Consider the following 69,754-nt stretch of genomic DNA (forward strand, 5'->3'; position numbering starts at 1 on the left):
TGTAATACATTATTAGGCCTCAAGCCAGCATGGAGTGTGCAGTGAGACTCTGTGTTACTGTATCATCATGACTGGTGTTGAGGCAGAGGGAGCGGCCTGGTGAGGAGAAGGCTGGCAACTAATTGGGATCATCAGCAGTGTGGGTGATCTACAGAAATCCACTTCAAGGATTTTCAGGAATTTCATCTGTCTTGTCTTCATTGATTTGTTACATACTCAGGGCAGCTCTTCCAGAGTTAATAATGGGAGAGGCTGGGTTAGGGATCTGTTAAGCCACAGGAAATCAAAGTTACCATTCACTGTGAAGATTGGCGTCCCTATCTTCCTGCTTTGGAACTGCAGAAATCTCTTAACAACCAAGTTTTCCTCCTAAGATTCAAAGGGAGTTGGCCAAGCTTTCTCAATTCTTAGGGTGTCCTCCCAACAACAACAAAACTGAATTCCTCTCGATTTCTTCAGTGTGGCTGGTGTAAGGCAATTATCTCACAAGTCACAAGCTACGGAGAAAATAACAGCTACATTTAATTAACTGCATCAATACAGCAAAAATGTAACAATTCCGACGGTCCTCATACGGGAGCTTACTTTGGGGGGGGGGGGGAGCTAAGAACCTTGATCATTCATTCCTGTACACACACTCTGGCTGGCTGAAGGTTATGAGTTCACAGAAGCACATTTCCGCAACAACAAGAAGCTGGAGCCTATGGGTGGGATCTAAGCTCCTGTCTGTAGCTGGACCCGTCTCAAACCATACACAGAGCACTAAGGAGACTCCTTGGAGGGGAAGTTGTATGTAACGGCTATGGGCAGCATAGTACTTGAACTCAGTCCTCACCAAGTTACTAACGGGCTGTGTGACCTTGGACAAACTGCATACCCCCTCTGGGCTTCAGTTTTCACCGCCGCACGTCGGAAGTAGAAACACGTGGTCTTCAAAGGTCCTCCCCCAGCCTAGAGTCCGGTACCCATTAGATCTCACCATTACAGCAGTTTCCTGTGGGCGCAGCTCAAGACTGTAACGGTCCCCCTCCCCCCCACCCCCCGCCCGCCCGCCCGCCCCAGGACCGCGAAACCCTCACCCAACACGCCTCCGAATGACGGCGCAGGCCAGGCCAAACCCGGCTCCGCCCCTTCTCGGGGCGTCCCGTCGTGCCCCGCGCCGGGCTCCTCAAGCAGCAGGACGCCTCCCGCCTTTCCGCGTCCCGACCCCGAACTCCTCTCCTCAGTTCTCCCGGGCGTCCTAACCTATCAACGTCTAGTAAGCTCATCCAATCGGAAGGGCTCGGGATCTTGCCTTGCGCCCGCCCTCCTCTCAGAGATCAGCCGGTCTTAGCGCAAGGCCTTTACCAGGCCAACCCAATCAGCGGCCGGATCCCACCTGCCCCACCCCAATGTCCCGCCTCTCAGCCAATCCGTGCGTCCCATCCCTTTGACTGCCTAGCCAACCCGGGCCTTGAAAATCGCGGACGAATGAGAGCACGGCGGCCCTTCAACGCTAACTGCCCGGCCAATTGGGGATTCCGCGTGGCCACGGCGACAACCAATTACCGCGGAGCGCGGTGCCGCCTCGGCGAGGCCCGGCCCGGATATCCCTCCGCCTCCCTCCCTCTCCCACCCTGCGAGCCGCCTCTCACTTACTGCCTCCTTTCCTTCTTTCTCCCTCCGCCACCCGAGCACCAGCCGCGCTCCGCGCTGCCCCCGGGGTCCCTCCCCCGCCGCCAGAGGAACAGCCGCCGCCGCCGCCGCCGCCGCCGCCGCCAGCAGCACATTTAGGAGGCGGAAGGAAGGAGAAAGGGGAGGAAGGGGAACCCGAGCGCCTGCCCTGAGGGAGCCGGTGAATGGGCTTGTGGTGACCCCCGCCCCCCACCCCACCCTCCCTTCCCACCCGACCCCCAACCCCCATCCCCAGTTGGAGCCGCCGCCCGAGAGGCCGGGCCGTCGTCTTGGGAGGAGTCGCCGCCGCCACCTCCGTCATGGAACTGATCACCATCCTCGAGAAGACCGTGTCTCCGGGTAGGACGCGGGGACCGGGGGTCGGGCTGAGGTGATTGGGGCGGGGGAGGGGAGCCCGGCCCCTCTGACCCCGGTCCCTCTCGCACTTTCCTTCCCCCCCTCCTAGACCGGCTGGAGCTGGAAGCAGCGCAGAAGTTCCTGGAGCGTGCGGCCGTAGAGAACCTGGTGCGTGCCACCCCGCCGCGCCCCATCCCGCCGCGTCCCCATCCCTGCGTGCGGGCCTTCCCGCCCTCCCGGAGGCCCAGGCCTCGGGAACCCACCCCGCCCCATCCCGTCCCCCTCCCCCCCCAGCCCGGTCCAACCTAACCCCGCCATCGGGAAGCCGGTGGGTGTGTCCCGCCCCGGGCTCCACGTTTGGCCAATGGCGCGGCGCGCCGGGGTGACCACCGTCCAATCGCCGCTCAGCCTGAGGGCGGCGGTGCAGCGGGAGGGAGAAAGAGGGAGGAAAGGGAAGTTAGGTTGCACGGCGCTGCGTGTTCAGCAAGGGTGGGGGCGGGGGAGCCGGGCCTAGGGGCCATGTGGAAGCTCCTGGCCCGGCAGCCCGCCCTGTACTGTCCAGTGTCGGTTTCTCCTTCCTGTCCCGTGGCCCCTGTGATTCTTTCCACCTACTTCTCAGATCTTTCCCCTGCTCCTCCATGTGTGCTCATGGCCAGGCCTGGCACCTGCCTTCCTCCAAACCTAAACCTCTAATTTTTTTTCCCCCTTTCCTGCCTGGTTATTACTCTTCTGGAATGTGTGTGTGTATTATGTACGGATTTCGATGAATAAAGACCTAATCACTAGGGATCTGCACCCAGACAACAGACTGAAGCTCATCCTTGAGATCAGGCCTATTTCCTGATGAAATCACGATGGAGTTCCTTGTTTTTCATATTTCCAAATTTAAGGGGTACAGAAAAGGGGGAGATTAGATGCACTAGAGACCAGATTTTTGTGTAGAGAAATGTAAGATAGATTGAAACAGTTTGGTTTCAGCAATGTTTCATTTTGGGATTCCTTTCCTGTTGGGGTGATGAAGAGCAGAAGGAAGGTTAGATGAGTACTTGAACTCTTAAAGGTACTAAGTAGCAGTAACACTGTATCCAGATGTGTTCCTTTGTGATGTCTTTGCAAAATAACCACAAAAACAAAGTGACAGGATCTATTTTATGGTTCTTTTTTAATAACATATACTAGTTTTTAATAGCCTTTTTTAATCTGTAATTTTTCCTTCAAAGTATTTCTGCTAGTATAGACTGATGGTTCCATTTAGAGTATGTTCTTGTTTCTGCTTTTGCTAATTTGCAAGGGCCTTTTGTTACTCCTGACATTCTTTAGCAGTACATGGCTAGTAAAACTTTTGGCATTGTCTATGTGTTTGTAGGACTTGTTAATGGTAAGCAAATGTATCTGCTTTTGGCTTTTCTAACTTTCTTGTCTGGATGGACTCATTTCGGTAGGGGGAAGGGACTGGGTAGCTTAAAAATTTTTAAGTAAAAGTAGTTTCTGTACAAAAGGTTGTGTATATGGAAAAGCTTTTGTGTATTACAAAAGATTGAGTTCAAAATGTATAGGAGCCTTTAGTGTTTTGTTGGCTATGCAATATAAAATCATTTTCCTTGAAAAATAACATGTCTGCTATTTTATCTTCACTTCCACTTTTCCTTATAAATGTACCTTTCCATTGTTCTTTTGTTGAACACACACCACTAATCTGTAAAAGCTTAGGTGATCAAAGTCTCATGCTTCCATTAGATCAGAAGCCATCCTGAGTAAAATTATTTTAAAAGAAAAACAATTTTTTATACCTGTCTCATTCAACACATATTGAGTACTAGGCATTGTTGTAAGTACTTGGGAAACTTCATTATACATAGAATCTACTGACTACAAGGTTGTCAAACTTGCTTTAGTTTTGGGGGTCTAGTGTGATGATTTGGGCACTGAGGAGGATCTTAGTAGGAAAATATCTTCATAGGTCCTGGGTTATAAGAGATGACCGGCTTCCCCATATAACAAGTAACATTTTGTATGAACTTTTTTTCTGTTTTTGTGCTGAAGACTTGCTATGTTGCCAGCGTGACCTCAGGCTCCAGGGTTCAAGCCATCTACTCACCTAAGTCTCCTGACTACTAGGACTATATACATGTGTCTTCATATTAATCTTCGAGTTGATATGCAGTTCTCCCAGATGCTCATGCTGTGCTCTAAAAAGTTGTTTTCCTCTTGGCAGCCCACTTTCCTTGTGGAACTGTCCAGAGTGCTGGCAAATCCAGGAAACAGTCAGGTTGCCAGAGTTGCAGCTGGTCTACAAATCAAGAACTCTTTGACCTCGAAAGATCCAGATATTAAGGCACAATATCAGCAAAGGTGGCTTGCTATTGATGCTAATGCTCGACGAGAAGTCAAAAACTATGTAAGTAACTTTCTTTTGGTCATGATGCCTGTGAGATTAAAGAGAAGTTTGTCATTTGTCTTCCACAGGGAGAGATCTTGGTAGTGTAATAGGCTTTTGGAACCTGAACTTAGCCTAAAGGTAAAAAAGATACTTGATTTGAAATCTCTCAATTCAGTTTACCCATTTATGGATCAAAATTCTTTTTCTGATAACTTGAGGTAACCTGCAGCAGTTTCGAAAAAATCTTTTGTTGGATCTATTTTGAGTATTATTGAGTATATATATATTGAGTATTGGTACTGAATATCCAAATTACCTAGCGAACTTGTTAACAACATACTTCAAGAGGTGAAGGTTTGGGCTAGAAAGGTAGCTCAGTGGTAGAGCACTTGCCTTGCATGCATGAGGCCCTGTATTCGATTCCTCAGCACCACATAAGCAGAAAAAAAAAGCCGGAAGTGGTGCTGTGGCTCAAGTGGTAGAGCGCTAGCTTGAGCTGAAGAGCTGAGGGACAGTGCCGAGGCCCCACGACCAGATTCCCCCCCCCCCCCCCCCAAAAAAAAAAGGAGGTGAAGGTTTGCTGTACACCAATAGCTCACATGTGTTTTCCTAGCTACTCAGGAGGCTAAGATCTGAGCATCATGGTTCAAAGCAGGTCCAGACAAGAAAGTCCATGAGACTTAGCTCCAATTAACCATCAGACAACCGGAAGTGGTATTGTGACTCAAAGTGGTAGAGTGCTAGCCTTAGTGAAAAAACTTGGAAAGCACCCAGGCCCTGAGTTCAAGCCTCATGACTGACCAAAAACAAACAAAAAAACAGGAAAAACACAGGTGAAGGGTTTAAGCTCACTTGTCTAACATGTGCCTAATGTGTAAAGCATCTGTGAGGGTACAATATGTTTTCAAGTGCTCTGGAAATTCTGTCTTGAAAGCTCTAGAGTAAGGCTCGGTGTTTTTTTGTTTGGGCCAGTACTAGGAGTTTCTTCCAAAGACTTCATGAGATAGGCACTGTACTGTTGGGCCATGCCTCCAGCCAAATTTTTCACTGATTATTTTTAGAATTGGGTCTTACTTTCTGGATAAACACAGGCCTGAGCTGTCTCCTACTTTGGGCTTCACACACTTTGGCACTGCAGTTCTCCCAATCTTGGGCTTCCATGTAGCTTGTAATAGATGTATGCCATTGTGTCCAACCATGGGTTGAAAAGGGGGACCTTCCTGTGAACCTTTTCCTGGACTAGCTGTGAACCTTGATTCTCTTATTCTCAGCCTCCCAAGTAGCTAAGATTACAGGTGGTTCATGTTATAGATGGTTTTGATGGTTCTGTTTTTGATTTTGTTTTTTTGTGCCAATATGGGGGCTTCAACTCAAGGCCTTGTATCTTTGCTTGGCTTTTTTTCCTAAAAGCTAATGTTCTACCACGTGAGCCATACCTCTACTTCCTTGTAGATAGGACTTACACAGTTACACAAAGTCAGAAAATTAAGTGATGTTTTGCATCTTTATCTATTTAACAAATAATGAAAAACGTTCTTTACAAATACCTGACTTTGGGGCTGGGAAGATGGCTGAGTGGTAGAGTGCTTGCCTCGCATACATGAGACTCTGAATTCCATTCCTCAGCACCACTTATGCAGAAAAAGCTGTAAGTGGCACTGTGGCTCAAGTAGTAGAGTGCTGGCCTTGAGCTGAGGGACAGCGCCCAGAACCAGAGTTCAGGCCCCACAACCTTCCAAAAAAGAAAGAAAGAAATACCTGACTTTTTCCAAGGTGTTTGGAACATGAGATGATGTTTTGGAGAAAATGTTTTACCTCATGTCATTCTTGCGACTTGTTAAATTACAAATCCATAATTAATGAAGTTTTAAGTTTTTGTTTTTAATTAATGAAGTTCATTACTGCCCTGTATAACATGGGTATGGCTCAGGATGGGAAGTAAATATCTGTACAGTCATAATCTTTCCTAGGTTTTATAATGCTACACATCAATCTTTTGTTGTTTCCTGGTTCTAGGTATTAGCTTTAGGTAGTGGCCCTTAAAGCAAATGCTTATCTTCCTTCTGTGTATTTCTTTTCCTAGTTGTACTTTGAGGTGCCCATAACAAGAAACTAAAGTTTAAAAAAATCCATTCTCACGGCTGGGATGGTGGCTTAGTGGTAGAGTGCTTGCCTTGCATGCATGAGGCCCTCGGTTCGATTCCTCAGCACCACATAAGCAGAAAAAGCCGGAGGTGGGGCTGAGGCTCAAGTGATAGAGTGCTAGTCTACAGCTGAAGAGCTGAGGGACAGTGCCCAGGCCCAGAGTTCAGGCCCCACGACCAACAACAACAAAAAAAATCCATCAAATCTTGTTGGGAGTATGTATAGCTGTTTCCGCATTAGATCTGTTTGTGTGATGATTTTTTAGCTTTCTCCCCTCAGCTCTTTGGCATAAATTAAGTGTGTGCCAACCCTGGATATCTTTTTCTTTTTTGTCAGTTGTGGGACTTAAACTCAGGACCTGGGCATTGTCTCTGAGCTTTTTCGCTCAAGGCTAGTGCTCTATCACTGAACCACAGGATCGCTTCCGGTTTTCAGGTGATTAATTGGAGATAATCTCACTGACTTTCCTACCTGGGCTGGCTTTGAACCATGATCCTCAGATCTCAGCCTTCTGAGTAGCTAGGATTAGGTGGTAGTCACCAGCACCCAGCCTTAGAACATCTCTCTTAACATGGGTGTGATTGAGTATATATGAAAATAATTACCATGAGTCAAGCCTTGTGGCCCACACTTGTCATCCTAGTTTACTTGAGGAGGCTGAGGCAGAAGGATCACTTGACCTGACCTTTAGGAGTTCATGACCAGCCTAGGCAATACAGTAATGCCTCACCAAGTTGGCAGTTAACCTTGATCTTTCCTTTCCTACGAAATTCATACAGTGCTGGTAGTTGTTTTTTGAAAATCCAGATAGGTTTTGGTTGGTTGGTTGGTTGTAGGGCCTGAACTCTGGGCCTGGGTGCTGTCCCTCAGCTCAAGGCTGAAGAGGCTACCACATGAGCTACAGTGCCACTTACGGCTTTTTCTGCTTATTTGATACTGAGGAAGTGGAGTTGTGGCTGAAATGGTAGAATGCTAGAATTGAGCACAAAAGCTCAGGTACATCCAGCCCTGAGTTCAAGCCCCAGGACCACCATACACTAAAAAAAGCTAGAAAAAGATTGAGTGTTTCACTAGAGAAATGAGAAATGCTTCACTACAGAGATGCTTACCTCTGTTTGAACTTGATACAGTGCATACATGTATTGCAGCATCATGTGGTACCTCATAAATAAATACAGTTTTTACTTGTCAGTTAAAATTTTCAGATTCAATATGCCTGATTCTCCGAAGGGCATTATGGACTAGAACTTTAATTATATTTGTGCTAATATCCAGCCTGTGACATTTTGAAGAATTTGGCACTTTTTTTCCCCCTCACTACCTTCCTATCTTTGACATAGTTTTTATTCACAAAGAACTGTTGGTTATTAGGTGGGCCGAGAGAGATGAAGGAATACAGAATAAGAGAAATCCCAGAACTGCAAAAAAAAAAAAAAAAAAAGTGGGGGGGAGGTTCATTATTAGCTAATAGCTACAAAGCAGACTACTAAGTGACCTGACCCAGTCAGCAGAGCTGGCCTGAATGTCTGACAGCTATTCTTTGTCCTGTGCTCATGCCAGGAACAGTTAACTGTTTGCCTTTGATGGGACTAGTGATTCTTAGTGAGTTCATGGACTAAATTAGCTGATCGTGGTAATGGTTAACTCTGAGTCAGTTGTGGCTTCATACTTTATCTGAACTTGCACCTTCACAGAGCTCTTAAATAAATGCTTTTGTGGTTACCATTTTTGAGATGTGCCTAATGACAAATGGATCTCCAGTTGGCATATGACTACCACTTCTGTTGGTGTTAGAGACCAGTTCTCTTTGGTTCTTAAACAAATAGAAAATAGAATGAATTCTTTTTTTTTTTTTTTTTGGTCCTGGAGCCTGAACTCTGGGCCTGGGCACTGTCCCTCAGCTCTTCAGCTCAAGGTTAACGCTCTACCACTTGAGCCACAGCACCACTTTCAGCTTTTTCTTTTTATGTGGTGCTGAGGAATTGAACCCAGGGCCTCATACATGTGAGGCAAGCACTCTACCACTAGCCACCTTCCCAGCCCCTAGAATGAATTCTTTCAGACTAGAAGTTAAATAAAGCTTAGCTCTTAGTTTTTTGTAATATGAGTAGCTATTCCTTTAGTATCACTGCTTGAGTAAGGCCTTTCCATGTTACGATTTGTGACCAGAAAGTACGTTTGTTTCTCATGCCACTATGAACCAGGATAGAGAGTGACCTATTGTGCATCAGGCCCATTGAGTGCCCTAGTCACAACCTTCGTGTCCACAAAACAATCCACCAAGGAGCCTGGAAGATGAATTTTGTCGTTTCTCCCCTACCCCCTCCTAGTTTCTTACTTATGTGACTGTTGATATGGGGTGTTTTTAGACAGTTCCAGTTGGTGGTAAGGGATGGTTTGCGTCAGTTGAGAATGCTTATTGCTGGTACTGTAGTTGGCTTTGTGTGGGGTAGGGAGAACAGAAATCAGGCACTGGTGTGGAGGACATGTTGCACAGAAAATATTCACTTTAGTGCTACAAGTTGATGTTTTGTCCCATTTTTCCCTCAGGTTTTGCAGACTTTGGGCACAGAAACTTACCGGCCTAGCTCTGCCTCCCAGTGTGTGGCTGGTATTGCTTGTGCAGAGATACCAGTAAACCAGTGGCCAGAACTCATTCCTCAACTAGTGGCTAATGTTACAAACCCCAATAGCACAGAACACATGAAAGAGTCAACATTGGAAGCTATCGGTTACATCTGCCAAGATATAGTAAGTGCTTGCCTGATGTTTCTAATCTGTATACTTTCTCACTCCTTCTAGTTATGACATGTATAACAGAATTTCTCTGTCAAGCCAGGTGCTGGTGGCTCATGCCTGTAATCCTAGCTACTCAGGAGGCTGAGCTCTTAGGATCACAGTTCAAAGCCAGCCCGGGCAGGAAACTCTATGAGACTCTTTATCTCTAATAAACCACTAGAAAACCGGAAGTGGCATGTGGCTCAAGCGGTAGAGCGCTTGCCTTGAGCTGAAGAGCTGAGGGATAGCGCCCAAGCCCAGAATTCAAGCCCCATGACCGACCCCCCAAAAAAACATTTCTCTGTCAAATCAAGAAAAAAAATGAAAAACGGGCTGCTTCAGTGTTTTGAAGATATAACTTTTGTTAATTTAGACCTCTCATCAAATTACAAATCATACTGTGAAGAAAAGGAAGTTCATAATGAAAAATTAAAGCTACTGAGGAGGCTGAGATCTGAGGATCCCTGTTTAAAGCCAACTGGGGCAGAACAGATTCCTGTTTCCAATTAACCACTAAGAAGCGAAAAGTGGAGCCTGTGGTTCAAGTAGTATAGTGCTAATCTTGAACAGAAAAAGCTCAGGGGCAGTGCCCAGATCCTAAGGACTGGCACAAAAAAAAAAAAACAAAAAAAAAACTTATGGCTGGGGCCAAGTGCCCATTGCTCACTTCTGTAAGCTCCTCAGGAGGTTGAGATCTGAGAATTGCTATTCAAAGCCAGCTCAGGCAGGAAAGAGGAAAGTCTGTTAGACTTTTCCAATTAACTACAAGCTGCTTTCCAATTAACTACAAGCTGGAAGTGGTGCTGTGGCTCAAGTGGTAGAGTTCTATCCTTAAGCACAACAGCTCAGGGACAGTACCCAGACCCAGAGTTCAAGCCTCAGGATCTGGGCAAGTGGGCAGGGGCAGTAGTAGGGCTAGGTGTAGCTTGGTGTTCATTCCTGCTTAGCATGTGTAAGACCCCAAGCACCAAAGATCCCCAGCATAAATAAATGAATCCATGTGCTTAGAGAAACTTCATGTTGGGCTGGGAAAGTGGCTCAGTGGTAGAGTGCTTGCCTTGCATGCCTGAGGCCCTGGGTTCGATTCCTCAGCACCACATAAGCAAAAAAAGAAGAGAGAGAAACTTCATGTTTTGGTGGTGGTGGTATGTGTGTGTGTATGCTGGTCCAGGTGCTTGAACTTGGGGATTTAGATGCTGTCTCTGAGCTTTTGTGTTCAAGGCTAGCACTCTACCACTTGTCCACAGCTCCACTTCCTGCTTTTTTGGTAATTAAGTCTCTTGGACTTACTGCTCTCAGGCCAGCTTTGAACTGTGATCCTCAGACCTCAGCCTCCTGAGTAGCTAGGATTATAAGCATGAACCACCAGCTCCTGGCTTTGTTTCATTTTGTTTCATGATACTGGGAATCAAGTTTAGGGGCTCATGCTCAATCTGAGTAGAAACTTTAAAGCATACATTAGTTATTTAATGGGAATTTCCACTTGTTTTCTTTTCATACATGCAAATAAAGTACCTTTTTGATTTCTGTTGGTAGTGGGGCTTGAACTCAGGGCCTGGGCACTGTCCCTGAGCTTTTTCACTCAAAGCTAATGTTCTATCACTATGAGCCACAGTGCCTTTTTCTGGTGGTTTATTAGAGATATGACTCTCATGGACTTTTCTGCCCAGGCTGGCTTTGAACCATAATCCATTCTGAACTGCTGTTCCTGTGGGATATTTTGCAGGTGCTTTGCAATACTATCTCTAAATGGAAATGTGTGGGGAAAGATTAGAGTCACGATGCTTATAGAGAGTAGATTTTCAAATTAAAAAGAATGGCTAATTGTGAAATTATGTTCATTGCACTTCTACTTTTTTAGGATCCAGAGCAGCTACAGGATAAATCGAATGAGATTCTGACTGCCATAATCCAGGGAATGAGAAAAGAAGAGCCTAGTAATAATGTGAAGCTAGCTGCTACTAATGCACTCCTGAACTCACTGGAGTTCACCAAAGCAAACTTTGACAAAGAGGTGGGTTTTTGTGTGACAAGTGGTATGAGTTTGAGAATGAAAGATCAAAGAATTAATTGAAAGCATTGTTTTTATGATTTAGAAAGTTTGATCTTGTTTAGAAGCATTTGCATCCATATTGAGATTTGTGTTGTGGGAAATCAGGCCATGAAGTAGTATGTATTTGCCATTTCTCATAAGGCATAAGTATGGGAGTGGAGTATTTTGAAGAACTTTGTTTTGTTCAAGAAAAGAGTCCATTTCTCTCTTCCTCTGCTTTTGGCATTCATTCTTTCTGTTCCTGTCAGTTTTGACAACTATAGATAACATATAAACAATGTCAGACAGTATTTTGATTAGCTTAATTCACTTAGCATGTCCTCAAGGCTCACCTTCTTACAGCATATTATTATTTTTTTTTATAATTATTTTTTTTAATCTTTTACTTCTTTTTTTGGCCGGGGGGTGGGCATGGGCGTGGGGAGTCCCGTCGTGGGGCTTGAACTCTGGGCCTGGGCGCTGTCCCTCAGCTCTTCAGCTCAAGGCTAGCACTCTACCACTTGAGCCACAGCGCCACTTCCAGCTTTTTTTTTTTTTTTTTCTCTGCTTATGTGGTGCTGAGGAATTGAACCCAGGGCCTCATGCATGCAAGGCAAGCGCTCTACCACTGAGCCACCTTCCCAGCCCCAGAATTTTATTTTTCAGACTGAGTGATAGGCCTTTGTATGTACCGTTTTCTGTTAATTGACAGTTGTTTAGGTGGCTTTCACCTTTTTGTAGAAGGCTATGTTTAGTCTTTTTAGGAACACGGGTGTACAGATTCTTTTTGGCTATCCCCAGAAATGGAACTGATACATCAGATCATATGGTTGGGAAGTATTTTTGTATTTAGATTTGTTGGTGTCTTGGCTCAGATTTTTGCCATTTCTTGATCTTAGAGTCATAGAGCCAGGAAATCTGAGAAGCTACAGTTTTTATTAGAAAGCAGCAGGGTTGCCCTTTTAGATTACAGATTTAGCAAGGTTCACCACTTGGTTCTTCCAAGCAAATTTGGTGTATTAAAGTAGTTTTTAATTCTTCTAAAATTAAAAAAAAAGGAAATGGGTTTTTCTAGATGTAGATTTTTATTTTTTTCTTTTAGCCAGCAATTTTTGTGACCTGGTTTCCTTGTCTATTCTTTCCCTGAAATCTTGTTTGTGAAGGTCATTTTCTAAATTAAGAGACAAGGACTTCCTTAGAGAGCAGGTTATATAGCAGGCACTGGAGACAAACTCATGGCTTTCTTGGTAACACTACTGCCTTAAAGAAGACCTGTTAGATTGTATCAGTTATGTGGGGACCTCAGGCGATGACAGGGTTTCCTTGGAGAGTCTTGAGGTCTTCTGGTGTACTGTGTATCCTTTCCTAATACTTTTTGTTTTTACTCTTCTGCAGTCTGAAAGGCACTTTATTATGCAAGTGGTCTGTGAAGCCACACAATGTCCAGATACAAGGGTATGTATGAGTTTGTATTAAAAGTTATCTCTTTTATATCTTGACTAGGAAATACGAACTTCTGCATAGAGTTTAAAATATATGGCACTAGTGGATTAAAGAAACATTTGGCCAAGCCGGGCGACGGTGGCTCATGCCTATAATCCTAGCTACTCAGGAGGCTGAGATCTGAGGATCATGGTTTAAAGCCAGCCCGGGCAGGAAAGTCCATGAAACTCTTATCTCCAATAAACCACTGGAAAATCGGAAGTGGCTCTGTAGCTCAAGTGGTAGAGCGCTTCCCTTGAGCTGAAGGGCTCAGGGACAGCGTTCAGGCCCCACGACTGACCAAAAAAAAGAAATATATGGCCAATATGGAAAGATTATTCTTTGATATACGTAACTGAAGCACCTCTTCTCTTTAATTATTTAAGAGGATAGGGTTTTTAATCACATTTGCCATTTTAATGTCATAGTTTATTCAGGTGACTGTTTTCTATTACTGTCATGGAAACAGCTGTATTATTGCTATAGCCTATATTAGCCCTTGAAACCAGTGAAATTAGTATTTTTCCATCTTCATATCATTATTGAGCTTCAGCTCTATTATGGTGGGTTCACAAGCACCAATAAAGAAAAGTAGTGAATTAGAGGCAAGGCTCAAGTTGGAGAGTGCCAGCTGAGCAAACAAGTGTGAGACCCTGGGTTCAAACCACAGTACTGGCCAAAAAATAATAAGCTATTGCCGGGCACCAGTAGCTCACGCCTGTAATCCTAACAACTCAGGAGGCTGAGATCTGAGTGTCGAGAATCAAAGCCAGCCTTGGGCAGGAAACTCTGAAACTCATGTGAGATTCTTATCTCCTGTTAACCAGAAAGTAAACAGAACTAGGAGCATGGATCAAGAGCTCCAGCTGTGAGTGGAAAAAGCTTAGTATGAGTCCTGAGTTCAAGTCCCAGTATTGGCACAAACAAAAGGAATGAGCCTGTGCCCATGGCTCATGCCTGTAATCCTTGCTGGTCAGTAGGCAGAACCAGAAGATAGTGGTTTGAGAGCCAGTACAAAAAAGTCCTTGAGTCTGTCTCATTAACCAACAGGAAGCCCTGCTGGAGTCTCAGCTCAAGTGGTAGAGTATCAGCTACGAGTAGGTAGTTGAAACTTTGGTACTAGCAAAGAAACAGATGGAATGAGAAACTGTAGAAAATGAAAGTTGAAAGGAACAGTCGATTTTGGGGGGAAATGAAAACCTTTGCTGTATTAGCCCTTTGGAGATTTCCTTTGAAAGGTAAATTACATTGTTAGTTTGTAAATTGTTAAATTTACTTTTCCTTAAAAGGTACGAGTGGCTGCTTTACAGAATCTGGTGAAGATAATGTCTTTGTATTATCAGTACATGGAAACCTATATGGGTCCTGCTCTTTTTGCAGTAAGTATTTTGAACTTGTACCTAATGACAGCCCATCATTCTTCGTTGCTCATTTGCAATTCTGTGTGGTTTTTTAAAACTTAATGTTATAAAATGAAAACAATTTCTTGAATCTGGGAGTTTTAAAGTCACTAATGATGTGCCAAGACTTGTGCTATCTCTTTACTGTTAAGTTTTTTAACACTTATTTCTGCTTTTTATTTCAGATTTAGCTTTATAAATTGTATTTTGAAACTTTAATGTCTTTGGGAAGGTTCTGTAATTTGAGTCAGTACTTAAAGCCTGGTTGTCAATTTTTCCCCCTTAAGATCACAATTGAAGCAATGAAAAGTGACATTGATGAAGTGGCCCTACAAGGGATAGAATTCTGGTCCAATGTCTGCGATGAGGAAATGGATTTGGCCATTGAGGCTTCAGAGGTAAGCCTGGGCAGTGTTTCCATAGGGAGAGCTGTTTTACCTGGGTTCTGGAAAGGGCCTCCTTTCCTTCAGAAAAATCTTTACTCTGCCTGGGCTGGGACGATATCTCAGTTTGTTGAAATTTTCATTTTTCTTGTATCCAAGATAGCTAATGAAGGAGAAAAGTCCCTAGAGAGGCAGCTTATGCTTTTGCCAATATTAGATATGACTTACTGTCCATACTGATATTGCCACTATGAACACAAGGGGGCAATGTGTTGTAAGCTTACTGAGGTGACATTTGATACTGAATTATTTAGTTTTAGAGGTTTTTATGCAACCCAGTCTGTAGAACTGATCATTTCATAACTGGTGACAGTCATATATGAGGAAAAAAAGGAGTCATTCACTCAGAAAACTTGAAATTTAAATTTTATTTCTAACTTGGTACTTTTAAAATATTATATAAATTTTATATGTCTCATGATGCTAAATTAATATATATAAATTTGAAGTTTGTAGCTGGATGCTAGTGGCTCATACCTGTAATTCTAGCTACTCAGGAGGCTGATATCTGAGGATTATGTTTGAGGCCAACCTGGACAAGATAGTCCATGAGTTTCTTATCTCCAATTAACAAACAAAAAGCTGGATTGGTGCTGTGGCTTAAGTTGGTAGAATGCTAGCCTTGAGCCAGGAAACTCAAATAGCACCAAGGCCCTAATTGCAGACTAAAAAATAAACACCTTCAAAATCACTTTGACTATTGCTATTGGCCCTACATATATGGTACAGACACTGGGGAAATTCCCACATGTCTATTTAGTATTATAGCTTGTTGGTTTTTGTCTAAAAATTGCTTTGTTTCTCTTCAGGCAGCAGAACAAGGACGGCCCCCTGAGCACACCAGCAAATTTTATGCCAAGGGAGCACTACAGTACCTAGTTCCCATCCTCACACAGACCCTGACAAAACAGGTGAGCCTTCCAGATCTTACTAGGTAAGCTGCGGAAGCTTATTTACGGTGTTGGTTTGCTGTGCAACAGTTACCTTAGAGGAACTTGGCAGCCTCTCAACTATTTATCTGTTCTGGATGATTCAGGAATAACTGTGCTGGGTCTGAAGATTCCCTAGGATTGTTTGGAGAAAAATTGATCTAAATGTATCATATATCTTGATTGGGAACAGACCACACACACACTGCCCTAATTTCCTTAGTACTACATTGGTCACAGTATAACGGGATATGATTCTGTACAATGGCAATAAAGAACAATGAGCCAGGTGTCAGTGGCTCACACCTGTAATCCTAGCTACTCAGGAAGCTGAGATATGAGAATTGTGGTTCACAGCCAGCCTTTGTAGGAAGGTCCGTGAGATTCTTCTTTCTAGTAATAGAGTGCTACCAGCTGGTAACTGGTGGCTCGCACCTGTAATCCTAGCTACTCAGGAGGCTGAGATCTGAGGATTGCCACTCAAAGCCAGCCCAAGCAGAAAAGTCGGTGAGACTCTTGCCTCCAATTAACCACCAGAAAATCGGAAGTGGTGCTGTGGCTCATGTGATAAAGCTAAAGAGCTCAGGGACAGGCCCCAGGTGCCCCACAACTGACCCAAACAAAAAAGGCTGCTACTTTATCTCTGATATCTTCATGAAAATATGGTAGATTGGTATTTTTTCAGCGCTATGAGGCTGGATGTAAATTAACTGCAATCCTTTTTTTTTTTCCTTGAACTCCAGGCCTTATGAACCTAGGCCCTTAGTCAAAGAACATGTCATGAACTAGTGAATAAATAAAGAAGTTCTTTTACAAGAATTTTGCTTTGGTCACTATTGTTCTAATTTTGGGCATCACAATTTTTCTTGGTGTGGTGTTTGAGAAAGTTTTTTCCTCCATCACTTTGATTTCTTTCAGTGCATGTGAAATATTTTTAAAGAGCTTTTGAAGGAACAATGCTAGTGACTTTGAGGACTTAGAAAACATCTATGTTCACTTCAGTCTTTACGTTCATGGTATTCATTCATTGTTGTCATTACATGTACTTGAAGTTGGTTCATTCTCACTGTTTTCTGGATATAGTACTGTGTTGGATATAATACTAAGTAGACTCTTCCTCCTTCAGCATCTTAGTTTAACAAAGGCTGTGCTGTGATGAAACTTTGTGGATTTTATATTTACTTCTCTGAGGTTTAAATTCTACAGTTATGTGGGAGTATTCAAAGACCTTTTTGAGAATTCATTGAGCCACATTCTTTCACCAGGACGAAAACGATGACGATGATGACTGGAACCCCTGCAAAGCTGCAGGAGTATGCCTCATGCTTCTGTCCACCTGCTGTGAAGATGACATTGTGCCACATGTCCTCCCCTTCATTAAAGAACACATCAAGAACCCGGATTGGCGATACCGGGATGCAGCAGTGATGGCTTTTGGCTGTATCTTGGAAGGACCAGAACCCAATCAGCTCAAACCACTAGTTATACAGGTGAGCCATGAGGGAGAAAAAAGTGGGATTGTCATTGTTTTTCACTTTTTTGCTTTAGTAGTTTTAGTTCTAAAAAACAAAGCTACAAATAGTCATCTACACAGAATATTCTCAAATAACTATTTTTAAGTAATAATTTTAAGTCATGTAACCTAGACACTGAAAAATACTAGTAACAAAATTAATTTTAATCTTCTTGCCCAGAGTAGTAATATTTACTTACTTGTTTATTTATGCCACTATTGGGCTTAAACTAAGGGTCTAGGCTCTTGTCTAGCTTTTTTGCTCAAGGTTGGTACTCTACCATTTGAGCACAGTGCCACTTCCAGCTTTTGGATGATTAGAGATAAGAGTTTCACTGATTTTCCTGCCCTGCCTGGCTTCAAACCATGAGCCTTCAGTGTCCAACTGATAATAAATGACACTCCTAACTCAGTATTTATCCTTGTAACTTTGAGGGGGAGGGGGGTTGTCAGTACTGAACTTATGAAGTTAACAGCCTGGTGCTTAAATTTGGTATTCTACTACTTGAGCCATACCTCTAGACAGTCATAGCCTAACATCACAGTAGCTTTTTCCTCGGAGGCAGAGATTGATAGGATCACACAGTTCGAAGGCCAGCCTGGGCAAAGAGCTTTATTAATACCCAGTCTCACCTAGTAAGCTGGGCCTGAGCACACCTCTTTTATACAATCTATGTGGGAGGCATAAATAGGCTTGGGGCCAAGCTATCATAACTACTTCTTCAAACCTTTAAAGAACTCTGCTGGTATTTGATGAAGAAAGTATAATGTTCATCATGTTTCACTTTTATTTTGATAGAAATTTCAAAGCATTTTGGAAGCAAGGCGCTGGTGACTTGCACCTATAATCCTAGCTACTCAAGGGCTAAGATCTGAGGATATAGATTCAAGGCCAGCCGAGGCCAAAAAGTCCAGGAGAGTTTTATCTCCAATAAACTACTCAGAAAAAGCCAGAACTGGTGCTATGACTCAAGTGGTAGAGCACTAGACTTCAACACAGATAGGCTCAGGGACAACACTTAGGCCTTGAGTTCAAGCCCCAGGACTGACAGGAAGAAAAGCACTTTGGTGATACTTTGATGAAAACCCATTAACTTGCGAAAAGTCAGTCTAGATCTAGCAAGTACAAAAACTGGGTTTAAACCTCATTACTACCAAAAAGAGTTAGTATGAATTTTATTCTTGTTTTGCTTTATTGTGTTTTCAGGCTATGCCTACCCTAATAGAATTAATGAAAGACCCCAGTGTGGTTGTTCGGGACACAACTGCATGGACAGTGGGCAGAATTTGTGAACTGCTTCCTGAAGCGGCTATCAATGATGTCTACTTGACTCCCCTACTGCAGTGTCTGATTGAAGGTCTCAGTGCTGAACCCAGAGTGGCTTCAAATGTGTGCTGGGTAAGGGATTTCTTTCGTGGTGAGAAAAGGAGCTTGCCTGAGTCATTTGCAAAAAAGTAGGAGATGTAGAAGAGAAATGGATCTACTTTACTGGAAGGCTTTTCTGAATACCATCTCCTTTCTCTAATGTCTTCAATTAAAATGTGGGGGAGATGCCAACTGTAGGAGCCAGTGGGAGCTGTTGACTCATGGTGACTGGTTCCCGAAGCACTTAGAGCAGTCATGGCAACCCAGCAGGAGACAATCTGGACTTGCTCTTTTCCTTGAGTTGCTTGGGGACAAGCAGTTTTGATCAAGGTAGAGAGTAACTGCCTATAAGAAGTTACTGTTGCTGAGAAAGTATCAAGAGGGAAGAAAGGTAGGCAGCCTCCATGTTGACTCAGTTTATAGGCAATGTGTGCTTTATTAAGGACCTTTGAGGGTGGGGGAGGGGAAGGAGTGGATCTAAAAGCCTTCCTGGGGTAGAAAATGAAATGGCAGGCAGTGGTGGTAGATGGAAGTATTTGGCTGCTTATAGAATTGGGCAGCTTATCAGGCAGTACAGACAGACTTATAGGCACTTAGCCGGGTGCCAGTGGCTCACGCCTGTAATCCTAGCTACTCAGGAGGCTGAGATCTGAGGATCGTGGTTCAAAGCCAGCCCAGGCAGGAAAGTCTGTGAAACTTATCGCCAGTAAACAACCAGAAAACAGGAAGTGGCGCTGTAGCTCAAGTGGTAGAATGCTTGCCTTGAGCTGAAAAGCTGAGGGACAGCACTCAGGCCCAGAGTTCAAGCCCCATGAGCGACAAAAAAAATAACAATAAGCGCTTAAAGTTTAAAGATAACTGTATAGTGTTAAATTATCTTGATGACTTTGGCAGAAATGTTGGTGCTTTACCAGAGTCGGTCTGTTTCTAGGTCAGAAAAGACTGTTTAAGGTATCCCAAAGAAAGATGATACAATCCAATGTTAGAGTTCCCTCAGGACTAATAGTTAAGTCTGCATTTCAGGCCTTCTCTAGTCTGGCTGAAGCTGCTTATGAAGCTGCAGATGTAGCTGATGATCAAGAAGAACCAGCCACATATTGCTTGTCTTCTTCATTTGAGCTCATAGTTCAGAAGCTCCTAGAGACCACAGACAGGTAACTGACAGGTGTCTTGCATTCAATTCTTACTGCCTTTTGTTGATAGAAACTATAACAGGACATTATTTTAGTTGCTCTGAAGGAATTGTGAAAATTCTACCAAGATTGATTATTTAAGTAAAAAGAATTGTTTGTGTTACAATTAAAAGCTGAGAATAATATGTACTTCCTAATTGACTGTAGAGAGATTTTTTTCATTTTGCTTTGTTGACAGTTCACAGTATCTGTTGTATAAGAAAATAATGGTTCTAGTAATGAATTTGTCTATACCAAATCAGTGACTGTTATTTATGATTTTTTTAGATGAAGTGTGTAGATACAATTGATAGGTACTGAGATCTGAAGATTAAAGTTCTAGGCCAAACCAGGCAGAAAAGTCTGGGAAACTATAGGTACAGCTCAAATCATAGGGCATCAGTTGTGAATGACAAAAAGCCGATAGAGAGTGCAGAGCCCTGAGTTTAAGACTCAGCACCAGCATGCACACACACACAATTATAAGTTTGCTGCATAAACTATTTATTTATTATTTATTTTGTCAGTTGATGGGCCTGAACTCTGGGCCTGGGCACTGTCCCTCAGCTCTTCAGCTCAAGGCTAGCACCCTACCATTGAGCCACAGTGCCACTTCCGACTTTTTCTGCTTATGTGGTGCTGAGGAATTGAACCCAGGGCCTCATGTGTACAAGGCAAGCACTCTACCACTGAGCCACCTTCCCAGCCCCAGTCTGTGAGAGTCTTAATTAACCAGAAAAGGCCAGAAATGAAGCTATGACTCAAGTAGTACTCATGGCCTGGGCACTGTCCCTGGGTCTAGTTTACAGGATTCCTGATTGCACAAACACCCCCATCAGAGGGTAGGAATGGACAGGAGGAGGAAATTTCTAGAAAGGTGATCTTCATGGCTGGTGGGTATAGAGCAAAAGCAGTGCCAGTCTTCTTTTTTTCTCTCCCCCTCCCTGACCCCCCAGTCTCCTGGGGCTTGAACTTGGAGCCTGGCACTGTCCCTGAGCTTCTTTTGCTCCACCACTTGAGCCACTGTGCCACTTTCAGGTGTTTATTTGTTTGTTTATATGGTACTGAGGAGTCGAACCCAGGGCTTCATGCACACTAGGCAAGCACTCTACCACTACATCACATTCCCAGGCCCCATTTAAATGTTTAGCCATATCTAAAGACCATGTTAAAAATATTGGCACAAAAGAATTGAAATTTTGATTTTTTTTTTTTAATATTGCGTCACCCAGCTCTACCTAGCAAACTACTTCTGTCTAGTTTCCTCTCAGACTTTTAAGGTTTTTACCATGTGTTCCTTACAGACCTGATGGACACCAGAACAACCTGAGGAGTTCTGCATATGAATCTCTCATGGAAATTGTGAAAAACAGTGCCAAGGATTGTTACCCTGCAGTTCAGAAAACAACTTTGGTCATCATGGAACGACTACAGCAGGTGCTTCAGATGGAGGTAAGCCTTGGCATGCCAGTGACCGTGAGGGAAAGAAACACTACTGATACCAGGCTGCCCTCTTTAATGTTTAACTTTTTTCTCATAAAAGTATAGGGCTTATACAAGTAAACATAACAACATTGAATAAGGGGCCTTAGGCTCAAATCCTAGTACCAAGAAAACAAAACGACCACAGCTTTAACATTTGCATTGCTTGTCACTGTATACTCACATTCTTACACTGTACATCTCAGCTACATTTTTAATTCCTTTACCTAATTATCATTAGTAAGATTATTTAGTGGTCCTAGCAAACCCATCAAAAGTGAAAGGTATGCATTTAGAAAATAATGGTTTCTTCTTTTTCTTATAGTCACATATCCAGAGCACATCAGATAGGATCCAGTTCAATGACCTTCAGTCTTTACTCTGCGCAACTCTTCAGGTATGATGTGCCCTCTCAGTAGCTCCTGGAAGGGAAAGTCAGTGTGACAAGCTCATGTTCTCACAGAGCTCAAAAATGGCGTAGAGATGCTGATTGGACACTATTCTCAAGACTGGTCTGTGACTGTGTGTGTTTGTGTGTGTATCTGTCCTGGGGCCTGAACTCTGGGCCTGGGCACTGTCCCTCGGCTCTTCAGTTCAAGGCTAGTGCTCTACCACTTGAGCCACAGCGCCACTTCCGGTTTTTTTCTTTTTGCTTATGTGGTGCTGAGGAATCGAACCCAGGGTCTCAAGCATGCAGTGCAAGCGCTCTACCACTGAGCCACCTTCCCAGCCCTCTTTTTGTTCCATTTTAAATCATTACTGTTACCATTCTCAGACAACGTGTAGGAAAGATTCAGTGACATTAGATGAAACAACAGACTAAGGACAATTTAAGTATATATGGAAGACGTAAAGGGTTAAACTGTAGGAAATGTTTACTTTTTGTTAGAAACTCCTAAAATGATTCATGTGCGTGTGTGCATGTATGTGTGTATGTGTATGTGTAGGGGACTTGAACTCAGCCCTGGCACTGTACTAACTTTTTCATTCGTGGCTAATACTCTGCCACTTAAGCCAGAGCTCCACTTCTATCTAGATTTTGCTGGTTAGCTGGAGATCAGAGTCTCAAGGACTTTTCTACCCAGGCTGGATTTGAACTGTGATCCTCAGGTCTCAGCTTCCTGAGTAGCTAGGATTACAGACATGCTACTTTCATTGGTCAGTCTTTTAAATTGGAATAATTTAACTCATTCCATTAAGACTGTCAAATAGGCATAAATGTAATAGCGAAATTACTTTATGTGTAGATTGAGAAACAAAAGATAATTAAAGTAAATGTTTGATTACAGATAATTTGTGCTGTCAGGGTTTGAGCACACAAAGTATATTTTGCCTTTCCAAAAGAAAAATCAAGGACTTAATTGATTTCAAAGAGGCAAAAAAGGTATAGAGCTTTGATTGGAAGGGTTTGGAATTAACAGATCCCAAATTCTTACTTATTTCACAGAATGTTCTTCGGAAAGTACAACATCAAGATGCTTTGCAGATTTCTGATGTGGTCATGGCCTCCCTGTTAAGGATGTTCCAAAGCACAGCCGGGTCTGGGGGAGTGCAAGAGGATGCCCTGATGGCCGTCAGCACACTGGTGGAAGGTCAGTGAGCACTAATGAGGCAGTTAGGAGCTGACTGCAGGGAAGAATGTTTTCTTTTAATATGGCATGAGTCAGTTGATAGCTGCATCGAACCTCCTTCAAGTAAATAGGGAACCACTTTGTACCTATCAGAGGAGTGCTGTTTTTTTAGGGGGGAACTTTTCTATCATAAACTTAGCAGATTCTTTATTCCCTTTGAAACATGTTTATTCTATTGAGATTTGCTATTGAGGACAGGGAAAGAAAATGTTTCTTCTTTTTTCCCTAGTAGACCAGGCAGGACAGGCTTTAATCATTGTTGGAGAGGGATTTCATATAACAACAACCAGGGCCAGAGTAACAAAGAGCAGGGACCTGGGAGAAGGGGTTAGGTTTTTATACGTTCTAGGGTGAGATTCTTCTTGGGAAAGTTTCTCATTTCAGCCAGGCACTGGTGGCTCACTCACACCTGTAATCCTAGCTACTCAGAAGGTGAGATCTGAGAATTGTGGTTTGAAAAAGCCAGCTCAGCCGGGCGCTAGTGGCTCACGCCTGTAATCCTAGCTACTCAGGAGGCTGAGATCTGAGGATCACGGTTCAAAGCCAGCCCGGGCAGGAGAGACCGTGAAACTCCTATCTCCAATAAACCACCAGAAAACCGGAAGTGGCGCTGTAGCTCAAGTGGTAGAGCACTAGCCTTGAGCTGAAGAGCTGAGGGACAGCGCCCAGGCCCAGAGTTCAAGCCTCACGACTGACCAAAAAAAGAAAAAGCCAGCTCAGCCAGAAAAGTCCCTATGAGACTATCTCCAATTAACTACTCAAAAACTGGAAGTGGGGCTGTGGCTCAAAGTGATAGAGAGCTAGGCTTGAATAAAAGGCTCAGAGATAGCACCCAGGTCCTGAGTTCAAGCCCCACAGCCGCCGTCCCCCCACCCTATCCCTCCCCCCAAAAAATGTTTTTAATTTCTTTGTTGTCTTGGTTTCTCTTTGTTTGGCTTATAGTGCTTTGGACTTGGATTAACACATTGTGGTTTTCAGTGTAGCATGAAAAGACCAATGAGTTCCAAAACTTAACTGATTTTTGTTGTTGTTGTTGTTAATGCAAAATTGCTTGGGGAAGCCCTTTTTTTACCCTTTGAAGGACCAATTAAATGTACATTAACTTCTTAACCTAAGTGGTCACCCATGGCTCACACCTGTAATTCCAAGCTACTCAGAAGGCTGAGATCTGAGAATCATGGTTCAAGCTAGCCTGGGCAGGAAAGTCCCTGAGGTTCTTCTCTCCATTTAACCACCTAAAAGCTGGAAGTGGTTAAGGGCTAATTTTGAGCAAGCAAAAAAAGCTCAGAGACACATAGGACCGACACAGGCAGCATTTTAGAAATCTTGAATGTTTCAGGGGTGATTTTTTTTTTTTTTTTTTAAGTTTTTTTACTAAGACCATTTTACTAAGGACCATTCTGAGGACCAGACCTATTGCTGGCATGAAAAACCTACATTGTTAGAATGGCTGTTTCCCGTTGTGTGACGATGTTGGTTAGGATTGAACCTAGATCCAGATCCTTGCTTATATTAGGTCAAATACTATACTACTGAGCTACAGAAACTATGGCTTGTGACACTCTTGGTGGAGTGGCCCAGCTGGCTGACATAGATGATATAATCAGGTTAGAGGAGTGTTGTAGATTGGCTTTTGAAGTGCCTTGGACTGTTTCACACCATTGTTTCACCTCTGTAAAATCCCATTATGTGGATCATTAATATTCTTTCTGTGTCATAAGAATTATGCCCTCCCTACAGTTATAAATTTGGCTTCTGTGACAGCCTTTGCAATGGAAAATTAACTTATAACTGCACACAACCTATTAAGAAGAGAATACATTTTGGAGAATGGGTTGCTGTCATTAGCTAATACTTTGTTTCATTACAGTGTTGGGTAGTGAGTTCCTCAAATACATGGAAGCCTTTAAACCCTTCCTGGGTATTGGATTGAAAAATTATGCTGAGTACCAGGTAGGATATACTTTTCAGAGTACTACTTTTGGTTTTTGTGGGGGGATTTTTTTGGTGAATTTGTTGTGTTGGTTGGTTTTGGGTTTTTTGTTGTTGTATTTTTGGTTTTTGTGTGCTAGGGATCAAGTTTGGGACCTTGGGCATGGTAGGAAAGCATTTTTCCACTGAGCTACATCCCTAGCCCTCAAAATAATATATTTTCATTTATATCTGATAGTTTGTGTAACACAGACAGAATCAGCTTCCTATATCCTAGGTAGTCAGTCCTTGATTGTCTGATTTGGAGTAGTCCATGAAAAACCAGGATATTGGATCCACCTGATAAGGGATCACAACATGACTATTTGCCTGGACGGTCCTAATGCAAGGACAGACAGCTGCCAAGTTACTCCATCAGCGACCAAAAGAGCAAAGCTGTTTTTCTTAAACCACTCACTTCTTCCACCACCATCCCTGGTGAATATCTCAGATAATCCTAGTTTCTTTCTTGCCATATTGCTTGTTAAAATTAATCACAGTGAGGAGGTGGTCTTTGATTCTAGATTCAAATGATAGTGGTCAGTGATTAGGTTTAAAGTAATAATACAATGCCTTGCCCCTACAACCAACCTTTTCAGAAAGTTTGAAAGATTATTTCCTTGATTCTTTGCAGGTTTGTTTGGCAGCTGTGGGATTAGTGGGAGATTTATGCCGTGCTCTACAATCTAACATTTTACCTTTTTGTGATGAGGTAATGCAGCTACTACTGGAGAATTTGGGGGTGAGTTATCTGCTCATAATTTGCTTAACTAGTTATGAAATTTGAACATTAGATATCTGACAGGAAGCTATAAGTTCTGAGAACACTGGCTGTGAGGTTTTTAAGAAGGGAATTGTTTGTTTTCAGATGATTCTAAAGGTTGCAAAGTTAAATGAAAAGAATGTGCTCAGTTTGGGGGCGGGGGTGGGGGGGGAATGTCATACAAAGGAAAAGTACATATAGTCTCTGTCCGGAAATAACCAACATGAATTTCTGTCTGTTGGACCACATAAGTTGTTAATTTATTTTTTTATTTTAATTTTTTTCTTATCAGAATGAGAATGTCCACAGGTCTGTGAAGCCACAGATTCTGTCTGTGTTTGGTGATATTGCCCTTGCTATTGGTGGAGAGTTTAAAAAATACCTAGAGGTTGTGTTGAATACTCTTCAGCAGGCCTCCCAAGCCCAGGTGGACAAGGTAAGCTTGAAGCTGTCCTGGTACACTGTGAGTCCATCTCTCACTGGAACAGAGGGACTGTTTTCATACCTATCCTTAAAGAAAGGTTATTATCATCATGGAAGTTCTGTTCTTTGTCTCTTTCAGTCAGACTATGACATGGTGGATTATCTGAATGAGCTAAGAGAAGGCTGCTTGGAAGCTTACACCGGAATTGTCCAGGGATTGAAAGGAGATGAGGAGAACGTACACCGTTGAGTATACAACTTATAGCCTAGCTGCCATGGAGACAAATAGGCTTTGTCTTACCTCCTGTAGCCAGCTTATTGGTGAACTTGCAACTGCTACTTAGAGGAATAGGGAACAGTGCAGTGCCTAATGAAGAGTGCTTTGGGAAGGCTGTGTATACACTTTACTATTTCTACCCTCCTTCCTCTCCTCCTTTTCCTTTGTCATACATGTGTATGTGGGGAGAAATGTTTCATACTGGGGCTGAAACTCGACTTGTATATGTTAGGCAAGTGCTTTACCATTGAGCTGTACCTTATCCCTGCCTTGAGTATTGCAAAAGATGAGATCCAGCAAGTCTGCTGGAAAAACTACAACAGAAAGCTGATTGTTTTCTATACCAACCATGAGTGGCAGGTTTTGGTGACTCACCTCTACATTTTGATTACTAATTGAGTTGTACATGACCTCTTTGTCAGTGGGGCTCAAATGAAAAGTTTTACTTGTTGCTTCTATATTTGTTCTGCTTGTAAACAGAGGAATAGTTGTATCTTCTGTAGACTTGGAGAAAGACAACCTACCTAATCTGAGGTAGAATAATTGCTATGTTAAAAGGATATCTGTATGTGACAGGGTCACATACAGTACAATTCACTAAACTTTCTCTCTCTTTTTTTTTTTAATAGCGGACGTAATGCTGGTACAACCCAGAGTAGAATTTATTCTGTCTTTTATTGACCATATTGCTGGAGATGAGGATCATACAGATGGAGTAGTAGCTTGCGCTGCTGGACTGATAGGGTAGGTTGAGTGTGCTTTCAGTAGTTGAGTAGGTTCTCTTAGAAAATGAGAAATGTGCAGGAAAGAACCTTGAGAATATTGTGAATAGTAGCAATCCACTCCCACTTCTTTGGCATAAAGATTGTCCTTTCTTTTCTTTGTTTTTGTGCCGATCCTGGGACTTGAAGTCAGGGCCTTGGGCAATATCACTAAGCTTTTTGCTGAAGGCTAGCACTCTACCACTACCTCCAGCTTTATGGTAGTTAATAAGAGATTTTTTTAATTTTTTTTTGGTCCAGTTTAAAGAAGTAGGTGAATGCTAAGAAATGTGCAGTTAGCTCAGCACTGGTTTGGCAGGCTCGAAAAACTTGGTGCTGTGCTGGGCTCATTTTTTGCCAGTCCTGGGCCTTGAACTCAGGGCCTGGGCACTGTCCCTGAGCTTCTTTTGCTCAAGGCTAGCAATCTACTACTCAAGCCACAGCACTACTTCCGGCCTATTCTGTGTATGTGGTACTGAGGGCTTCATGCATGCTAGGCAAGAACTCTACCACTAAACCATATTCTCAGCCCATGGGTGCTTTTTTCTTTTTTATGCAGAGATTTATGTACAGCATTTGGAAAGGATGTACTGAAACTAGTAGAAGCTAGGCCAATGATCCATGAACTGTTAACTGAAGGACGGAGATCGAAGACTAACAAAGCAAAAACTCTTGCTACATGGGCAACAAAAGAACTGAGGAAACTGAAGAACCAAGCTTGGTAAGATCTTGTCTTCAAGTCTTCTATCTTGGGAGGAGGTTTTTGTTGTTGTTTGTTTTTGGTTTTTTTGGTTTTGGTTTTTTGGGGTAGGCTGTTTTGGCAAGGGCTGACTTCATTTTGGTTTGGATTTGGGGGTTTTTTGGTCCTGGGGCTTGAACTGAGTGCCTGGGCACTGTTCTTAGTTTGGTGCTCTAGGCTAGTACTCTTCCACTTAGAGCAACATTTCCACTTCCAGCTTTTTGATGGTTAATTGAAGATAAGTTTCACAGACATTCCTGCCTGGCTGGCTTTGAAATGATTCTCAAATCTCAGCTCCCTGAGTAGCTAGGAGTATAAGCATGAGCCTGCCAGCCTGTCATTCCTTGAGCCAAATACTTGTTTCTTCATGATGTTAGAACTTAATTTCAAAAATTTTCACACTCCCATCCTTTATAAAAATCATGGATAAAAGCATTTTCCATAGTTTGTTGGTGGTTTTTGTTTGTTTGTTTGTTTTGTGTGGGGGGGGGGTGCTAGTCATGGGCTTGAATTCAGGGCCTGAAGTGCTGTCTCCGAGCTCTTTTGCTCAAAGCTAGCATTTTAACCACTTGAGCCACAGCTCTACTTCCAGCATTTTGGTGGCTAATTGGAAATAAGAGTCTCACAGACTTTTCTGTCCAGGCTTGCTTCAAATCAAGATCCTCAGGTCTGGCTGGGAAGGTGGCTCAGTGGTAGAGCGCTTGCCTTGCATGCTTGAGGCCCTAGGTTCGATTCCTCAGCACCCATAAGCAAAAAAAAAAAAAAAAAAAGCCAGAAGTGGCGCTGTGGCCCAAGGGGTAGAGGGCTAGCCTTGAGCTGAAGAGCTGAGGGACAGCGCCCAGGCTCAGAGTTCAGGCCCGCGACCAGACCCAAAATAAAAGATCCTCAAGTCTCAGCCTCCTGAGTAACTAGGATTTATAGTCATAAGACACCAGTAACCAGCTATTTATTTTCTTATGCCCTCTTTTTCTTGGGGCTGGGATCTAACACTGGACCATGCTGCTAGGGCTACTGAATTGTAGCCCTAGCCCCTTTTTTTATTACAGTGTTTTGCTAAGCTGCACAGAATATTATTGTCAGGTTGTCTTAACTCCTGCTTTGAAAGTGTTTTTTACTTTCAACTATTCAGTAAACTGTATCACACAAATCTTAGATCAGATGTTTTCAATTTTGTCTTTTTACATTAATAAGGATTGTCTTCTAACTTGCTACAAAACACTTCTGCCACTGAACAACTTCATTATTTTCTCATCTATATCTCTGATGTAGATGTTGGAGCCAGCAGATGGAAGTTGGGGGGTGGGGAAAGGGGGAGAGAGCGGGCGTTGAGAAGCTATCAAAACCTTTGCGCACCTAGAAACACTTGGTTGTAGAAATTGGTGGTATTTGAACTCTAGTAGGCACATGTGATTTCAGGACTGACCTTTTCTTTCATCTGTTTTTAGATCTGTTACCATTGGGATGATAACCTGAGACCCCCACTGGAAATCTCCAATCTTTTGAAAAACCCGGAAGTGAGGAGTGTGCACGGATGCTGAATGTTTGGGAATGAGAGGATGAGTGAGTGAGGCTTAAACACCACATTGAAAATCCTGCCACAGCCACAGCCGCCAACAGCAGAGCTGTTAGTGAGCTTAAGTAAGCACTGACTTCGTAAAAACCATAACATCGGCCATCTTGGAAAAGAGAGAAACAATGGATTTACTTGCTTATTAAAAAACAAAAGAGCTGTCTCTTCCCAGGGGTTGCTAGAACTAGCTTTCTGTCTTTGGTGCCGAATGGAATGACTGGTTTGGGAGAGGAGGAGGGACTAGGTTCAGCTGTGGTGCTTTGTTGTAAAAGGCAGCCTGGCCTTTGCTACTGAGGAGAAAGATGGAGCCTGGGTTTTGAGCCCTCCTTCACTGTACCTTTGCCATGTGGTACTATATATGTACTGGCTAGAAGGAGGGTAAGGGATTTTTACAGTCTGAGAATGAGTGTGTGTGAGTGAGGCGGTATCCACATTCTCAACTTCAAGTCATTGCAGTTTCTTTTTCCCAGAAAACAAGAGGTTAGATGTTGCATTTCATGAAACTAACTGAAGTTCTGTCTACTGATGCAGCACAAGAGATGTGTGTTTAAAAAAAAAAAAGGAAAGACGCTCTAGATTTTTTTTTTTGTTTTTGTTTTTCTTTTTCTTTTTTTTAACTAGGGAAAACACTGACGAATGGTCAGAGCTCCTATCCTGATCTTTTCATCAAGGCGCCTTTCCTGATAACATGGTTCAACTGTGAATGTAGACCGGGGGAGGGGGGAGAACAATCGCTCTGGAGTTAGAGGATATAGAAAAATAAAAGTACAATTGTTACAAATAAAGATACAGACTTCAAAGATGAAAATACAACCACAACCCAGACCCAAATTTAAATTCTCAAAAATTGGCAGCACAAAAGCAAAGCTCTCTCCTGACCTGTATCGTGGCAGTTTGAACACCCCCAGAAAATTGTGCCAAAGAATTTTAGCAAACAAGTGTACAATAAAATATACACACACACACATGAAAAAGAAAAAAAAAAAAACAGCAAACTTCAGGTAACTTTGGATTGCAAATGAAGATAAATTTAATGTTCAAACAATCTGATAAAATAACCATTTGGAAACTGCTTGGCCTTCTGTTCTCTTATTTGATTATAATGTGATATTGGTCTCTTGCTGCACTTCAACTAACAAAAGCAAAAAGTGTGTGTGTGTATGCACACACACACAAACTAGTACTCTTAATGAAAATGGCACTTGAAAAGGGTTATATTTTTCCACTGAAGTTGAAGAAAAATGGTGTCGAATATTCCCCTGGTCACACGCTTTAGTATTTTTAAAGTGTGATGTGCTCTGATTACCATAAATGAGAATTATTTTCTCTTTTTACAAGGGAACAGGACACCCTTAATCTTAAAATTCTTCAGCAATAAGACAGGATGTCAATGAGCTTTGATTCCCCTTTTGGTTTTTGCAGTTAGTTATTAGGTGTTTGCTGGCATTTTGAAAACATTGCTTTCCAAAAAAAACCAAGGAAATTTTTTCATTGCTTCCTGGTGGAGGATTAAAAACAAGACTCTTATTCCCACTTGCGTTTCCATTGTAGCAAAAGATGACCGTTTAGTTTTTCTCAGTTTCTTTTGCATCTTCACCTTTCTATCCAAGCCTTCCATTTGTAAGTGGGATTGGCTCGGTTTTGCCTATCCATGCAGCAGCATTTCTAATAGCTCTTGTTACAGGGTATCAGATATTGTGCCTTTTGGTGCCAGGTTCAAAGTCAAGTGCCGATCTATGAACCAGTGTACAAAAAAAAAAAAAAATCAGGTGTTTGAAGGAGAGATGCTCCATTGTGTATAGCAAACTCACACCAGCTCCTAAGCTCTATTTGAGAAGAGTCCTGGTCCTCTTAATGCCTTTTTTCCATTTTAGTTGTTCCTTGCAGGAAAGGATGCTTTACTAACCATTCCTGATATTAGATAGGGTTGGGCTTAGGGAGGGGCAGAAATGTTGGGGAAAGAAAAACAAATCTGATCATTCCTCAGTGCTACCCATTTCTGTCCTGTGTGGGCTGCTTAGCTAGACAGCAGGAGAATAAAGTACACCGAGAACCATAATGAAAACAAAACCTTCCATGTGTTTTGTCATGTTTCGTTCCAGGGAAGCAGTTGACTAGTGCTGTTATTAATGCTTTCTCCCAGATGCATTCAATGATGGAGAGGGGGAAATGGGCAGGTTGGATTGTGGTCATGGTGCCTTGCAGTTATTCTGCACTGGTTATGCATTTAATCCTCCTCTTTTCTAGTTATATTTAGTTAGCGGGTTTTCCGTAGTCTGGGTATTTGTTGTCAGTTGTGCCACCTAAGAACTGGATGCAAAATACATTCTGTCCACTCACTGAGCCTTCCCCACCCCTAAGTCTTGGCACATTCCTTCAAGAATGTAGTTACCGTCTGTTTGGGAAGATGTCAGTGCAAATGTGAAGAAAATGGGCATCAAACTACGCTTTGGTTTGCCACAAGTGGCAGCTGCCTTTACCAATTAAATTTATTAATTTTGCTTTTCATTTTTTTCCAGTTCCTCTGAGCCCCTCTTTGTTGAACTGTTGAAATTTTTAACTGTCAGAGACAACTGTAATATTGCGCTAGGGACTTATGGAGAAAGGGAGGGGAATTGTTCAGTGTAGTGTTTGAACTTTCAGAACCAAGCAATTTATTTACTCTTACTATTTAAGAAGTGTGTTAGTCCAACTTTGAGAAAAGTCCAACTCCATCAGCTTTTGATAGCATCTTGGTTTTTGAAACATCTTCAATCTGTAATTGGCATTCAGAATGCCGTTGGCATGCCAGTCTGTAATGGCATTGAAGACCTGTTAAAACACTTGAGCCCAACTTTATTAACCAAAACTGATACCACCACCTTTATCTTCTAAATAAAGTCCGCTTTATTTTTATTTTCAACATTTTGCTTCATTTTCTTTTTCCAGATGGTGTCACCTCTGTGGAGGTGAAGTGAGTGACTTGAAAGAAGCCAGAGTGTGTGATGATGGGGGAAAGTGTGTTTGTGCATGCACGGGTGGGTGGGTGGGGACAATGTGAAATAAATGGAAATGCTTCCCTCTGAGGCAGGGAGAAAGCACCACGTGGAATAGGCTTTCTGCGTGGAGGTGAGTAGAGATTGTTGCTTATCATGCATTTGGTTTTTTTTTTGAATTTTTTTTTTCCCCATGGTTGTGGGACCTGAACTCGGCCTGGGCACTGTCCCTGAGCTCTTCAGCTCAATGCTAGCACTCTATCACTTGAGCCACAGTGCCATTTCTGACATTTTTTGCTTACGTGGTGCTGAGGAATCAAACCCAGAGCCTCATGCATGCAAGGCAAGCACTCTACCACTGAGCCATCTTCCCAGCCCCTATCATGCATATTTTTCAGGCTAATGATCTGGTATTATGTGTCTATCCTAGAGAAGTTGCTTTTTACCTAGTTTTCAGGGTGAATTTCACTCCTTTTCTCATAAGTTTGGGGGGAAAACCTACTAGTTTGGGATTTAAACAGGGTCCTACAGTTGGATCCTCAGGCCCATTGATAGGAATGTTCTTCATGATGAGCAAATAAAAAGGACCCCCCCCACCTTAATTGTCCTACCTTTGCCTTTGACCTCTTCTGACCTCAGAAAATCTTGATCACTCGTACCCTTGTTTGGTGTACTCATTGCATGATCATAAGACAAATAGAATTTAAGATGATTGCAAGAAATTTAGTTCTACTGTTTTCTCTGCCCAACTTTGGAGGTCATTGGGATACAGTTTTTTTCTTTTTTGGGGTGGGGGGGGCGGGGGAGGGGAGGGGGTCTGGTCATGGGGCCTGAACTCAGCCTGGGCGCTGCCCAGGCCACAACTAGTAGCCAAGAACATTTTTCTTCTTTTCTCTTTTATCAGTCATGGGGCTTGAGCCCGGGGTCTGGGTTCTGTCTCTGAGCCTCTGTACTCAAAGCTAGTGCTCTACTACTTTTGAGCTACAGCTCCATTTCCAGTTTTTTTCTGGTGGTTTATTGAAGAGTGTCTCACAAACTTTCCTACCCAGGCTGGCTTTGAACTGAGATCATCAGCTCTCAGCCTCTTAATTTGCTAAGATTACAGGTGTGAGACACTGGCACCCAGCTAACATTTTTCTATTGATGATGTGTTTCAAGGCGAGTGCTAGTGGTTCAGACTGCTCAGAAGAAGATACTTCTCAGTGTACCCAGGTATACTCACCACAGTATGTAATATACATACTCCCCCACTAAACATTGGGAACATGTTACAGTTCCACTTGGCCTCACCCCAAATCCCAATTTTTAACTAAACCTGATGTGAAAAGTGATAAAGACTTGTAACATTCTATCTTGTCACAACCACTTAGACTTTTACTGATGAGTAAGGTGAGGCAGAACAATGATTCATCAGACCAAGGTCCTACAGTACCAAAATTGACCTGTCTACAGGATACCAACACCTTAGCTGTTCACATGCTTGGTTTGGACAAAAGCTTTACAACACAGGACAGCTAGTCCTCTACCATTGAGCCATGTATCCATTTTTGCTGTTTAATTGGAGCTTCAAGTTGGAGGCAGGGGTTAGGCATGAGTCAGTTGCTGGTAACTGTAAATGTGTATTAAGCTTGTTCACATATTTGTTGCTGTATTTCTCACTATAATCTTCCCATAATGCAGTGACATTGGCTGTCCTGTGCTTAACTACCACCTTAGGGCAGTGCTTGATGCATAGTGGCGTCATTACTTGTGAAGGGAAGATGTCCAGAAGCCTGGGGATGGCAGGGCCTCTTGGTGCTTCCCTTCATGTGCTGGGAAACCCTAATGGCCATAACCCTGGGTTAATTTGAGGGATGGGAACAGGATTCATCCATTATTTAAATGGTGTCTATTTTATGCATATAACTGCCAGAGTGCCTTGCATAGAGCCATTAATTTAAGCATTCACATCATGAAAGCACCAGTTTTGTCCTGTTTTACAGATGAGGAAAGGGAAGCACCTGGTTAAGAGCCTTACCTGAAATCATGCAGGTGGCAAGTGGTGTTGGCCTTGCAGGCTGTGCCTGTTCCACAGGCTGTGTGTGTACCAGAGCTCTGTGGAAGCCTACAGTTACCAGGAAACCCTGGGCAAAGGTTTTTTGGAATTCAAAAGCAAAGCAATTTTTTCAGTTTTATAAGTCTCATGGGGCATCCTTGGCAGCTGCCAAGGTGTGTGTGTGTGTGTGTGTGTGTGTGTGTGTGTGTGTGTGTGTGTGTGTGTGTGTTTAGACTCATACTAGACTTTATTGCTTTTGACTGGCATTCTACCATTTTTTTTGGCAGGGGGAGGTCCAGTTGTGGGGCCTGAATTCTGGGCCTGGGCTCTGTCCCTCAGCTCTTCAGCTCAAGGCTAGCACTATACCACTTGAGCCACAGCACCACTTCCGGCTTTTTTTTCCTGCTTATGTGGTGCTGAGGAATAGAACCCAAGGCCTCATGCAGGCAAGGCAAGCGCTCTACCACTGAGCCACCTTCCTAGCCCCACTCTACCACTTGAGCCATACCTCCAGTCTAGCTGCTGGTTAATTGGAGATAGAATTCCCAGATTTTCTGCCCAGGCTGACTTTGAACTGCAACCTGAGTAGCTAGGATTATAAATGTGAGCTACTGGTACCCAGAATTGGGTTTCATCCTCCAGCCTCAGCTTCACAAATCACTGGGCTACAAGGCCTGGTTCAGCATACCACAGATATTTTAGTTGGGTGCTGGTAGTTCAGGCCTATAACCCTCGCTACCCAGAAGGCCAAGATTGAGGCTCCTTGATTGAAGCCAGGCTGAGAAGACAAATATGAAAGACAACTCCAGTTAACCAGCAAAAAGTCAGAAGTGAAGATACGGCTCAAGTGCCAACCTTGATTGAGAAATAAAAGCTAAGCAAGACCACAAAACCCTGAGTTCAAGCCCCAATATTAGCACAAAAAAATTTTTTGGAACCTAGTGATATAACTTAGTGGTAGAGTTTTTTTTTTTGTTTTGTTTTTTTTGTCAGTCATGGGGCTTGAACTCTGGGCCTGGGTGCTGCTCTTCAGCTCAAGGCGAGCACTCTACCACTTGAGCTACAGCGCCACTTCCGGTTTTCTGGTGGTTTATTGGAGATAGGAGTCTCACAGTCTTTCCTACCCGGGCTGGCTTTGAACCGTGATCCTCAGATCTCAGCCTCCTGAGTAGCTAGGATTACAGGCGTGAGCTACCAGCGCCCAGCTGTGTGGTAGAGTTCTTGAGTATGTACAAGGCCCTAGGTTTATCCCTGGCACTGCCAAAGTAGGTAGACAAAAATTTAAGCTTGGCGCTGGTGGCTCCCATCTGTCATCCTACCTACTGAGGACACTGAGATCTGAAGATCACAGTTTGAAAGCCAGCCCTGGTAAGAAAGTCCATTACACTCATCTCCAGTTAACCAAAAAGCCAGAAGTGGAGTTGTGGTTCAAGTAGTAGAGCACTGTCGAGCAAAAAAGCTCAGGGATAGTGCCTGGTCCCTGAAATGGCAGTGCCCAGAAATGGCAAAAAAATAAAAATAAAAAATAAAAGTTTATTTGAAAGCTGGACACCAATGGTTCACATCTCTATTCCTTGGGAGGATTGCAGTTGAAGGCTAGCCTGGGCAGAAAAGTTAGAGACCCCTCCTTTTTGTATGTGTGCAAGTCCTAGGTCATAACTCAGTAGCTAGGATTACAGGCATGAAATGCCAGCACCTGGCAAAAGCCAGTCCCCTTCTTAACCTGTACCTAGGTACAGTGGTGAGTGCCTATCATTGCAAGCTACATAGGAGGCTGAAATCAGGATCGTGATGCCAGACCAGCCTAGGCAGAAAAGTCCAAGAGACTCTAGTAATATTTGGGAGATAGGAATGAACAAGGCTAGCCAGGCACTGATGGTTCCTGCCTATTCAGGAGACTGAGATCTTGAGGATTGTGGTCTGAAGCCAGCCCAGGCAGAAAAGTCTGTGAGACTCATCTCCAATAAACTACCAAAAAAGTCAGAAATGGAGCTGTAGCTTAAGTTGGTAGAGTGCTAGCCTTGAGCAAAAGCAGCTCAAGAACAGCACCCAGGCCCTGAGTTCAAGCCCCAAGACTGTCACCCCACCCCACATGCAAAAAAAAGGCTGTGGAGAAGATGAAGTATATGTGGCAAATACAAAGTTGTCGAAACAAAACAAAATTCTATTTCCTTACAAACATTGCTCCCTGAAACACCAGTTCCCTGGGAGGCGTGCATGACGACATGCATGAAGGGAGCAGGTAGAGGGACGGGTCTCCTCACTGCCCCCAGGTGTGGCACAACTGCTCATGGAGGCCCAGAATGATTACATGGTGACCTTAATTTCCTAAGATCTGAATCCCAAGATTCTGCATTGCCCCATGCAGCTAATCAATTTTCCTGCCTGCCGGCTTCTATTGAGTCATCTGGCTTTTATCTTGATTCAGTCTAACGCCACCTCCTCCTACTCTTTTCAGGCAAGAATGGGCCAGGAAAGACATCTTTCTCCAGAGCAAGAGTCAGTTATAGGAATAGGGGACGGCACGTCCCTGCTAGTTTCCAAAAGAAGATGATTGTGAGGGCCCCACTTTGGGGCATTCTCGCCTACCAGTAGATGGGCCACACAGGTCCGCTCCTACTGCCCTGAGAAGACCTGTAAGCATTTATAGCCCAAGCTGACCAGTGTGCACTTGTTCCCCCCTTGTACCTTCTCCTACCTCCTACCCTCTTCTCTTCCTCCTCCATTTCTCTTGCCATAATCCTGGTTTCCTTTATATGATCAGGACAAGATACCAAGACTCTTGGAAGGGATTTATACCTTCCTGACAACACTGAGGCAGATCACATTTTCCCATGCTCCATTGCTGTTTATTTTATCCCGCATTGCAATTTGTAATTGTCCTACCGATCTTTTGTGCTGTGTGTGCATGTCGGCACATGTACAGCCATATATACCAATTCCGGGGATAAAATCAGGGCCTCACATCCTCCTTTGGCTTTCTTCTTGGCTGGTGCTCACTCACTTGACCACATTTTGCTGGTTAACTGGGGATGGAGTCTTGTGGATTTTTTTGGCCCAAGCTGGCTTTGAACTTTGATCTCAGTCTAGGGCTATAAGCATGAACCACCAATGCCTAGTTATCTTTTTTTTTTTTTTTTTTTGTCGGTCGTGGGGCTTGAACTCTGGGCCTGGGCACTGTCCCTCAGCTCTTCAGCTCAAGGCGAGCGCTCTACCACTTGAGCTACAGCGCCACTTCCGGTTTTCTGGTGGTTTATTGGAGATAGGAGTCTCAAGGTCTCTCCTGCCCGGGCTGGCTTTGAACCGCGATCCTCAGATCTCAGCCTCCTGAGTAGCTAGGATTACAGGCGTGAGCCACCAGTGCCCGGCGTTATCTTTTTAAAATTACTAATTTGTCTATTTTTTGTACTCTCCTTTCAGAATGTAAGCTCCATGAAGGAAAAAGAGACCTGCGTTCCTGTACATGAATATATTTCACTGTGTTCTCAATATCTAGCACATTATAGATATTCAATAAGGCTAGAATGTAGCCAAGTATGGTAGTGATGCATGCCTGCAATTCCACCTATCTGAGAGGCATAAGTAGGAGAACTAGGTTGTGAGGCCAGACCACAGTCCTCTCAAAGAAATTTTGTGAAATCCATGTATAGTATAAAGTGCCATTGGAACATGCTAGTCACATGTGGTCACTATCTTTGCTCTTACAAGTGTCTGGCATAAACAACAGAGCTAGAAATAAGGAGAATGTACTGAAATCAGGTTCAGATTTTGGGCAGGAGGGGGAGGGGCATGTTTTAGGGTATCTTAGCCAATTTTATTTATTTATTTTTTTCTTTTTGTGCCTGTCCTGGAGCTTGAACTCAAGGCCTAGGTGCTGTCCCTGAGCGTTTGTGTTCAAAACTACCATTTTGAACCATAGCACCATTTCCGGCTATTTTGAGATAAGTCTCATGGACTTTCTTGCCCAGGCTGGCTTTGAATCTAGATCCTCAGATCTCAATCTGAGTAGTTAGGATTGCAGGCATGAGCCATCAGTGCCCAGTGTCAGTCATTGCTATTTGGAGTTTTTGCTACCAGCCACTTGAGCCCAGAACAGAATCACTTGGCTCCACCCCCCCCCCAAGTGACTCACTTAGGTCTGTACCTTGCACCTACTGGCCCCAGCCAGTAATTGGCTGAGAGTAATTGACTGGTTTTTCAGTGTCACAGGTCCACTTTGTGGTAACTGCATGTGCATCAAGGGTTGTAGAAACAATTCATTCCAGCACACTTTCTGGCCTAGCTTCCAATCTTGCATGTTCTGCTTCAGAAGAGAATTTGTAAATCATTAAGAAAGGGGACCATGGGACTGGGAAGTTGGCTCAGTGGTAGCATGCTTGCCTCACATATGAGGCCCTGAATTCAATTTCTCAGCACCACATAAACAGAAAAAAGCTGGAAGTGGCGCTGTGGCTCAAGTGGTAGGGCACTAGCCATGAACTGAAGAGCTAAGAGACAGCGCCCAGGCCCAGAGTGTTGGAGCCTCATGCCTGTAAGTCTAGCTATTCAAGCTGCTATGATTTGAAGATCATGGTTCAAAGCTAGCCTGGGCAGGAAAGATTCAAGTCACTTAGCATCAATAAACTATTTAAAAAAGCGAAAAGTGGAGCTATGGCTCAAGCAGTAGAGTGCTAGCTTTGTGCAAAAAAGCAAAACAAAACAAAAAAAAACCCTCAGGGACAGCACCCAGTTCCTGAGTTCAAGCCCCAGGACCAGCAAAAAGAGAGAGTGGGGGGAGGGAGGGAAAGATGACATCTGCTTCATCCTTGGGATTGTGTGAAGTTACAGATGTCTCAGACAACTGCCTGGCCTTCATTGCCAGAGATGGGTCATCCCACATGGCTCAAAGAAAGCTATTGCCTTGAGCGCAAGTGGCTGACCTGCCTTCCTGTTCCGGATTATAAAAGGGAGCAGGCCAGCAGCAGGAGGAGAAGCCAGTGAGAATCCCCTCCTTTGAAGAGTGTCCAGAGCTCCTGCTGGCCCTCAGGAGGGAGGGCCAGCTAAAGCCCAGCCTTCTTACAGTGGGAAAGATGGCAGCTGCCCTTGTTTGTCACAGAGCAAGAGCCTTTTCCTTTCATCCTCCTCCTCCTCCTCCTTTCACCAGAGCAGAGAGGTGAACTCAGGTTCCCAGCTAAATTCTGACCACCAGCAAAAGGCCCCTTACCCACCTATGCCCCCGCTTCCAGGTTTGTTGGGGATGCTTTCCTAGCCAGGGACCTCCACGTTGCCCTGGTCATTCTCCAGCCGCAGTTAGGCTGTCTCTGCCTCTACCCACGGGTTTTTAATCCACCGGAAAATAAAAATGACTCATTAACACCTCCCAGGCAGTTACAGGGCACCTTTAGTTCTGATCCCTATGCTTTGCCCCATGAGAACCACAAGTCAGGAATCATTTCCAGCCTAACTCAAGAGGATAAGTAACTTGTCCAAGGTCACATAGTGACCAAAAAAAAAAAAAAAAAGACAAAAAACTTCGTGGCCTCCTGCCGGACAGTCTGGCAGACAGAGGTTCAAGTCACCTCGTGTGGAAAGGTGGAAGATGGGCATTGGTGGTGGTGCTTTTGCCCTGTCCGTGGGCGCTTCGGGGGTGGGGCAGGGGAGGCTGCTGGCCTTGACCTTCGTTCACGCTCACTTCCGAAGTTTAGACACAACTCTGCTCTCCCCGCCTGCGCCCTGCGTTCGGCGACTCCCACATCCAGGCGACGCCCCCTCCTCCGAGAGCGCCCGGAGTGGGAAGGGCCGATCGTTCCCTTCTCAAACAAGACCAAATCCTCCTCCTCATCCAAATAAACAGCTCCACTTCCTCCCCAAATATGCGGCCCCAGAGCCCCCGCGCGCCCCCCGCCCTGTCCGCAGCCGCCCCCGGCACGCGCCACCACGCCAGCCTGCGCCGCGAGGCGGCGGGAGGGGAGGGGGGCGCGGCGCGGGCCGGCCGCCCGGCGGGGAGCGGGAGGGGGGCGCCGGGCGCGCTGCCAGCCCGGCCCGGGCCGCACCGCGGGGGCCGCCGCCCCTCGCCACGTGGTGGTGGTAGCGGCGGGGTCCGGGGCGCCTTTCCCAGTCGGAGGAACCGGGAGCAGCCGGGGAGGAGGAGGCGGCGGCGGCGGCGGCGGCGACGGCGGCGGAGGAGGAGCGGGGCGGGCGGGAGGGCGGGAGGGGGTTGGGGGGAGGGGTGGGGGGTGGGGAGAGACCCGGCGGCGGCGACAGGGCGAGGAGCGGAGCGCGGTGCCAGGGGGGGTGGGGGCCCGGGTGCCCGTCTGGGGAGGGAGTCGGCGGAGGGGGTAAGCTGCGATCACAAGCAGGAACCGGCGGCAGCCGTGAGTCCCTGGCCGGGGCCAGGGCGGGGGAGGGGAGCGGCGCCCCGCGCGGGGCCCCGGGGGTCGCGGGCTGCGCCGGAGGAGGGGGCGCGAGGCTGGCAGGCCACTGACACCGGGTGACTGGGAGGAGGGTCCCGTGGCGACCCCCCGCCTCCCCCCCACCACACCCCTGGGCCCAGTCCGCCGTCGCTCTCTCCAGGCCGCGTCGCCTCCGGAGCCCCTCGCTCGGCCCGGGCAGGGCCGGCAGCCGGGGCCCAGGGCTCCGGGCTCGGCCAGCCGTGGGGGTGGGGGCTGCGTGGTTTCAGTCCCAGAGAGGGGAGGGGCGACGATTTCTGTCGGCCAAGCTGAAGGGGTTTAAAGGGCGGGTCTTAAAGGGGCCGCCGGAGGCACCCCCTCCCCAGCCACCTTCCCTTTGCGCTCTGCGGGGCCGCCGGGCCAGGAGGAGAACGACGGGGAAGGTGGCATGGGTCAGGCGGCCCGGGGCACCGAGCCCTGCAGTCGGGGTGGGCCCCGGAGGCGGGCAGGGGCCTGGGGGGGTGTGTGGTGAGCGCGGGCGGGAGGAGCAGGGGGAGGGGCGGGCGTGGGCAGGAGGGGGTTAAAGGTGGGGCCCGCTCTACAAACACGGGCACACACTCCTTACTCAGACCCGGGCACTCGCGTTTCCTTGGCACTTAGGAGGCTGGAGTGGGGGTGGGTGAGGGGATTCTGGGGGGGTGTCTTGCGCTCGAGCCCTGTGCACCCCAAGCTCCTGGAGCGCCGCTTCGGGGAGGTCGCGGAGCCCACTCCCTGGCACGGGCGCCGAACCCCCTCGCCTGAGCGCACACACGCTCCAGCGCGCGCACACACCTCGGACATTCCCATAGTGCCTCACGTGACACACGGCCCGAACGTGCGCACCTTCCCCACGCTCACGCTCGCGTGCTCACGCGCGCGCTCTCGTACACACACACACACACACACACACAGCCTCTCCACTCCGGCCGACCCCCAGCCTGGGCCCCCGGCAAAGGCGCTCATTGATGGTGACACACCTACACTCATTCACATACACACTACCCCCACATGCCAGCCACAGACACATTCATCAACAGGGCCCTGAGAAGTACACACGCACCCCCTCGCTGCCTACTCCTTTTGGGAGCCCTGAGTCATTCCTGCCCCCCTCCCAGGGCTCCCCATTTCCCTCTCTCAGGCACACTGGGACAGACTGGGGTTGTCCATTGCAGCCTCTTCGCCTGAACCAGGCCCTCACCCAGTTTGCTCCCTCTGACACTCAGCCAAGGACTTCCTGTAGGTCCCGGGTCAGGGGCTGGGAGCGCCTGGACAGCTGCCACCGCCCCTGCGCAATGGAGGAGGCACTTCCTTTTCCTGAACTCTGGGATCCTGCAGGAGGAAATGGGGAAGTTGGGAGGGGGCCCAGTGAGGCCTGGCTGTTAGGGCTGGCCGACCAAAAGCACTGGCTTTCCCTTGGGTGGTGCCAGGGCCCTGGGATGAGGACCTCAGCTCTATCGAGGTACTTGCAAAAGGGAGGTCTGGGATAGAGTGGGCTGATGAGGGAGCCCCGATGGATGGAGCTGTGCTTATGTTGGGAAGGCAGCTCTCCTGTCTACAGGTCTCTCTGGGTTCTGGAAGGGAGCCTTTCCCTGCTGCTAGCTGAGCTGGCTTTAGGCCTTCAGTCCCTGCTTGTCTCCCATCCAGTCTTCACCCGGTTCTAGTTTTATTTCCCAAAGGAGGAGGATGGGGCATAGTCTTCTGGGAAGGGACTGTACCCCTTGATATCTCCCCATACCAAGCTTCTCACTTGACCTAGAGTGTTCAGGCCAGCATGAGGCCGCTGGGGATGAATGCCAAGTGGCCCTTTCCATGCTGTTCCCGCTCTTCTAGGAGGCCCAGTGGGGGCCACCGCACTTACCATGGAGTCCATGTTTGAAGATGACATCAGCATCCTGACCCAGGAGGCCCTAGGGCCCAGTGAGGTGTGGCTGGATGGTCCTGGAGACCCCTCACTGGGAGGTGACATGTGCTCGGCCTCCCACTTTGCCCTCATCACCGCCTATGGAGACATCAAAGAACGGCTGGGAGGCCTGGAGAGGGAGAACGCCACACTCCGCCGCCGCCTCAAAGTCTATGAGATCAAGGTCAGAAGCTAGAGGTGAAAGGGGTGGCAAGAACTAGGGGCCTAGCAGAGAATCCAGGGACCCAGAAGAGGGGTCAGAGTTCACTTTTGGGAACCGGTGAGTCTCCCCTGAGTGATGTGATTTCTCTGGATTTGTGCTCTGGGTTCCCAGAAGCTAATCTGGAGGGATCAGTTTTGAAGCTGTGGATTCCACTGGAAAGGGGACAGTTGGGGACCGTGAGGCAGGTTGTGGGGTTAGGGCATGGTGGGTGCCAGCCCTCTTGAAGATTGCCCTCCCACAGTACCCGTTGATCAGTGACTTTGGAGAAGAGCATGGCTTCTCTCTGTATGAAATAAAGGATGGCTCCTTGCTGGAGGTGGAGAAGGTTAGTCTGCAGCAACGGCTCAACCAGTTCCAACATGAGGTGAGTACTTGGTCTTGGTCTTCCACACAGCCCAGCTCCCTGAGCTTCTGGCCCTCATCTGCTTCTGACACCCACCTCACCTCTCCCCCTCCTTCACCCCAGCCTCTGGCCTTTAGGTCTTTTGATCAAAAATGACCATGGTCTTCCCTAAGCCAGTTGCAGCCTTTCCTGCCCCTCTGTGTGGTGCTGAGAGTGGGGTTAGGGAGGGGTGATGCCCCTCTGCTCCCACTCAAGGATTCACCTGACTCTGGCTCTCCCCTCTGGGCCCATCCAGTTGCAGAAGAATAAGGAGCAGGAAGAACAGCTCGGGGAGATGATCCAGGCTTACGAGAAACTGTGTGTGGAGAAGAGCGACTTAGAGACGGAGCTGGGGGAGATGGTGAGGCCCAGAGAGAGTAGGGGGTGCTCACATGTGTTCCCGGTACTCTGTAATCCCTGTGTGAGCCTTCCAACGTTGTCACATCCCTGCTTGTGGCGTGCACCCTGCTTGTGTTCATGTGTATCCGTGAATGACCTCTTGGCCTTCTGAGTGAGACTGTGTGTGACATCCAGGTTTTAGTGACCATACAGTGACACTGTGGGTCACACCAGGTCAACCTGTAGTGCTGTGTCTACGAGACAAGTGTGGTGAGGCCAGAGGCTATCAGGAATGGCTATCAGTGATGGAGGGATGGGATTTGGTATGTGAGCTGTCAGAATGCAGCCTGCATTGTGTAAGCAGGTGGGTGGGCAAGTGTCAGACCCAGAATATATCATCTCTGCCAGTCCCTGGCTGTGACCTTCATCAAATCAGTCTCCATCCCTTCATTGAGAAATGAGGCAATGATAACAACCTTACTGAACTGTGATGAGGATAATGGGGCATTTGCATGAAAATCTTTTGTTTCCATACACAAATGCTTATATGGCACTTACTGTGTGCCTGGTATCATTCTTACACCTTTATATATAATTGTTGCACCCTTCATATTAGAAGCGGTAGGCATGGTACTGCAATCCCCTTTTAATACAAGAGGTAGATGAAGCCCACAAGTGATTAAGTTACGTATGCCGATGAAAGTTACATGCTCCTAAGAGTGTGGCAGTGTCTGGACACTGAACTCTGTGTGTGTGTGTGTGTGTGTGTGTGTGTGTGTGTGTGTGTGTGCTGGTACTATGGCTTGAACCCAGGGTCTTATGCTTGGCTCTTTTGCTCTACCACTTGAGCTACACCTCCACTTCTGCCTGGGCTGGCTTTGAACCCAGGTCCTCAGATCTCAGCCTCCTTAGTAGCTAGGCTAGGATTATAGGCATGAGCCACCAGAGCCTGGCTCTGGGTGTTCTTATGATTGGCTCTTTGTGTTAAGGTCAGAAAAGAGATGTTTGATCTGACCTTGCCATGGGTAGTCTCTGGAAACATCTGCATTGCAGGTGCTGGGAGAGGAGGCCTCGCACCCATGGCCACTTGGAGTATGAGTGTAGAATACTCCGATAGCCTCTTCTCCAGGGTGTGGTGTCCTGAATGGAGGAGTCCTGGGTTTGGGAAGCCCGCAATAGCTCCCTGGCCTTGTAGAGACCTCTAGCCCTCTATCTCCTCCTGCAGCGGGCCCTAGTGGAGACACACCTGCGACAGATCTGTGGTTTGGAGCAACAGTTGCGGCAGCAACAAGACCTCCGGGACGCGTCCTTTTCCAGCCTGAGCCCCCCACCCGCCCCTGCACCCCCCTGTGCTGACCTGGACCTACACTACATGGCATTGAGAGGAGGACCTGCCTTGAGTCATGGTGAGATTTCAGTGACCCTCGATTTCCCCACCTCCAGCTTCCCCTGACCAGCCCCTGTTTCAGCACCCTTGGACTCTTCTGGTTTACCTAAAATCCCATTACATTGTCGTCAGTTTGTCCAATCATCACCCCATCTTGCCTTTTCCAAGTATTCACCTCAACTCTACATACCCCAGTTTCTCCCACTGCCATCCCCTTTAAATGCAGCCTTTCTCGTCAGGGTCTGCTTGCCCCAGTGCAATTTGTGGGTGTGCCAGCAGAGGGTGCCCCCACCCAGAGTCCCTGCCTGTCTTAGTTGTGATGAGGACAGGCCAGTGAGGATGCTCTAGACGTCTGAATCTCACAGTGGGGTAGCCTCTGGAGGCCATCGCATGTTTCCCTGGCCTCCAGCAAGGTTTATCAGCAGCAACTGGCCCGTCCTTCCCAATGCCTCATAGCAGCGTCTCTCACCCTCCTGTATCTGTCGTCTTGTCCCTCATGCTTTGTTTCCCACCTGTTTCATTTTGTGTGGATCTGGGAGTTGATGGAGGCAGCTGGACCCAGCCTGACAATGTCCTGTCTCCTGACAGCAGGCTGGCCTGGCCCCACACCGAGTGTGAGTGAGCTGGAGCGGAGGCAGCTGGAAGAGGCCCTGGAGGCTGCACAGGGGGAAGCCCGGGGGGCCCAGCTTCGGGAGGAGCAGCTCCAGGCAGAATGTGAGCGGCTGCAGGGGGAGCTGAAGCAGCTACAGGAGACTCGGGCCCAGGTAAAGATGGAGAACAACCCTGAGAGGTCCAGGGACATGAAATGGCAGGGATGGGGTCTAGGCAAGGATGAGGGTAGGCTCTGATCGATTCATCTTCCTTCTTAGGACCTGGCCTCCAACCAGTCGGAGAGGGACATGGCATGGGTGAAGAGAGTGGGAGATGATCAGTAAGTCACATCCCAACCGTTTAACCTGTGGGGGTCCCAGGTCCCTATGAGTTTGGTTTCCATCCCTCTGTGGCATCTGGGGTGCTTATTGCTCTACCTCCATCACAAGGAAGGAGTGAAACGTGTTTCTTCTTGAGGTGTCGAGCTGGGAGAAATGTACTCAGTGGCTTTGTTGTTATGTCATTGTCATCTGGTATACACCGTTTTCTATACACAGTTGGTTAGGGTTACCCTTCCTTCCTAGTGAGGAGGGAGCTGCTCAGCATGACTCTTATGTTTTCTGTTCGTCTCAAAACGGAGAGGCACCTGAGGCTTAGAGAGGTTTCAAGATGGTGTAGCGTCTTACCAGGGACGAGGGGTTCAGGATTTAGGAAGGGAGCATGTTGGTGAGAAGCCGGATGGCCGGGCCTCTGGGGGAGCGCTGGGCAGCCCGGTGTCAATGTCTGGTGTCTTTCACAACTATACCCAGTCTCATCTTCTGCTTTCTGAGAAATAGAGCTCAAACTTTTTCCATCCTGTGTCCTTTCCCCTGACATGAGACAGGTGGCAAAGACTCCCCGTGTTCACTGGTGAGCGAACCTGAGGCCCAGAGAGGGAAAGAGCCCCAGGGCTCCTCCCTTCCAAAAGACTTCCTCCTCTTCTTCCTCCCAGCTTTTGGCCAACTTCCCTCCTCACCCTGAGGTAAAGGCCTGGGTGGAGCTGTGATAGCTAGGAGGTGAGAACCCAGTTTATGAGGCTATTGGGTGGGACCCTCAGCTCCACTGCTTGTAGGGGAGAGGCTTTGTGGAGAGGTTCCAACCTAGCTTGTGGCTAGGGTTTTGGGCCCATCTCAGCCCCTGTGTTTAGACTCAGAGCACACGTACATATTCATATTCTAGAATTGTAGCTTGCACCAGAAATCATACCAAAGACTTCTTATGGACCAGCTAGTCCAGTCCCCTCCTATCAGAAGAAGAGGGAGTGGAGCCTCTCCTAATTGGCTCAGTGCCAAGGGAAGACTTTTTGACAGCATTGGGGTGTGACCCAGAGATTCCTCCTGGGCTGCAATGTGGTACTGGCTTTGAGGTTACCTTTCTGGACCCCAGGTTTCCCTCTAGTCCTTGCTGAGAGATGTAAGAGGAAGATGAGATAGATTTTTTTTTTCTAGTAGTGGGGCCTGAACTCTGGGCCTGGGCGCTGTCCCCCAGCTCTTCATCTCAAGGCGAACATTCTACTACTTGAGCCACTTCCGGTTTTCTGGTGGTCAATTGGAGATAAGAGTCTCATGGACTTTCCTGCCCAGGATGGCTTTGAACTGCAATCCTCAGATCTTAGCCTCTTGAGTAGCTAGGATTATAGGCATGAGCCACTAGTGCCCGGCTTTTTTGTTTGTTTGTTTTTGTTTTTGTTTGTTTTTGGTCAGTCATGGAGCTTGAATTCTGGGCCTGGGTGCTGTCCCTCAGCTCTTCAGCTCAAGGCTAGAGCTCTACCACTTGAGCCACAGTGCCATTTCGAGCTTTTTCTGTTTATGTGGTGCTGAGGAATCAAACTCAGGGTCTCATGCATGCAAGGCAAGCACTCTACCACTGAGCCGCCTTCCCAGCCCCTAGCGCCTGGCTTTGAGGTAGATTATTGAAGGAGCAGAGAAGGGGTGGTAGATCCCCAGGGGCCAGGATTCATATGCTAAGAACAAGCCTGTCCCTTACATGCCCTGGAGGTCCTGTCACCTGCACTGCTGATTCTGGCCAGGAAAAAACCTCTTCTCCCATACCCAAGGCACCTGTCCCACAAAGCCCTGTGCCAGAGGGAGCCCTCCCCTCCCCCCCAGCTGCTGAGGGCCTTGTCCAGAAAGTCCTCCCAGAGGCACCTCCAGCTCCTGCTCTCCCCGTGGGTCTCTGTGCCTGTGGTGGATCAGGCCCTGCCGGCCTGCCAGCCTGCCTGCCTGCCTGCCTGCCTGCCTGCCTGCCACATGCGCCTTTCACTCCCAGAAAGCCTCAGCTTGGTAAGAGTTTGTGTCAGAGGAAGTCTTCACTCCCTTGGTAGTTTTATTTTCTTAGAAAACTCAGCCCTTGCTGGGCACTGAGCTCATGCCTGTCATCTTAGCTCCTTAGGTGGTTGAAATGTGAGCATCATAGTTTGAAGCAGCCTGGGCATGAAAGCCTGTGAGACTACTATCTCCAATAATCACAGAAAAAGTCAGACGTAGTGCTGTGGTTCAAGTGGTAGAGTGCTAGCCTTAGGCAAAACAAGCTTAGGGGCAGTGCCCCGGAGCAGAGTTCAAGTTCCAGGACTGGCAGAAAGAAAGAAAAGAAAGAAAGAAAAAGAAAACTCAGCCCCTTTTGGTAAGAGGCTTCTCCCTAGGGCTCCCTCCTCCCTGAGGAAGGTAGGTATCCGCTCTCCATTCTTTCTCCTGCCATGTCTGCTGAATTTTACATAAGCCCTTTTCCAAACATGGGAATCTGGGGCTATGTTTTGGGGGTTGGGGGTATGAAGGGGACCCAGTTCTTTTGTATCCTGAAAGCTGCCTCCTATCTTAGCTTGGATGCTTGGGGCAGCCAGGTCGACTGCAAGAATCCTCACCATTCAAACACCTCCCTTAAACGTGTTTGTCGCTCCAGCCCCCCTTCCTGGTTCTGGCTGCATCATGGAACAGGCCTGGAAGCAGCCCTAGCCCCGGGTTTCCTAGTCCACGGCTTCCCAGGTCCTGGTGTAGCAAGACTGTCACCATCCAGGTCTAACCCTGAGGCAAGAGTTCCCTTTACCACGAAGTGCTGGTGGCCAGAACCCAGGGGAAAAGATTACCCCAAAGAGAGCCTCTGAGGTTACTGGCAAAGGCAGTGTCAAGGTGGGGAGGGGAGGAACGTTCATCGTGCTCCTGAGGAGGTGCAGGAGGGTCCCAGACAGGAGGTGCAGGACCCATGAGCCCCTTTCCTCTGGGCTTGTAGGTTCCTGAGTGGGAGTTTTGGAAAATGCATCCACTGGTAAGAGGGGAGGGGAGATGGGGAGAGGTACTGCTTGAAGGTAATAAGAATTCCAGGTTGGCTCCAAGGGGGCGATAAGGGTCCTGGGAGGGAGGGGGCTCCTTGGTAAGGGAGCCCAGTAAGAAAAAGGGGCTCAGTATGGGTGAGAAGGGGAAACCCATCAACTATAGGTCTTTCTTTTCTTCCCAACGTGGGGGGCTCAGTGTTGCAGTCTAGGCCCTTTTCCGCCCCCCTCCCTCTGCCCACAAGCCTCTGCGTGGGCTGTGGTTAGTGGTGGGGAAGTGTGAACTCGGAGAGAGAGGATGGAAACTCTGCACGGAGGTCAAGGGCAGTGTGGGGTGGGTCGGGACGGAAGTCGGAGACCCCCATGTACCCTGAGCGTAGCCTCATGCCCCCAAATCAGCGGCTCCGGGCCTCCCCCTTCACGCTTCTCACCCTCCCTACTTCCTTTCTTTCAAGTCTCCTTCAGCCCAGGCACCCAGTGCATGCAGAATTAGCCCCTGAGCACGACAGCCTCCGGGTTACCCCAGGCGGGCTTTGAGCCCATTTCCAACCCCTGTGCCTGGCAGCAAGACCTACAGCTTGTCCTTGCTTGCTGGTTCCCTGATGGGAAACTCCACATCCTTCCCCCCCCAGCTTCGTAAACTAAGTCTTAAACTGGTGTCTCAACAAAAGCTCAACACGAGCTACTTGTTTCCCAGGCACTCCTGGCACCTTTATCTATGCGGCACGTTAGGCAAGGTGAGACACCTACAAGATCTCTTTTCATTCTCCTACCATGAGGTGCTGAGAAGGCCAGCAGAGGAGAAGAGCAGTGCAGGCACCCGGCTGGTCCCTAGCAGGTGGGGACTCACGGTGTGTCTTCCTGCTCAGGTTCTTTTATAGGTAGGAGGCCCTTTATGAGAGGGGCGGCTATGTGATCTGTTGGCCAAATTGGGGTGGGTTTGGAAAGTGAAAGGGGCACTATTAATAATTTTGCTGTGGCAGCTAGTGTGAAGCAGGATGGTTCTTGGCAAACTGAGGCCCTGCTTCTAACACCCTCCTGCCCCCCCTCCCCGTAGCTGCTTGATTCTGCTGTATCTGCCATGGTTTGTAGTCACAGTGGACGTATACTGGAAGCCTGGCCAGAGCTGCCACGAAGAGCTAGGCTCTGGGGACCACAAGTTACAGCTGGTGGAGGAGAGTGAAGGGCTCAAGGCACTGGAAAGGAAGTGGTGGAGCACTGGCTTGTTGCAAAGCAACTTCCTCCTCCCCCAGCCCACAACCTCAAGTCCGCTCCACGGCCTGGTGCCTGTGGTCCCCTCCCTGAGGGTCGGGCAGGCGGGAAGATTGGTACTGGGTGTGCCTGTGGGTGGTGGAAAGTTCAGCCCCTAAATTCTCCCACAGAATGAGATGGCTGGGGGAGCAGGGGTGGGCTCTGGATGAGAATGGAAGGGTTGGGAATGCTGGATTTGTGTTTCCCTCCCAATTCTGAATCAGTTCTGCTCACATGACAGCTATAGTCTTCACCCTGGTGTCAACCCTAGTTTCATCTCTAACTCTAATCTTTTTTTAAAAAAACATTTTAAATTTAATCCGTTTATTTAATTTTTAATTTTTATTTTTGCTGGGGCTTGAACTCAGGGCCTGGGCACTGTCCCTGAGCTTCTTTTGCCCAAGGCTAGCATTCTACCACTTCTGCCACAGTGCCATTTCCAGCCTGTTTGTGTGGTACTGAGGAATCAAACCCAAGGCTTCATGCATGCAAGGCAAGCACTCTACCACTAAGCCACATTCCCAGCCCTCTGACTCTATTCTTATCTCTAATTCTTTTTTTTTTTTTTTTTGGGTCCGGTTGTGGGGCCTGAACTCTGGACCTGGGCGCTGTCCCTCAGCTCTTCAGCTCAAGGCTAGCGCTCTACCACTTGAGCCACAGCGCCACTTCCGGCTTTTGCTTATGTGGTGCTGAGGAATCGAACCCAGGGCCTCATGCATGCAAGGCAAGCGCTCTACCACTGAGCCACCTTCCCAGCCCCTCTTATCTCTAATTCTGATTCCACCTCTGTCGACAAGAACTTCCAACCTCAAGCCTCCTGTGATTCAAACTCCACCTTTCATCCAGACCTCAAGCCACTCTCCTGGTCTAAGCCTATCATCTAAACCTGAATTCTGGTTCTACCACATTCTTTCCACTCTGCAGTACAGAGCATGTGGGGTCCTGTGGGGTTCAGAAGCTGGGTTGAGGCAGAAAGAGACCTGGAGAAGGATGTTTAGGTGTTTAACCCTTGCTTCAGTTGTTTGATCAGTGATAGCAAAGATGATGGCTTCCAGACAAGTTTTTGAGATTCCTAGATTATTCATGGAAAGAATGAATAAGGGCTGGGAAGATGGCTCAGTGGTAGAGTGCTTGCCTTGCATGCCCCAGGCCCTGGGTTTGATTCCTCAGCAGCACATAAACAAAAAGCCTGAAGTGGCACTGTGGCTCAAGTGGTAGAGTGCTAGCCTTGAGCTGAAGAGCTGAGGGATGGTGCGCCCAGGCCCAGAGTTCAGGCCCCACAACTGACAAAAAAAAAAATGAATGAATGAAACACAGATCAATGAAGGAGGGGAATGTCTTACATCTGAGAGTGCCCTTCTTCCTGCCAACTCTGCCTTTTGCACTCTGGCTCCTCTGAAGGTGCCAGCCTAGCAGGCTGAGGTGCCAAAAGCAAGCATTTGAATCCCTGTTTTGTGCAACCATTGCTCTGTGACCTTAAGCCAGCTCCTAATTGATCTTGCATGTCCATGTCTGTCTAGCACCTTCTTCCCTCTCTGGCAGGAGCAGAAGTTCTTGTTTTCTCCCAGCCATCTGCAAGGTCTCCAGCCTCCTTGTTCTTCTCTTCTATCATCGCTGCTCCTGCTTTCCTGCCTTTCCTGATTGTTTAGGAGGTGTACACATAATGGTCAGTAGCATAGGCTTTGGAGCAGCTCAGCTACTTCTGGGCTTTAGGACTTTGGTCAAGTGATTTAATCTCTGTGCATTTCATTTTCTACTCTGTAAAACAGAGGCAATAACAGTGGCACTGCTGTGAAGGGTTGTGAAGACAGTACAGCTTTAGCACACAGTTTGTAGTCTGGGATCAGCATTCATTCAAATGATCCATGGTTCTTTTCTGGTTGCCTCTCAGGTTTAGACACCCAAGTGGTGACAGACTCAGTCTTTTCTTCTGTAATCTAAGCAGTCAAGGGGCACTCTGGTATAACCACTGCTGCCCTTCACCTGAACCCTTCTTCCTAGAGTCATGATGGTGGAAAGAGCACTCAGGTGTGGTCAGGAAGCTAGCAAACGTATTTCAGTGCATGTGTGTGGCTCTTGGTTGTGTTATGAAGTTGAGATTTTTTTCCACTGAATTGGCAGTGTTTTCAGTGAGTCATTCAGATGGTTAAAATACTCTGCAGCTGGGTGTGTGTATCTTTAGGAGAGAAAAAAAATGCCTACTGAAACGGCAGGTCTTGTGGGGCCAGGACCTATCTGGAGGTCAGATCTTTCCTTGCCAGGTTCTTTGTGAAGATGGCCAGTCAGTTCTTAGAGGACAGTCTCTGACTGGCCCAAACACTTGGTGTCAGCTGGGATAGAGGCTGAGCATTTTGGGCTACGGGCTTCCTCCTTCCATTTCCTATGATCCTGGTTTTTTTTTGTTTTTTTGTTTTTTTTTTTCTGTGAGGAGAGATTTAGGATCCAGGCTGTGGAAACTAGGGTGGCTCCTGACAAGGGAGGAAAAGAAGCAGGAGAGAGGGGCCTGGGAACTGAGTGTGGCAGGTGAGATCTCCCAGGCAGAGTGTGAAAGCGACGACCTGTATCTGTCACCTGAGATGCAGCAGGGAAGGTGGATGGGAAAAGCAACTATGGCTGAGTGGATGGAAGATGACACTTCACCAGTACCCTGCCCCAAACACCCCAGCGGCCCCCAATGCTGAGTGGACGGCAGAGTCCCACTCTTCACATTGCCCTTGGTCTAAAGAGAAATGAAATCTTTCCTTCCTTCCTTCCTTCCTTCCTTCCTTCCTTCCTTCCTTCCTTCTTTCCTTCCTTCCTTCTTTCCTTCCTTCCTTCCTCCCTTCCTCCCTCCGTCCCTCCCTCCGTCCCTCCCTTCTTTTATTCATTCAGTAGTAAGTCAGTTATTTAGTGATTCTGGGGCTTTGAACTCAGGGCCTAGTGCTTGCTAGGCAGGAGCTCTAATGCTTTTTTTTTTTTTTTTCACTAGTAATGCCTGGACTGAGATTTGCCTATTAGGTTAACCACTGTAGCTTGGATGACAGCTATGCAACCCCATACCCAGATTCTTTCCATTGAGTAAGACTTGTGGACTTTTTTGCCCTTGCTGGCCTAGAACCAGGACCCTCCCAATCTCAGGCTCTTAAATAGTTAAATGACAAATACATATCATTAACATACCATTCTATCCAGTTAGAGGTTGTGAAAGGATCTTGGGAACTTTTCTGCCTGGAACTGGCTGTGTGTGTGTGTGTATGTGTGTGTGTGTGTGTGTGTTTGCTTGCACACATGTGTGCATGTGCATAAGTTAGTCCTAGGTCTTGAACTCAGACCCTGGGTACTGTCCCTACACTTTTTAGCTCAAGGCTAGCACTCTACTACTTGAGCCACAGGTCCACTTTTGGCTTTTTTGCTAGTTAATTGGAGATAAGAGTCTCCATGGACTTTCCTGCCCAGGATGGCTTTGAACTGCAATCCTTCAATCTCAGTCTGCTGAGTAGTTAAGATTATAGGCATGAGCCACCGATGCCCAGCCTGGGCTGGCTTTGAACCAGGATCCTTCTCAACATTCCAAGTAGCTATGATTATAGGGCTAAGCCACTGGCTTTGGAGTTTCTGGTTTGATGTAGGGCATATGTGGAGCTCCCAGTCTGATAGGAAGATACATTTCTTCCCATGGGCCCATTAGCCCAAGACACATTAGCAAATGTAGGAACTGAGATGTATCATGACTGCAGGACCTCGGTGAGGAGTCCTAGGACATTTTTCTCAGAAGTATGCCCAGGACTTGTGTTTCCCCAAAAGGGTTTGTCCCCCAGACTCCCTGCTCACGTATGCTTTGGTCCAGTTGGATTAAGAGTTGTTTGGTTGTGGATGGACTGTTTCTCCCCTCATCCCTCAGCCTTGTCCTTTTCAAAGGGGAAGATGCTTTACATGGACTCCTCCAGCAAATGGACTATGTTCTGCTTTTCATTTGTGCTTTGAGAAAACACAGTGACAACTATAAAGTCAGCATGACTTTTTTTTTTTTCTGGTCTAAGAACTAAAACTCAGGGCCTGGGTGCTGTCCCTGAGCATCTGCTCAAGGCTAGTGCTCAACCACGTGAACCACAGTTCCACTTCCAGCCTTTTCTGAGTAGTTTATTAGAGATGAGTTTCTCACAGACTTCCCTGCCTGGGTGGCTTCAAACCTGGATCCTCCTATTGCAATCAGCCTCCTAGGTAGCTTGGATTACAGGCATGAGCCACTGGTGCCCAGCTTCAGCACAACTAACTTCCTTCCTTCCTTCCTTCCTTCCTTCCTTCCTTCCTTCCTTCCTTCCTTCCTTCCTTCCTTCCTTCCTTTCTTTCTTTCTTTCTTTCTTTCTTTCTTTCTTTCTTTCTTTCTTTGCTGGCTTGAACTCAGAGCCTGGGCACTGACCCTGAGCTTCGAACTCAGAGCCTGGGCACTGACCTTGAGCTTCTTTTGCTCAAGGCTAGCACTCTACCACTTGAGCCACAGCGCCACTTCTGGCTTTTTCTGTGTATGTGGTACTGAGGAATCGAACTTAGGGCTTCATGCATGCTAGGCAAGCACTGTACCACTAAGCCACTTCCCAGCCCCCCAGCACAACTTTTCAATGGGGCTATTTTGACATCACAGGTTCTGCACAGATGAGGAAAACATTCTTACCACCTACACGAGCTGTGTTAAGGCCTCAGATGGACCTGACTGGTCCCTTGGAATCTCTCTGGCACCCATCCTCACCCCTGCAACAGAAAACTGTGCCCCAACCCTAGAAATGTTTTCTAGAAGCAGCGGGAGGCTTCCTGGAGGAGGTGGCCTTTGAGGAGGATCTTAGAAGCAGAGGATTACTACAGTTGAAGTAGGAGGACCCTGGAGGATTGGGCCAGGTGCAGCTGCAAGGGACAGAGCCGTTCTTCCTAGCAGCCTGGGACTTAGGAGCCCACCACCCCTTGCCCTCTGCCCTCAGGGTGAATTTGGCCCTGGCCTACACTGAGCTGACAGAGGAGCTGGGCCGGCTCCGGGAGTTGAGCTCCCTGCAAGGGAGGATCTTGAGGACCTTGTTGCAGGAGCAGGCCCGGAGTGGAGGTGAGCACACGGGACGACTGATGGATGGCATGGCAAGGCGGGCTGAGGAGGGAGGAAGGTGGCCACGGCAGCCCTTCCCTGGTCCCGGGTACCGCCTGGCCCCACAAGCCTGAGCCCCATCTTGCGTTCTCTTGCAGGTCAGAGACACTCGCCGCTGTCGCAGCGCCACTCCCCGTCCCCCCAGTGCCCCTCGCCCTCCCCGCCCGCCCGGGTGGCACCCCCTTGCGCCCCGTGCCAGTCGCCCGCCCCGCAGCGCCGCTCTCCTGTGCCCCCGTGCCCCTCGCCCCAGCAGCGCCGCTCGCCGGCCTCGCCCTCCTGCCCGTCGCCCGTCCCGCAGCGCCGCTCGCCGGTGCCGCCGCCGCCGCCGTGCCAGTCCCCCAGCCCGCAGCGCCGCTCGCCGGTGCCCCCCAGCTGCCCGGCCCCGCAGCCCCGGCCGCCGCCGCCCCCGCCGCCCGGGGAGAGGCCGCTGGCCGAGCGCGCCTACGCCAAGCCGCCCAGCCACCACGTGAAGGCCGGCTTCCAGGGCCGCCGCAGCTACTCGGAGCTGGCGGAGGGCGCGGCCTACGCGGGCGCCTCCCCGGCCTGGCTGCAGGCCGAGGCGGCCACGCTCCCCAAGCCCCGCGCCTACGGCGAGCTCTACGGGCCCGGCCGGCCGCTCAGCCCGCGGCGCGCCTTCGAGGGCATCCGGCTGCGCTTCGAGAAGCAGCCGTCGGAGGAGGAGGAGTGGGCCGTGCCCGCCAGCCCGCCCAGCCCCGAGGTGGGCACCATCCGCTGCGCCTCCTTCTGCGCCGGCTTCCCCATCCCCGAGTCGCCGGCAGCCACCGCCTATGCCCACGCCGAGCACGCGCAGTCCTGGCCGTCCATCAACGTGAGTGGGTGCCCCCCGCCGAGAGCTCCACCCTGGGCCTGGGGACCTTGGCCCTCGCGGGTGCCCGCCAGCCAGCCCTTCACACCCTGTAGGCTGGGAGGGCTCCTGGGACCACCAGCATTAGTATACGGTCGCCTCCCTGTGTGAGTGCGACTGGTTGGTGGGAGTTGGGTCTTCTGTCTGGTGCTATGGTTAAGGAGGCTGAGATCTGAGGATAGTGGTTCAAAGCCAGCCCGGGCAAGAAAAGTCTGTGAGACTCTCATTTCCAGTTAACCACCAGAAAGCCAGAAGTGGAGCTGTGGCTCAAAGTGGTAGAGCTTTAGCCTTGACCAAAAGGAATTCAAGAGACAGCACCCAGGCCCTACAGGACAAACCAGAAAAGAAAAGAAAAAAAAAGAATATGGTTCTCAGCTCTGATTGTGATTCCCACTCCCCTACTTAGCTGTAGTGCAAGTTACACTTTCTGATCTTCAACTTTCCACCCATAAAATGGAGGCCAAGATGTTTCAAAACTTGAATTACCAGAGAAGTGTTCTTTATTAGGAAGAGAATCTGAACCTAAAGTAGTCTGCAGCATGTGTGCCTCCAACACCCTGTATTTGGTAGGGTAGGCATACTCAAGGCTGTGGGGCACCTGGACCCACAAGGGACTGACCAGACTCGGCTTCCCTTCTCCAGGCTTCAGAGCCCCTGTCTTCCATCTGTCCTGGAAGACATCATATCTCAGGGCTCCATCACATCACTGAAATAATGAGTTTCCTGAATGTCACAACTAGCTAGCCCTTGTCATCTGAAAGGACCAAAATATATTCCACAGCCAGACAAAATTATTTTGGGATTATACATAGTTGGGGATTGTTCAGTGCTTTGAGTCCTCTGGAGTTAACGGTCTTAGTCACTCTGGGAGCATGTCTGGGCTTCGGCTCCCCTCATTACTGTAGGTGCCCCGGGCAGCTGAGCAGTGACTCCTATAGCAGTGACTCTCGTACATTTCCTGGGGACCTGTGCCGTGGGCAGGCAAATGGCTAAGCTGGTGGCTGGGAGGATGGTGCTGGAGAAAGGGTTCTTAGACCCTCTTCTGCATGCTGCAGCTCTCTCTGTCCTGGATCTTGGGAATGGGAAATTAGGATGTGGAAAGCCTAAGTAACTCCTCCTCTCCCCACAGCTGCTGATGGAGACCGTGGGCTCTGACATCCGAAGTTGCCCCCTCTGCCAGCTGGGTTTCCCTGTCGGGTACCCAGATGATGCCCTCATCAAACACATTGACTCCCACCTGGAGAACAGCAAGATTTAGGGCACCTCCCCCTATCTGGCTGTGTCTCTGTCCTCTCTCATCACCCCCAAAACTCACTGAATGCTGCATGAATCTCGTGGGGGGCCCCTGCCCCTTACGGTCCCCAGATACCTCCACTAGCTACTGAGTCAATGTGAGTGCCATCTTCCCTGGCCCAGGCACCACTCAGCTCTGGCTTTTCCCAGGAGGTCAGACAAGACTTCCCCCATCCGCCCAGTTTCCACTGGGGAGATGGGGAATTCTATGAGGGAGATGGGGGGGGCATACCCCCAGGCCTCTCCCTCTGTCCTTCTCAAACAGGATCAGATCCTAGGAGGTATCTAGTGCTGGGGCCTGGGGGAAGGGGAAGGTTTCAGATAACTCCTGGAGCTCCTGAGGCCCTCCCTCAGATGGCTGTGCTCTTCCAGGGAGCACCTCCCAGTGGGGACCCAGCACCTGCCCTGCACAGAGATGCAGATCCTGTCTCCCATGGCCGGCCTTGCGGGAAGGAGGCATCCTATGTCTTGCCAGTCCCTGGAGGCCAGCCCTGTTCTCCCCCTCTACCCGCCCTGAGGAACAGGGAGAGAGGAAGAGGAGAGGGAGGACCATCCCAAAGAGGCTGTCCTGGGGCTGGAGGCCCTGTGCCATTGCCCTCAGGTGGCAGGGCTGTCTGCCAGCCTCCCAGGCCCCCCTCCTGGCGCCCCTGGCACTGAGGCACAGATCATCAAGCAGATGCCCCCCCCTCCCCCCCCCCCCCACTGGAGCCCTGACACCGGTGTCCTGGAGCCTCTGTATGACTCAGCCTCTTATTTTCTGGGTGGGTGTCATCAGCCCCTGCCTCAGAGGCCAGAACCTGAGAAATGGGCCCAGGGTGCTGTGGAGATCAACTTCAAAAGAGCTAGCCCCTTTCCTCATACCCACATTCTCCCTGTGAAATCTACCTCAGAGTCGTCCCCTCAGAAGGACAGGTGAGCAGAGGTTGTGGGGGCCCCCGGCTGAGGTGGGGAGCCTCCTGCGCAGGAGCCTGCTGCCCACAATGAATCCACCCTCCACTACAAGCCTCCTCCAGGCCTCAGCCCCAGGCCAGTGGCAGTAAACACGACTGTCCGCGCACGTGCCGTTCTGATCCAGATCTCTTCCAGGCCCCTTCCCCGTGCCCCTCTCACCCTCAGTGCTGGGGTGTGTGTGTCAAGGGGTGAGTCGGGCAGGGAAGGGACCAAGGACTCCGGAGACACATGTCATTGTACCCTGAGTGTTCCCCAGAGAGGGGACATGGGGAAGGGGGGGCCTGGAGAGGGGAGAGGGGACCCTGTGCTCTCGGAAAGTTGAAAGTCCAAATAAAACTTACCTGTTCCATCTGCACTTGGCCTGTGCCTCTGTGTCTAGGGTGAAGAGGTCTTGGAAACTCTCAGGGAACCAAAAGAGGGCAGGCACTGGCAAGTAGGGGATACATGGGGCACCCACCGGTTCTGTTGATTCAGATATGCTGGTGGTCACCGGTGGTTTGTGACGCAAGTTGACTTTGAATAGGGGTGAAGCAGCCACTAGGCTCCAAGCGGGTACCGGGGCTTTTGCACTTTTCCCTCCCACCAGGTCTGCTAGTGAAGGCTCTAAAGAGAGTTTGTAGAGAGGGTTTATCAATAGTCCCATCTTTTCATCAGACACTCTTGCACACCGGGAACCAGGCTGGGGCTTCAGGAGGAACAGCAGTGCCCACGTCCATGCGTCTGAGCAGGGGAGGGCGGGGCCCAAGCTGAGCTGCTGCCTCAAACATCCCACTCGTGGGAGGTCAGAGCTAGGTCATGAACTCATGACTTTTGCCCCAGCGAGGCTATGCCCTCTGTTGGCAAAAGGGGTCTGAGCCACTGAATTCATTGACTCAAGGTGCCTTTCATTCCCACATGGCCCTTTTTGACCAAGTGATCACTTAATTTAAAAGGAACCAGGCACCGGTAGGCTCAAACCTATCATCCCAGCTACTCAGAGAGATCGGAGGATCAAGATCCAGAGCCAGTGAGGGCAGGATGGTCTCTGAGACGCAATCGCTTGCTGATGACTTGAGGTAGACTCAGGGCAATTGTCCCATTCTGTGCCAGGGTCCAGCTATCGGCTCCTCTGGCAGTAAACAGCTGTCATCTACAGCCAAGACTTAGATCTGAGTGCCAGCAAAGGTAGGTGGCATGGAAAGGTAGCCTATGTGGCATGGATTATAACTTTGGGAAAAGAATCTTCTAGGCCTCTGATGCATGATTTAGTGTCATCCTCAGTTCTCGTGGAGGAAGACTCATGTCTCTAGAACCAGGTCTCGCTGGACCTTTGCTAGTGCGGCCTGAAGAACTAAGGGGTGGCTTAGGGCCACACAAGGCAAAGCAAAGTTCTATACCTCTATTCCTTGAGGAGGAAAAGGGTACAGGACGAGCTGGAGATGAGTTAGCACGCAGGTAGGGGGTGGGCCAGGGAAGATGAGCACGTTCCTTGAGCATGCCTGGCAATGCAAGAGAGCCCAGGTGGGCCAATGTTAGGACCTCCCCTTCCCTGTCACCAGGGCAAGGGGAGCGTGGGGACATAGGTGCAGAATCTGGCAGCTTGTCTCCCTGATTTCTACAGACCCAGGAAAGACTCAGGTGCAGAGCAGAACACGGCTGGGGGCTAGGAGGGAAGGCGGGAAGGGAGGAAAATACAGTGTGCCCCCAGCCACAACTTCTCATCCAGTGTCCCTAAAGAAAGGGACAGGTGGATAGGAAGTGTGGAGGGAGGATGGGGAGCTTTGCTGATGCTCAGCCGTCCCTTTTCTCTCAGGCAGGACTGACGGAGCCAAGAGCAACTCATTGCTCTTCAGACCTGGGAAGGGTCACAAGGGATTGAAGTAGGCCAAAGGGGTTTGACATCTATTTCCTTGTCTGTCTTTCTGTCTCTCTCTTTGGTACCTGTTCTGGGGTTTGAACTCATGGCCTGGGCACATCCCTGAGCTACTTTTGCTCAAGGCTAGAGCTCTACCACTTGGGCCACAGCTCTACTTCGGACTTTTTAGTAGTTAATTGAAGATAAGAGTCTCACATACTTTTCTTCCTGGGCTGGCTTTGAACCTTGATCCTCTGGTCTCAGCCTCCTAAGTAGCTAGAATTACAGGCATAAGCCACCAGCACCTGGCTAGGAGTTGACATTTTTTTTTTTTTTTTTGGTCAGTTGTGGGGCTTGACCTCTGGGCCTGGGTACTGTCCCTCAGCTCTTCAGCTCAAGGCTAGTGTTCTACCACTTGAGCCACAGTGCCACTTCGGGTTTTCTGGTGGCTTATTGGAGATAAGTCTCACAGACTTTCCTAACTGGGCTGGCTTTGAACAGGGATCCTCAGATCTCAGCTTCCTGAGTAGCTAGGATTACAGACGTGAGCCACCAGCACCCGGTTAGGAGTTGACATCTTTATGCTACTTCAAAGGGAAGGAAGTGGAAGGGGAGACCTTAGGAGACTGGGAAGAACACACTAGAGGTGGGGGTGAGGGTGGGGGATCCACTGGTTCTTCCCAGTACAGATCCAAAGCCAGACATGAGGGAGGGGGGACTGGAAATGTGGCCTAGAGATAGAATGTTTGCCTAGCATGCACAATGCCCTGGGGTTCAATTCCTCAGCACCACATAAAAAAAGCCAGAAGTGGTGCTGTGTCTCAAGTGGTAAGTGCTAGCCTTGAGCAAAAAGTGCCTAGGCCCTGAGTTCGAGCCCAAGGACTGGCAAAAAAAAAAAAAAGGGTGGGGATGGGGAGTAGGGGGAAGCTGGGTAACAACTTCCTGAGGACCAGAGTATCCACAGGTGTACTGTATCTCCAAATGTCAAGCTCTGGTTCTTCTCCTCCAAGGTGTCCCTAGCCAGAGCTACCAGGCCATGGAGATACCTGCTTTTGTCCTGGGTCCTTGCACAGACTGTGTCAGGTAATGGCCAAGGAGAGTGCAGCCCTTTAAGAAGCTGATCCAAGTCCATGCCCCATCAGGGAGAAGCTGATTGGATGGCTGAGGAGGGGAGGGGTGTGTGGGTGATGATGGAGCTGTGTTCATGAGAAACACCTCACTCAGCTGACTAGGACTGGTGAAGAACAAAGGGGCAGGGTTTCACTCTGACAGCTATAGAGTAGGGGGCGTGAGGCTGCTTCCTTAGTCCCGTCTCCTCTTCAGTAAGGACAAAAACAGAGCAGCTTGGTGACAACAGGAAGACATGTCGAGGTTATAGATGAGAATGACATCAAGGACAAGGTGTGTGTGTGTGGCGGTGTCCTCACCAGGAGAGGTGGGACGAGATGACTGAGGCCAAGGCCAGGTGGTGGCGGGAGACATACAAAACTCTGTAGCACCCTCCTCCTCTTCCTGCTCTCCCTCCAAAGTCTCTACCATGACTCAGAGACTCTCAGCAATCGGGCAGCATCCCCTGGTTGCCCAGGTACCGTTGAGATCTCACCTCCATTTGCAGAGGGTCAGAAGACTCCAAGTGTGTGCAGCCTGGGAGGGACACTGGTGATACACGCTGTATGCAGATGCCATGGGCTCTGCCAGGGCCAGGGCAGGAAGGGGCTGGAGCAGGGGAGGACCTGGAAGCCCACTCTGCCCCTGCCCTGGCCATGCAGAGGCTTCTGAGAATCCAGCCCCACCAAGCCACAGCTGCAGCCACCCTCCGTGCTGCTTCAGCCAGGGCAGGGTCATCAGGCGCATCCCACAGATGTTCTGGTCCTCCGTGTGAATGCAGCCATGGGAGTAGGCGGGGAGGGGCTCCGAGGACAGGATGGGTGTCGGCCAGCACCTCCAACGCCTCCTAATTTGCATTACCACTGACACCCTTCTTGACCAAGAAAATTGAGCCAGAAATAACAGGGGAGGGGGAGTAGAGGTCGTTCCCTTGGGGGGATGACTTTGAGGGGCTCTCCCTCTGCCTCTCACACTCCCACGGTGCTGAGAGGGCAGGAGGTCCAGCCCCACGGTGCGTGGGCTCAGGGCAGGAAAAGCACAGATTGGGCAGACACCTCATCTGGGCATCTTACTGCCCTCAGCCTCCACCCTGCCCCCACCCAATGCTGCCCAGTTGTGCCTCCTGAGCTGACTCCACCCCTCCCCTCCTTTCTGGGAGCACTCTCCCTGGAGCCCCTCTTGCAGCTGGGAAGACCTCCAGCCCTGCCTGCCCAGCTAGAGAGCCCTCTTCTGTCACCCTCTCCAGTGTATGGCCCCTCTCTATGGCCCGTCTCTCCCATCAGAATGAACATTTCCCAGAGTGACAGCCTCAACCTCCCCTGTCAGCCTAGGGACCATTCTCCACAGGAAACAGCCCAAACAATAGCAAGAGAGATTGGAGTTAGATTCTAGAAAGTGACATAAAGTAAATCACTGTGAGACCATGGCCCCCAGGGCTATGTCATGGGACTCCCAGTTCCGTTAGAGGCCTCTGCTTCCCCTTTATTTAGAGAAGCCTACTGTGATTTCTGTGCTATTGAGGATGGAGTCCAGGGCCTTGTGCATGCTTAGGCAAGCGTTCTACCACTGAGCTGCACACCCATCCTGGGTTGGACATTTCTTTTTTTCTTTTTCTTTTTGGTTGTCATGGGGCTTGAACTCTGGGCCTAGATGCTGTCCCTGAGCGCTTCAGCTCAAGAGGAGCACTCTACCATTTGAGCCATAGCACCACTTCCAGTTTTCTGGTGGTTTCATTGGAGATAAGAGTCTCACGGACTTTTCTGCCCAATCTGGCTTTGAACTGGAACTGTGATCCTCAGATCTCAGCCTCCTGAGCAGCTAAGATTACAGGTGTGAACCACCGGAGCTTGGCTTAGGCTGGACATTTCTTTCTTTCCTGTTTTTTTTTTTTTGCTGGTCATGGGGCTTGAACTCAAGGCCTGGGCACTGTCCCTCAGATTGTTTTTGTTCAAAGCTAGCACTCTACCACTTGAGCCACAGCACCACTTCCGGCTTTTTCTGTGTATGTGGTACTGAGGAACTGAACCCAGGGCTTCATCCATACTAGGCAAGCACTCTACCACTAAGCCACATTCCCAGCCCCTTGGGCTGGACATTTCTATTTTCTGCCTAAACCTTTATGAACACATGTGATGCTCAGTTTTTTGTTTTTTGGTCAGTTGTGTGGCTTGAACTCTAGGCCTGGATGCTGTCCCTGAGCACTTCAGCTCAAGGTGAGCACTCTTACCACATGAGCCACAGTGCCACTTCTGGTTTTCTGGTGGTTTATTGGAGATAAGAGTCTCACAGACTTTCCTGCCTGGGCTGGCTTGGAACCGTGATCCTCAGATCTCAGCCTCCTGAGTAGCTAGGATTATAGGGGTGAGCCACCGATGCCCGGCGTGATGCTCAATTTTTGTGCCTTGAGTTTCCTTCTGTCCCAAAGAAGATATGGAACAGTGTGACTGCCTGAGCTGGAAGGCAGGAGGCAGCAGACTGGATGGGTGAAGTAAGGAGGCTCTTGCTCACTGCGGAGGAGTCCTGGGACCTGGGAGGGCAAGAACGTGAGGGTGGAGGCAGAGCAGAAGGGCCTGGTAGGAAAACCAGGTCGCGAGAGACAGCGGGGAGAGCTGTGAACGCACTGTGGGAAGGAGTGAATGATGAGCTGAGAACTTCCCCCACTCCCTCTCCAGAGATGCTATTTTTGGGGGAGAGAATATGTGCAGTGCAGGGGCAGGGTGGGGGAGGTTGGATGCCAGTTTCCCTAGGGGTCAACCAGCTGCCCGCTGTCTGCTCTCTCCTAGCATCTTCTGCTGCCTGGGACTCCTTCCTCTCCTGTCATCTCCCTCCCATTGGGAAAGTTTGCTTGTTCTCTTGAGCTCGCATGAGTGTAGAAACGATGAGCCGGAAAATTGGGGGGCTGGCCTCTTGGCTCCCCTTGAGGGTGCTCAGGGCCTCAGGTGGAGGGGGAAGTATCTATTTCCATCACTTCCTTGGCATGGAACAGGAGAGGGGGTACTTCAGGGCAGTTCTTTTGACCCCCCAACTCCCTACTTATGCATTTATACACACACACACACACACACACACACACACACACACACACACACACACACACACACACACACACACACACACACACACACACACACACACACACACACACACACACACACACCCTTAGCAATAAACTTAAGTCCTTGATTGAGTGGCAATGCCGGAGCCCAGACCGTCTTCTGGAGAAAGTTGTAACCCTTGATGGATGGATTAGAAGCCAGTCCCATTCCCTTCACCCCCAGGAGGCTGGCTGAGTTTGCTGTGGAGTAAGAGCCCTTGCTTAGCACAAAGGGGAAATTCTTGCACCCCACCTCAGCCCCCTAAAGAGCCTTGAGTCATTTGGGGATGAAGGCTCCAATGCCCTGTAGGTTTCTGTGGTAGCGGGGCAGGGGGCAGGAGGGTAGGGTGTGGAGATAGAGATGGCTGGGATGAACAGAGACTTTTGTTTTCATTTTTGGAAACAGGTTGTTCTTCTTGAGAGTCCCCTTATGTGAAGAAAGTAGGCTAGAGTGGGAAGAAGGCTCAATTCCTAGGTCAGGAACACTGCTGCAGTAGAAGAAACCTTAGGTTAGACTTTGGGAAGAACTTTCTGTGAAGGTAAGAGCACACTTGTGAAAACAGACAAAAGGATCTTAACTCTAATCCTGAAAGTGTTTTGGTTTTTTGGTTGTTGGTATTGTTGTTTGGTTTTTTTTGCCAGTCCTGGGGCTTGAACTCAGGGTCTGAGAAGTGTCCCTGAGCTTCTTTTGTTCGAGTCTAGCACTCTACCACTTGAGCCATAGTGCCACTTCTAGATTTTTCTGTGCATGGGATACTGAGGAATCGAACCCGGGGCTTCATGCATGCTAGGCAAGCATTACACCACTAAGCCACATTTCCAGCCCTAACCCTGAATGTTCTGCAGTGGCTTCCTTCCTCCATGCCAAGATCAGGGAGTTTAGGGGTAGAGAAGTAAGCAGAGTGGCACACCATGGGCAGGAGGCAAGCAAGGTGAAGGTGTGTTTAGGCATCAGGATATGGATGTGCCCAAGGCAGATCTTGGTAAAAGAATTTGAGTTAGAGGCTACAAATGCTGAAGGTCCTCTGTCATGGATGGTCCTGACTTTGTGTTTTTCCTTTTGCAGCCTGGAGTATAGTCCAGGTGGAGTCTGGGGTGGGAGTAGACTGGGGCAAGCAACTCTGCTGAAGGCAAAAGGAGGTGAGATGCAGGCCTCTTTCCCAGAGGCCTGCAGGACTGCTTGGCAGGGAGACTAAGATTAGGCCTAGGCTGGGTGCTGGTAGCTTATGCCTATAATCCTAGCTACTCAGGAGGCTGAGCCCAGAGGATCCAGGCTCAAAGCCAGCCAAGCAGGAAAGTCTGTAAGACTCTTAGTTCCAATTAATCACAGAAATAGCTGAAAGTGGTAATGTGGCTCAAAGTGGTTTAGCACTAGCCTTGAGTGAAAGGGCTCAGGGACAGCCTTGAGTTCAAGCCTTAGGATTGACCAAAAAAAAAAAAAAAGAATATGCCTAAATTGGAGCCCTCAAGGAGAAGCCAGTGGTGCAGCTGCACACTTGAGACGGAGGAGCTAGAGGTCAGCCACAGGCGCTCCCTGCTCTGGACCCATTGAGTGCTGAGCACCCCCTCTGCCTACAAGGCCCATGGCCTTGTAGGGTGTTGCAAGAGCTGCTCACTCCTCCCCCCTCAGACAGCAAGAGCAAAGTGTGGATGGGAGGTGAGAGGGACGATCAGGAGATGGTGTGAAGAAGATAGCTCACCCCAGCATGGGTGAGGGGCAAGGAAGAGGACAGTGCCCCCTGCTGCTGGCCTTCCTGGTATTGGCCACACTTGTACTTCACCAATGAACCAGAGTCCCTTGTTGCCAGGGCAGATGGTTGTGCCTGAGGGTCGCAGAGGGGACCCTCTGAGCACAAACAGGCTGGGCACTTTTTGAGCTCAGAGGTGGTGTGTGTGGTCCCAGCACTGTCCTGGGAATTCTCTCCCTTATACACAGTCAGGCTGATGCCATTACAACTCTGTCCTCCAAGCTTACCTGATCAACACTGCACTTGGCTGTACCTTGGAGAGCCCCTCATCATACACATCTTCCTGAGAGACTTTCAGGGACACCCACCTGCAGAGCAACACACCCCTGATACACATGACAGCCAGCCTCACAGTGCCATGCGAGTGTGTCCCAGGCCACAGGGACCCTGGAAATAGTGCGTGGAGTCCCACAGGCACAGGGAGAGAGGTGTGTGCTCTTGGGGTGCTGAGAAGCCTTAAACAACCAGCCCTCAGATGGAGCTCCCACTGGGATGGTCCCCAGAGCTGGCAAAACACATCTGGGCCAGCGGTGCGAACCAGCTCTAGGATCCTTAATAGAAATCACATGATAAACCTTACATGCTACTGGGAGCCCCCAGGAGGGCTGCACCTGGGTAGTGACTCATTAGGGTTGCTTTTCCCCATGTGTGGTGCCCCTTTCCCTGATTTCACTTACTCCTGGCCTCCCTGTACCTATACGGACTCATGTGTGTGTGTGTGTGTGTGTGTGTGTGTGTGTGTGTGTGTGTGTGCGTGTGTGTGCATGTGCACACACATGCGCTGGTATTGGAGCTTGAACGCAGGGCCTGGGTGCTGTCCCTTAGCTTTTTGCTCAAGGTTTGAGCTCTTCCAGTTAAGTCACAGCTCCACTTCTGGCTTTTTGGTGATTAATTAGAGATAAGTGTCTCAAAGGGCCTAGGAATATGGTTTATTGTTAGAGTGCTTGGCCTAGCATACATGAAACCCCAGGTTTGATACCTCAGTACCACATAACCAGAAAAAGCTGGAAGTAACACCATGGCTCAAGTGGTACAGTGTTAGTCTTGAACAAAAAGAAGCTCAAGGACAGTGCCCAGGCCCTGAGTTCAAGCACCAGGACTGGCAAAAAAAAAAAAAAAAAAAAAGTCTCTTCAAACCTGGATTCTCAGCCACCTGAGTAGCTAGGATCACAGGCATGCGCCACTGATGTGTGGCTTCTTGCTCTTTCTTCCCTCCCTCCCTCCCTCCCTCCTTCCCTCCCTTCTTTCTTTCTCTCTTTCTCTTTCTTTCTTTCTTTCTTTCTTCCTTTCTGTCTGTCTGTCTGTCTGTCTTTTGTTGGTCATGGGGTCTGAACTCTGGGCCACGGTGCTGTCTCTCAGCTCTTCAGCTCAAGGCTAATGCTCTACTACTTGAACCACAGCACCACTTCTGGCTTTTTTCTGCTTATGTGGTGCTGAGGAATCGAACTCAGGGCCTCCTCATGCATGCAAGGCAAGCACTCTACCACTGAGCCACCTTCCCAGTCCATCTTCCTTCCTTTCTTTCTTTCTTTCTTTCTTTCTTTCTTTCTTTCTTTCTTTCTTTCTTTCTTTCTTTCTTTCTTTCTTTCTTTCTTCCTTCCTTCCTTCCTTCCTTCCTTCCTTCCTTTCCTTTCCCTACTGTGCCAAGGCGGCTAGGTGTGGAGGGTGATAGTTCTGATAGCTAATTCAGGCTAGGCTTCCAGGGGGAAGGGGACAAATGATGCTGCTTGCTGACAAAATGCTAAAACTCTGTCCAGGCTGTATATGCTTTTTTGATTCTACCATCTCCTGTCACTTTCTTCTCTCTGGTCACAAGGGCAAGGGTCTGATCCACAAGAGAAGCTGCACCTTATGGGGTGGGGAGAGGAAGTGGTTAGAGTATGGCCTGAAGGTGAGCGCCTCTGGTTCTCTGCTCTGGGAGCCTCATATCAACTTCCCAGAGCCGCTGAGCCTCACTATGAAAACATGAAGACACTCCAGTAGGTGATTTTTTTTTTTTTTTTTGTCGGTCACATGGCTTGAAATCTGGGCCTAGGCACTGTCAGCTCTTTAGCTCAAGGCAAACTACCATTTGAGCCACAGCGCCACTTCTGGTTTTCTGGTGGTTAACTGGAGATAAGAGTCTCACAGACTTTCTTGTTTGGGCTGGCTTTGAACTGTGATCCTCAGATCTCAGCCTCCTGAGTAGCTAGGATTATAGGCGTGAGCCACGGGGGCCCGGCTTCACTAGGTAATTATTAATTTACTTCTTGACTCTGACATATTGGTATTCTGTGTTTCTGAGATTTTTCTAAACTCTGATCAGTGAGCTTTCCTATTATGAATCTCCTTCTCTGTACTTGAAGTTCTGGAGTTCCTAAGGGAGATAAAACATGTGGCTTGGGGGCTGGGAAGGTGGCTCAGTGGTAGAGTGCTTGCCTTGTATGCATGATTCCTCAGCACCACATAAACAGGGGGGGAAAAAAGCTGGAAGTGGCCCTGTGGCTCAAGTGGTAGAGCATTAGCCTTGAGCTAAAGAGCTCAGGGACAGTGCCCAGGCCTATAGTTTAGGCCCCACAACCAAAAAAAAAAAAAAATGTGTCTTGGGCTGGGCACCACTGGAGTCTCACACCTGAAATCATAGCTACTAGGAAGATGAGATCTGAGGATGATGGTTTGAAGCCAGCCCAGGTAGGAAAGTCTGTGACACTCTGAACCCCCAAGAACTACCCCAAGGAAGGTCAGAAATGGAGCTGTGGCTCAAGTGGTAGAGTGCTAGCTTTGAGCACAAAAGCTCAGGGACAATGCCCTGGTCTTGAGTTCAAGCCCAGAAATGGAAAAAAAAAATGTGTCTTGAAGAATGTGTTCTTCCTGCCTCAATGAGAAGGTTGGGGGTGAGAATTTAAAGGGGTGACATTGATCAAGATAAGTTAGATTCATAAACTGCTTTATTAAGTGGAAACTCCTTTGTACAACTACCTAAAAAATAATAGTGGATAGGAGGAGAGGGGAGGAGAAGTAAGGGAAAAGAAGAAGAAAAATACCAGGTGCTAGTGGCTCACACCTTTAAGCCTAGCTACTCAGAAGGCTGAGAATCATAGTTGGAAACCAGCTGGACAGACAAACCCCAGAGATTCTTATCTCCAATTAATCAGCTGAAAAGCCTCCAGTAGCAGGGTGTGGGTGGCTCACACCTGTAATCCTAGCTATGCTGGAGGCTGAGATCTGAGGATCCTGATTCAAAGCCATCCCGGACAGGAAAAGTCTGTGAGACTCTTATCTTCAATAAACCACCAGAATACCGGAAGTGGCGCTGTGGCTCAAGTAGAAGTGGTAGAGTGCTTGCCTTGAACTGAAGAGCTCAGGGCAGTGCCCAAGCCCAGAGTTCAAGCCCCACAACCAGAAAAAAAAAAAGCCTCAAGTAGCTGGGCGCTGGTGGCTCACGCCTGTAATCCTAGCTACTCAGGAGGCTGAGATCTGAGGATCGCGGTTCAAAGCCAGCCCGGGCAGGAGAGACCGTGAGACCTCCGATCTCCAATAAACCACCAGAAAACTGGAAGTGGCGCTGTAGCTCAAGTGGTAGAGCGCTGGCCTTGAGCTGAAGAGCTGAGGGACAGTGCCCAGGCCCAGAGTTCAAGCCCTACGACCGACAAAAAAAAAAAAAAAAAGCCTCAAGTAGAGTCATGGCTCAAGTGGTAGAGCATCAGCCTTG

The 69,754-nt window shown here is 48.1% G+C and overlaps 2 protein-coding genes across 5 annotated transcripts; both read left to right on the forward strand.

Annotated features, from left to right (window-relative positions):
- The first annotated feature begins 1,611 nt into the window (after positions 1-1,611).
- Positions 1,612-30,778, forward strand: Kpnb1 (karyopherin subunit beta 1). Its single transcript, XM_042673975.1, has 22 exons — positions 1,612-2,013; positions 2,120-2,178; positions 4,226-4,408; positions 9,086-9,286; positions 11,175-11,327; positions 12,741-12,800; positions 14,117-14,206; positions 14,515-14,625; positions 15,480-15,581; positions 16,865-17,089; positions 18,320-18,511; positions 19,502-19,632; positions 20,955-21,102; positions 21,458-21,529; positions 22,580-22,724; positions 24,634-24,716; positions 25,369-25,476; positions 25,790-25,933; positions 26,060-26,165; positions 26,827-26,941; positions 27,518-27,679; positions 29,143-30,778. Coding segments are annotated over exons 1-22 (2,631 nt in total). The 5' UTR covers positions 1,612-1,973; the 3' UTR covers positions 29,144-30,778.
- Positions 30,779-40,558: 9,780 nt separating this feature from the next.
- On the forward strand, positions 40,559-58,635 carry Tbkbp1 (TBK1 binding protein 1). Of its 4 annotated transcripts, none has more exons than XM_042673979.1 (10): positions 40,559-40,630; positions 42,515-42,768; positions 43,049-43,171; positions 43,446-43,550; positions 44,754-44,934; positions 45,504-45,679; positions 45,785-45,846; positions 55,014-55,132; positions 55,270-56,000; positions 57,166-58,635. In XM_042673979.1, exons 2-10 carry the CDS (start codon positions 42,544-42,546, stop codon positions 57,292-57,294), a joined length of 1,851 nt encoding a protein of 616 aa, XP_042529913.1. In that variant the 5' UTR covers positions 40,559-40,630; positions 42,515-42,543; the 3' UTR covers positions 57,295-58,635. The 4 variants fall into 4 exon arrangements, with proteins under 4 accessions (XP_042529913.1, XP_042529912.1, XP_042529910.1 ...); XM_042673978.1 differs by lacking the exon at positions 40,559-40,630 and adding an exon at positions 41,574-42,143; XM_042673976.1 differs by lacking the exon at positions 40,559-40,630 and having other exon boundaries at positions 42,442-42,768.
- The last annotated feature ends 11,119 nt before the right edge of the window (positions 58,636-69,754 follow it).

Source organism: Dipodomys spectabilis, unplaced genomic scaffold (assembly GCF_019054845.1).
Source record: "Dipodomys spectabilis isolate Male_0828 unplaced genomic scaffold, ASM1905484v1 ptg000018l, whole genome shotgun sequence".
Classification (NCBI taxonomy): domain Eukaryota; kingdom Metazoa; phylum Chordata; class Mammalia; order Rodentia; family Heteromyidae; genus Dipodomys; species Dipodomys spectabilis.

Coding starts and splice junctions, on each gene's coding strand:
- Kpnb1 (XM_042673975.1), top strand. CDS start 1,974: ATGGAACTGATCACCATCCTCGAGAAGACCGTGTCTCCGG. Junction 2,014..2,119: donor CGAGAAGACCGTGTCTCCGG/GTAGGACGCGGG, acceptor CCCCCCTCCTAG/ACCGGCTGGAGCTGGAAGCA. Junction 24,717..25,368: donor AAAATTATGCTGAGTACCAG/GTAGGATATACT, acceptor GATTCTTTGCAG/GTTTGTTTGGCAGCTGTGGG.
- Tbkbp1 (XM_042673976.1), top strand. CDS start 42,475: ATGCCAAGTGGCCCTTTCCATGCTGTTCCCGCTCTTCTAGGAGGCCCA. Junction 45,847..55,013: donor AAGAGAGTGGGAGATGATCA/GTAAGTCACATC, acceptor CTCTGCCCTCAG/GGTGAATTTGGCCCTGGCCT. Junction 56,001..57,165: donor AGTCCTGGCCGTCCATCAAC/GTGAGTGGGTGC, acceptor CTCTCCCCACAG/CTGCTGATGGAGACCGTGGG.